The sequence below is a fragment of the Lycium ferocissimum genome, chromosome 2, assembly GCF_029784015.1.
Source record: "Lycium ferocissimum isolate CSIRO_LF1 chromosome 2, AGI_CSIRO_Lferr_CH_V1, whole genome shotgun sequence".
Lineage (NCBI taxonomy): Eukaryota > Viridiplantae > Streptophyta > Magnoliopsida > Solanales > Solanaceae > Lycium > Lycium ferocissimum.
In genome coordinates, this window is record NC_081343.1 from 37,647,064 (window position 1) to 37,719,152 (window position 72,089).

General features: G+C 36.7%; 1 protein-coding gene across 5 annotated transcripts; it reads right to left on the reverse strand.

Moving 5' to 3' along the window:
* Positions 1 to 12,431: 12,431 nt before the first annotated feature.
* On the reverse strand, positions 12,432 to 58,254 carry LOC132036189 (rRNA biogenesis protein RRP5). 5 transcript variants are annotated; one of them, XM_059426484.1, is made up of 40 exons: positions 58,047 to 58,252; positions 57,633 to 57,844; positions 57,259 to 57,402; positions 53,619 to 53,795; positions 50,192 to 50,285; positions 41,247 to 41,365; positions 41,010 to 41,132; positions 40,838 to 40,909; positions 38,300 to 38,392; positions 37,078 to 37,191; positions 36,871 to 36,993; positions 36,174 to 36,359; positions 36,022 to 36,096; positions 32,939 to 33,075; positions 32,191 to 32,325; positions 31,318 to 31,454; positions 31,120 to 31,185; positions 26,485 to 26,591; positions 26,119 to 26,199; positions 25,928 to 26,002; positions 25,732 to 25,833; positions 24,585 to 24,753; positions 24,357 to 24,502; positions 23,842 to 23,925; positions 23,653 to 23,753; positions 22,386 to 22,539; positions 22,213 to 22,287; positions 21,835 to 21,985; positions 20,330 to 20,957; positions 19,278 to 19,335; positions 16,875 to 17,020; positions 16,613 to 16,796; positions 16,145 to 16,243; positions 15,340 to 15,710; positions 15,055 to 15,231; positions 13,858 to 13,954; positions 13,600 to 13,755; positions 13,296 to 13,526; positions 13,128 to 13,211; positions 12,432 to 13,022 (listed from the first exon to the last, which is right to left on the reverse strand). In XM_059426484.1, exons 1-40 carry the CDS (start codon positions 58,162 to 58,164, stop codon positions 12,915 to 12,917), a joined length of 5,709 nt encoding a protein of 1,902 aa, XP_059282467.1. In that variant the 5' UTR covers positions 58,165 to 58,252; the 3' UTR covers positions 12,432 to 12,914. The 5 variants fall into 5 exon arrangements, with proteins under 5 accessions (XP_059282467.1, XP_059282450.1, XP_059282459.1 ...); XM_059426467.1 differs by having other exon boundaries at positions 21,814 to 21,985; XM_059426476.1 differs by having other exon boundaries at positions 31,318 to 31,463.
* Positions 58,255 to 72,089: the final 13,835 nt, after the last annotated feature.

Below are 72,089 nucleotides of genomic sequence, written 5' to 3' on the forward strand. Positions count from 1 at the left end.
TAAAATAGGAATCATGCCTTTTGAGCAAAATCATAAGATGAGATCAATATCAACAAATATAATCAAAATCTTGAAACCAGCTCAGTAATCTCATAATGACATTAAAACCATAACTTTGGAATCTCCAGAAATGGGATCATCATAATCCTCATCATGGTCCTTATAGAAAACATTCGTCTTTAGCATCATAGGGATTTTGAGAATCATGAACTGCTAGTGTTTTCAGAAGTAAGATATTATGAAAGGCGTGTATGCGTTCATAGGAAATGAATCGTGCCTTTTAAAGAAAGAGGAATAGCCTTAACATACCTTTTTGTCTCCTTAACTACTCAATGTTTATCCTTTCAAGCTCGTAAATCTACATGTAAACCATTCATATTATTGTTAGGCACATCATTATATGCTCGTCTTAAACCCTTAATTTAAATCCATTTAGAATCTGCCGAAATTCGGGCAGCATCTCCCCTGTTTATATGCCTAGCCCAAAATCATAATATCAACAACTAATTAACAACAACAACAACAATACCAACATCACAACAACATTATCAACACCAATAGGCTCCATAAAACATCTCACACGATGTTTTCCAAGTTTCTCAACTATCCAACCTATTCTACGACTATGTAATAACTTTATCTCCGTAAATAATCGAAATTAATATTAATAAGGAGAGATTCATACCTTATTCTTTCTAGAGCAGCAATATCTTCAATATTTACTTTGAATCCAAGCTAATTCCAACGCAAGACAAAACTATAATTGTGACTACACGTTGTCCGGACCTCGATTAATACTCCGTAATTTGAAATCTCTCAAAATCCTCGCTTTTATGCTATATATATGCTCTCATATGTGGCTGAATTTTCTAGAGCATTTGGGAAATTTTTGTGAAGAAAAAATGGGGTTTTGCCCCTTATATAGGGTGCCAAAGTCGGCATCACTGTAGCAACGATGTAGGCAATCTTTGCGGCGGCAACTATGCAGCGCCGCCCCTGCTCTGCCCGCCTAACTTGTAACGTCCATAATTCTCTATTCCAAAGTCGTATCGATGATCAATTTGTTGCGTTGGAAACTAGACTCGACGAACTTCATTTTAAGCTTTTGAAACACCTTAAAACTCCCCATATACCTGGAGATACACCCCTCCAAAGTTGACCCAAAATTCTATCCTTAATTCTACCAACTTGTTCCAAATTTTTGACAAACTTATTTTCGTTGATTTGCTTGGTCCTAAAATCTTCCGAAACTCGAATTACATGATATTTATCACTAATCATACTTGATAATGGTCATGTACTTTGGTTCCAAGGCTGTCCTTCCCGGTTACGACTTACAAGATCATAATTCATCCTTTACTTAAACCATATACTTAATAATGTTTCGTTCCTCACACTCCAAAGTTGTTTTACCTAGCCATAGCTCGACATACTTATATTCAAATTTAACCAGTGCTTCTCCGAGGTACGGGGTGTAACACTGAAAGTGCGGGGTGTAACACATATGCTCTGCCGTCTTAGAGCACATGAACAATCTTTGTAATCCTGACTTGAATGGGAAGTAACGCAAAAATTTTGCAGGCTTCTTCTTTTTCTTCTAACCTTTAGCAATCACTTTACTGTTTGTGCTCTTCTTATCAGGCCTCCATCTAGAAGTGTGACAATACTTGCATGTTTTCTCATCAACATCATCTCCGCAAATACAACATGCAATCATTCGGACAAGCATCTATCTTTATATATCAAGATACAACTTGTTGATGTTTTTTTTGGCCTCATAAAAAAAATTGGGGATCTTTGCAAATTTAAAGGCATCCCTGAGTAGATCTAGTATCATAGTCATTTCTTTATCACTTAGACCAGACAAACACTTTATGTGATACAACTTTAACAAAAACTCTAACTTTGAGTACTTGGATCCTTCATACAATTCTTTCCTTCCATTTTTAAGCAACTCGAAAAAGTCTTTGGGGCCCAACAACAACAACAACATACCCAGTGAAATCCCACAATGTCAGGTCTAGGGAAGGTAAAGTGTACGCAGACCTTACCCCTATCTCGAAGAAGCACTTCCTAACATAATTTTTTTTTCATATACAGAACTCGAACCTAAGACCTTTAATTAAGAATGGAGGCATCTTATCTATCTTACCACAATTAAAAACCTTTATATATAATATGTTTTTTTTGCGTTACATATTCGGTCAATGGTTTTCAAAAAACCGACTTAATCGACCGAACCGTACTGTACCGTACCGAATTGATTTTTAGGTTTCTTTTAATAAAACCAACGTTTTTTATTTAAATTTATAACCATAACGAATAGTTAGGTTGGTTTTTAATTTTATAAAACTACACCGAAAAAACCGAACTGAACCGAATAAGTGTATATATGTAAAATATATTTTATATATTAAATTTACATACAACAAAATATTAAGATTTTCGCCTTGGGTTTGGGATGATGAAAATGACTACAAGCCGGCAACATAATTAACACCTAAAGTTCCAACTCTGAAACATATTATATTACTCCTATTGAACTTAATTTAGTTCTAGCATCTCGAGTAGTAACTAGTAAGCTACAAGGTATTCCAACGATCTTGGATAGAAAGTTACAAAGTATTAGATATCTTTCCTCTCGTATGATTTTAAATTCTCTTAGTGGATACTCAATCTTAGTAGTCTCATTTCTTGAGTCTCATCTTCATTGTTTTTTCCCCCTCGTGCTATCTAAAATATATTTGTTTTTGCTTAACATTATTCTACACTATCGTAAAATAGTGGTATCAATCTCTATTTTTGTCTTCTATCATGTTTTCTTGATTCATCACGTTTTAATCAGTAAAAATATCTAGAGAGTTTTGTCAAAGTCCTATAAAAGTATGTATGATATTTTGTCTTGACTTTTACTAGTGACTAACATGATGTTCCTTTTGAAAAAGAAAAAAAACGAAACTTAACTGAACCGTACCGGTACCAAAGAGAAACCGACATGATGGGACGGTTTCGAAAAGTCTAATTTTGGCTCTGCAAAATGAAATAACCGAAAAATTGGTACGGTATAAATTTTATAAAATAATCGCCCGAACCGCACCATTGACACCCCTAATATTCAGTGTTCAATATCTGCATCTAGGCCTAACTAATTTGACTTTGCACCGCATAAGGTTCAATTAAGGGAAAAGCGCTCTCTAACATGCATCTTTTTCATACGTGGAGCTCGAACTTCAGACCTTCAATTAAGGATGGAGGTATATCTTATCTATATTACCACAATTGTTGTTGTTACTCTACTACAATGTAGCTCTTAATGTCAAGTTTGATATGCAAAAGGAGATGCAACTTTATTTGATGAGGTTAATTGCGGCCAATATTTGTCATATACGGAATATATTTATATGTGAAATTTTATGGAAATTTTAATAAATATAAAACTAAGAATTCATTATTTTAAATCTGTTTCCCAGAGTCATATTTATATAGTAATATGTTTAGTTTCCAGAATTCATACTCTGAAGTTTAACGTTGATTCATGTAAATAATTTCCATAGCATCATGAGATGCCAGAAACAGCAGATGAATGTTTTGCACAAAATATATATGTTTAGTGTGTTCAATATGTAATATATATTTATAATACGTAATAATTATATATATATATATATATATATATATATATATATATATATATAATACGTAATAATTAATATATATATGTACACGGTTTAATTTTTGGCAAAGGATGTTTGGTTGAACACTAAATCTGCTTCTTTTGGTTGTCAACAACAAATCCTGTTTATTTTCAGTTTTTGGTGTCTGTAACTGTCCAGCTACTTTACAGTTTCAGCTTACTTGAACTTTACTTTTGCCGTAAAGTTTCTACTAGTTTTCTGTAACATTTCTTCAATTTTTTTAAATTCTAAAAGTTTATATGGTACTGTCTACCTCGAGTTAAAATAATAATAATAATAATAATAATAATAAATAAATAAATAAAAAGAGCAGCCCGGTGCACTAAGCTCCTGCTGTGTGCAGGGTCAGAGGCTGGACCGGACCACAAGGGTCTATTGTACGCAGCCTTATCCTGCATTTCTGTAAGCAGGGGCGGATCCACCCTTTAGGGTGGGGGTGGCATGGCACCCCCTCCATTAATAAATTTTTTTATATACTTATGTTGTAATTTGCTTAAATTAAGTTAATTATTTGATCTGCCACCCCAATCGTAAATTAGACAAAGGTGCTGCTGGTAGATACAAGTTTGAATCTAACTTGAACATTTTTTTACTCCCGTTTTTCTTTGGGCTTTTTACTTCTTTTGTACCAGTAATTTCCTTTTCGACCCTCCCAATTTTCTATTTATCTTTTTATTATTTATATTGTCTTTTTCCTTTTCTGTTATTTTATCTGTGATCTTTAGCGAGAACACACACAAAATTCCTTAAATTAAACATTCTTAATCTCAAATCTGTGAGTATTTAAATCGAAAAACTTGGATCTCAATGGGAATTTTGGATTGAGATCAAAATTCAATTTTTTTTTTATTATTTCTTTTGTTTATTACTCCCTCCGTCCATGTTTACTTGTCTATATTTGACTTGGGACACTCTTAATAAGCAATAGATAAAATGAGAAATGAATTGGAGTACTTATAATTTCAATTTAAATCACTTTACTACTTAAATTGTGATGGAAATTTCATAAGCCTTTGCTTAGAAAAAACATGAAATTTATGATTTATTTTTGAGAACTTGTAGTTTATCTAATTCTACATTAACTTATGGGGTGTATTTATCTATTGAAGAGTTTTTCTATTATTTTTCTTATTTTGATTGATGTAATTCCCTTATTGAAGATGTCATTTTACTTGTGCACATTCATTTTTTAATATACATAAGAGATGCAAGTCCCTTCGTGAAAATGATGATTTTACTTCTGTTGTTAATGGGTGTTAATGAGTGTGATTCCTTGTTTAAGATGTTAATTATGTTCGTTTCTTGATTTTTGAGATGTAATTTTCACATTTGCAAATAAAAAAAAGCCTATTAAGTTGACCCGAATAAATTAAAAAGAGATGGACCTGACCCAAATACACGTTCCTAACAAGATATACATTGAAGAAAATTGTGGCACCCGCCACCTTCAAATCCTATATCCGTACTGTCTGTCTGTAAGAGGATGTATTTGATGCAAACAAATGCAGTATCGTATTCCTTGCGAGCCCTTTATTCGCCCTAAACTTCACTTATAACTGTATATATCAGCACGTAAAAAATCGTGAATGGAGAATGAGAATACTGATTTGATGGAAAAAAAATTGTGGTAAGTCTTAGTTTGAAGAAGAAGAGAGACATAATTTTTAACTCAACAAAGAGCTGGGAATGGGGCAAAAGAAGCATATTGAGAGCAAGTCACGTGCATATCATGTGTTTTGGCTTCAACAATAGTTTTCTGATGGAAAGTTAACTTTGCATCAAACATGTTCATCTTTAACATGTTAGGGATGAATATATTAAAGATGCACTTAAACTTTGGAGTAATACTTGAAGGATATTTGTTGTTAAGAACTTCACACACGTACCAGGTAAGCTTAGGAAGAAGAGAAAGAAGTTGCCTAGTTTAAATGTTTACTAGTGGTATATTTGTGTTTTTACTTCCATAACGAACCACTGATTAGATCTTTTACTGATAGGACTCTAATTTGCAGTCACATTTGTTGGGAATAAAATAGACCCGCAAAATAATATTCACGGTATTAGTGATAAACGCGGAACACTAAGTTATGGTTAAATCAACAAGAATAAAATGCAGCAATAATGACACCAAGATTTTACGTGGAAACCCTTCTGAATAAGGGAAAAACCACGGCCAAGAGGAGCTTGGTGATATCACTATAGTAAGGAATTTTACTGTTTTGTGTAGTAACGAGTATAAATACTCCTAAGACCACTACACCCACAAAAGAAAAACACTCTTTTGATTTTCCCACCTTACTACAGTATCACTCACACTGTTATTTTTCTTCGAACTTTTTTCTTTCGATCTATGGAATACCTCACTTTGCTCTCACTTTGGTGTATAGCAAATGATTTTGGTGTTTGGTGTGTCTTTCAAATGAACCATAAAAACTTTTTATTTATAGGAATGAATTTCTATGATGAGGTAAGCGCTTACATCACAACTATGATGAGGTAAGCGCTTACATCACGTATGTGAACAAAAGAAAATTGGGGACTGGACCCCACAAATCTCCCCCTCCAGTCCCATTCACCTGAAGGAGGGTATACTGGCTTCTAATTTGAGTGCGTGCCGACAAGTTCTTTGCGCGGATTCGAACTTGTCTCTCGATACACCAGTCAACATATACGCGGGATTTTCACTCGTGTGAATCTTCTTGACTGGAACAATTCGTTCTCTCGATCACGAATCCAATGATATACGACGTCGATGTGTTTTGTTCTCGCATGGTACATGGAGTTCTTGCTCAAGTCTATTGCACTACGGCATTTGTCACTGATAGACAACATACTCCATTTCTTTGCAATCCAAGTTCTTGAAGGAATCTCTTGAGCCATATCATTTCTTTGCCGGCTTCGGTAGCCGCAATATACTCGGCTTCGGTTGTGACGGTGCAACACACGCCTGCGACTTCGACCGCCATGATATAGCTCCCCCCCGAAAAAGTAAACAAATATCCGGTAGTGGATTTTCGTCATCAAGGTCACCTGCCATATCGAATACGTATAGCCCATGAAAATTGGATTTGATCCTCAAAACACAAGCATTCGTCGAGCTTCCTCTTAGATACGAGTATCCACTTCATGACTTCCCAATGCTCTTTCCCTGGATTTTCGAGAAATACGCTAACAACACCGACCGCATGAGCAATATACGGTCGGTGCGTACCATTGCATACATTAAACTTCCGGCGGAGAATAAGGAATCTTAGCCATTCTCTCTTTCTCTTGTTGTTGTAGGACACATCTTTTTGCTCAATTTCAAATGACCAGGAAGAGGTGTGCTAACCCTCTTAGCATTCTTCATGTTGAAGCGCTCCAGTACACGTTCTATGTACTTTTTCTGTGACAAATAAAGCTTCTTTTCATCTCTTGAACGAGTAATATTCATGCCCAAAATCTGCTTAGCATGACCCAAGTCTTTCATGGCAAAAGACTTATTCAACTGTTTCTTCAACTCGTCAATCACGGAAGCATTCTTGCCTACAATCAACATATCATCCACATATAGCGAGAAGGATGATAAAGTCATCATCGAGAAAATCTTTGTACAAACACACGATGATCGAAGAAGTCTTCTTGTAGCCTTGCTCCCCATCACGGACTCAAACTTCTTGTACCCTTTGTGCAACGGGAGCTTGCAATCCATATAGACTCTTCTTAAGTTTGCATACAAAATTTTCTTTACCTTTTGCCCTGAAGCCCTCAGGTTGTTCCATATAAATCTCCTCTTCTAAGTCACCGTGAAGAAAGGCAGTCTTCACATCCATCTGCTCAATCTCCAAATCAAGACTAGCAGTCAAACCAAGAACTGTCCGAATGGAGGACATTTTCACGACAGGAGAAAATATTTCGTCAAAGTCAATACCTTTCCTTTGACCAAATCCCTTAACAACCAATCTAGCTTTGTATACGGGCTTAATTTGTGTTCTTCGGCTTTAACTTTGAACACCCATTTGTTCTTCAAAGCTCTCATGCCCTTAGGCAATTTCACCAACTCATAAGTATGGTTCTCATGCGAGAGATTTCATCTCATCTTGCATGGCTTCGATCCATTGATCCTTGTGCTCATCTTCATGGCCTCCTCATAACATTCGAGTTCTCCCCATCGGTGAGTAATACATACTCATTAGGTGAATAACGGAAGAAGGAACATCTTGTCTAGTAGACCTTCTAAGTGGAATATACGGCTCATCCACGACTTCATAAGTAGAAGCATCTACTTCATCAATAGAACATCGTTATCATCATCAACATGCTGATGCGGAACATCGTTACGGGCATCACCATCGTCGTCGAGCCCACCAACTTCATCAACATTTGTTTGAGGAACTTGATCAAGATTAACTAAGCCTTGAACACGAAGATTTTTCTTCTCCGCTTTGTTAATATCTTCAATGGTTTGATCCTCCACGAAGATAACATCACGGCTTCTCACGACCTTCTTCTCAATTGGATCATATAGCCTGTAACCAAACTCATCAAGGCCATAACCAATGAAGATGCATCGCCTTGTCTTGGCGGTTAATTTTGACCTCTCATCTTTAGGCACATGTACAAAAGCTTTGCAACCAAACACTTTCAAGTGGTCATAGGAAACATCCTTCCCATACCAAACTCGTTTGGAACATCACTTAAAAAGCAACCGCGGGGATAGATTAATAACATGTGCGGCGGTCAACAATGCCTCACCCCAAAAGGAATTCGGCAACTTTGCTTCGAGGAAAGCAAACATCTAACTCTTTCCATCAAGGTCTGTTCATCTCTCTGCTAAACCATTAAGTCGAGGAGTCTTAGGAGGAGTCTTCGGTGTACGATACCACGTTGCTTGCGTATTCGTCAAACGGTCCACAATATTCACCACCGTTATCGGTACGAATACACTTGACTTCTTTCCGGTTCTCTTTCAACCGAGGGCTCGGCTCGCTTAAAGACACCCAACACTTGGTCTTTAGTCTTTAAGACGTAGACCAAAGTTTCCTTGAGCAATCATCGATAAAGGTAGCGAAGTAAAGTGCACCACCCAAAGTCCTTGTCTTCGTTGGACCACATAAATCGAATGCACCAACTCAAGCAACTGTCTTTCTTGAAGGAGGATGAGACTTGAAAGAAACTCTATTTTGTTTTCCGGCCAAGCGGTGCTCACACTTTTCTAATTTAGCACTTTCGAAATTTGATAATAATTTCTTTTTGGCGAACATTTAGTCCTTTCTCGCTAATGTGGCTAAGTCTCTTATGCCATAACGTTGAAGAGCTATTGCTCTGTTGCATTTACCATGTCAACACGGTAGAGGCCGTAGTCAAGTATAGACCACGACGTTTTTCGCCACGAGCCACAATCATGGAACCTTTAGTAAGCTTCCACTTTCCGGAAGACCATCGGTACCGACATATCCCTCATCATCCAAAACACCAACAAGAGATCAAGTGCAAACGAACATCGGGTGCATGCTTTACATTGTTTAAAACTAGTTTAGTTCCAATACTAGTTTTCAAACAAATCGTTCCAACACCGACCACCCTAGATACGGTCTCATTACCCATACTCAAAGTTCCAAAGTCACCGGAGTATAGGATGAGAAAAATTCCTTCCGTGATGTCACATGAGATGCGGCACCACGTCCACAACCCGGCTTGACTCATCACAAGCAATATTTATCGATCCGCATCAAGGATAGTAACAAGATCTTCCGTAGTGACGCCGCAACACGATTGCCATCTTCTTTGTTTTCCTCCTTATCTCTATTCTCCTTTTTCAAAATCCACAGAACAACTTTTTGTGCCCTTTTTTCCATGATGATAGCACTCAATATCTTTAAGTCTCAACACGGATTTGCTTCTATGATGCTCTCTATTTTGAGAACCACGATTCTTGCCTCTCCCCTGAGTGTCGGTCCACCAAGACATCGATGAGGAGGAACCTTGAGATTTTCTTCTCATCTCTTCATTTAAAAGACTGCTCTTGGCAAGATCCATAGAGATCACACCATTCGGAGCGAAATTTGATAATGAAGTTCTAATAATTTCCCAAGAATGCGGTAGGGAACAAGTAGAAATAAGCCTTGAATTTCTTCATCAAAATTAATACCCATAGCGGATAATGGTTCATGATCCCGAAAATATTCGGATGATCGTCATTGCGGAACCATCGTGGTATTTTAAACCCTTAAACATTTGCTTTATCAAAAACATCTTGTTGTTACCGAGTTTTCCGAGCATACAAATTTTCAAGATGCTCCCATGGGGTCCGAGCGTGTGTCTCCCCGTAAATATGGTTCAACACATTATCGTCAACGATACATTTGTCTAATAAAGCCGCAAACCTCGCCGATGCAACAAATTCCACTCTTCATCGATTTATTATCGGGCTTTTTATTAGCAAAGACATGGGTTCGTGAAAATTCTTCGACATAGAGCAAATCTTCCATTTTGCCCTTCCAAATGGCATAATTTACGCCACTCAAAGTAACCATTCTACTAGTGTTGGCTTCCATCGTTTATCACAAATACAAATACTATTTTATTCGAAGACCAAAGTAATTCTTTTCTGATGTGGAAGTTCGGATCGTAGCCGCAACCACATGAGCATACTCGGACGGAACCTTCGTTCCGATACCACTTGTTGGGAATAAAATAGACCCGCAAAATAATATTCACGGTATTAGTGATAAACGCGAACACTAAGTTATGGTTAAATCAACAAGAATAAAATGCGGCAATAATGACACGCAAGATTTTACGTGGAAACCCTTCGAATAAGGGAAAAACCACGGCCAAGAGGAAGACTCGATATCACTATAGTAAGGAATTTTACCTTGTGTATTAACGAGTATAAATACTCACAAGACCCTACACCCACAAAAGAAAAACACTCTTTTGATTTTCCCACCTTACTGATGTATCACTCACACTCTATTTTTCTTGGACTTTTTCTTTCGGTCTATGGAATACCTCACTTTTGCTCTCACTTTGGTGTATAGCAAATGATTTTGGTGTTTGGTGTGTCTTTCAAATGAACCATATACCGCCTATTTATAGGAATGAATTTCCTATGATGAGGTAAGCGCTTACATCACAACTATGATGAGGTAAGCGCTTACATCACGTATGTGAACAAAAGAAAATTGGGGACTGGACCCCACAACATTAGCCATTTACGAGTTCTCTAAAATTGCGACAACCAGAGGAGGATCCAGAATTTGGAGGATGCGGGTGCCACCATTTTATATAGGCAATACCTATCACTAACCACAAAAGATCGAGTAGGAAGGATAGGTCGGTCAAGTTAATTCTGGATTAATTTAATTAGGTCTTTTATTTGTAAATAAGTTCGGTTTAGTTCAATTTTTTCACACTAGATTTAAAAATTTAAATTTTAGTCTTGAAGAAAATGACAAAAACAATAACAAATAACTCTTGAACGAGCGTCCCCAGTTAGATAATTTGCTAAATATGTAGCATAATTTTTTTACATATTATTTGTTTGACTACATTAATTTACCTTCAATATTTTTAAGTTAGTTTTTTCAGTCTCAATTATCAAGTTTTAGGCAATTGTTTGCATAACAAAAGATTCAAATTTTAAGTATAGAAGAATCAACCTAGAATATCTAGTAAACTAACCTTTTTTATCCTTTAAAAGTCAATAAAATACTGCTCAAATTATATTCCAATACAGATTAAATGGCGCCATCAAAAAGAGAAAACTATATGTTAAATATACAAAATCAATTCAAATTACTTATCAAATAAAATTTCTTATGAAGTATGCTCTAATTATAGAAACAAAATAAGGGTTATTGTAAATAAATGGGAAAAAAGAAAGATGCTGACAAAGGAGGATGAGGATGAGAGAGAATTTCCTTTTTAGAACAATGAAGAGTAGAAAGAAGAAAAAAGAGGAAAAGAAAAGGAAGGAGGAGGAAAGAGAAGTGAGGGCATGGGGGAAAAATCAGATATCAATGCCTACTCTGGTTTCAAACTCGGGCACATTAGAGAAATAAAAACTTCAAGTGGCCCGCACGAACCATTGGCACCAGAGCAAGCCTGGTGCCATTTAATATATGTCTATGTGTTTTCACAGATATTTGCATACATACTCGAAATTTTTGCCGAAGCGTGCGGTTGGTGTGGCACTCCTACCTCATAAGGCAGATCCGCCCCTGGCGAAAACCACACAAGGCATAAATATGTAAGACATTTCCTGGCAGCGGATCCAAAAGTCAACCCTATGTTCCATAAAGTTTGTACTTGTACACTTCTGAGTTCTGACCATTATGCAAGTTCTAATGAAATTACCCGGGACAGATTTAACTTTAAAGTAGACTTATGGTTGTAAAATTGTTTTAAAAATTGTTTTGCTTTGGAAGCATTAAGAACTGAAACAATGAATGAAGAATTGTTGCCAGGTGCGCTTGTACTACTCCCTTCTTTTTTTTCCCTTCGAAGAAAAATAACACTTCACTTAAACCCCATAAGTTTGTCTTGTTACTCTTTTTACCTTTACAAACACTGAAAAAGTAGCCACAGAGGTTCTCCTTTAGATATTTCACAATATCAAAAGGACATACAATAGTTATTTGCCATTTCAAGACTTCATATAGATAAATATACAGAAATATAATAGCCTACATTCGTACTCTTGCTGGACTTTTGGCTTTTTAAGAAACGGGAAATAGCATGGAGATAATCAGAAGTGGTTCACCTACTGGAATTGCGCAATAAAATTTATAGCCATACAATGAGTTCATTTTCATTTGCTAAAATTATATCGATAATAATACACACAGAAATGCCTAACACTATCATATTCCCCTTGCATAAAATCGAGGTTTTCTTTACACCAGTTCCTCAGTGCGTGCCAAAAATTACTCTTACAAAATTGAAGTGACATTTCGAGAATCCCCACATACACATGCTTCTCTGAGCATTGCATTTCAATCTCCTAACTGCTCTATTCTCAATAACTGAAGTGCCGTCCAACAATAGAAGTTGGTTATATTGCTGGGGGCGTTACTTTCAACAGATCCTGTAGCCACTTTTAGTCGTGTTTGTACGTCAAAACAGCATGAGAAGCAGACAATTTCAACCTCAAGGTGATACCATCTGTTCTTCAGCACTATGAAGGACTCTGAACCATGTCAAGATACTCACAACTCCACGACTGCTGGATTTAATTCAAGCAAGACTGCTCTCAACATATTCCATTGCTTTCCTTTTCACAGCCTCCATTCGTTCATCGTCACCAAGCGTCTTTTCATACTCAAGATACTTCTTAAACAGGAACTGCAATCCAGACATCACAAGCAATTAGAAAAGGCCCATCTTAAAACAAGAAAAACCAATTGAAGAAAATTTTCAAGAATATTCTTGGAAATATATAAGGATCACCTTCATCTTTTTGGGTGGAAGACTGAGAGTAATTGCCCTTTCAAATAAGGCACGGATCACATCTGCATCTCCCAGTCGAATCTCCTGTTCATTTGAATTTAATTTTGAGTCATGTACAGTCGAAAAGATTTATGTCAACACACATAAAAGAGCAGTTTAGTACAGTACCTGATCAAGATAAACGCTCCACAGATCAGTTCTCTTAGGATACTCACGAAGCATTTTCTCAAACAAGGAGCGACCCCTATCAGGAACTCCACACTTGAACTCTAGAATTGCAGTCTGTGTAATAAAGTTAATATGTTTGTGCGGAGGAAGACTTAGCAAAGCACGATTCACCACTGACTGGATTCCATCTTGGCTTTGTTTCAATAGCCACTGAACCCGCCTGAGCCAAACCTAAATGAAAAGAGGAGAAAAAGAGTTAGCAATAGTTAAATAGGGATCTAAAATCACTTCTAGCTGTCAGTACCTTGCACGAATGCTTGAACTTCTTAACCATCTTGTTAAGAAGTTCATCTGTGAGTTTGTGTTGCTCTGTCCTCTCATACATTCCTAACAAGGCCAGATGCACTTTTTTGGGATCACAATACTGCAATGCTCTTTGGAATACTTTTGCAACAGCTTCCTGGATCATAATCAAGAATATGAGATTCAGAGGCAAATATTGGATTGCAAAGTGAGATGTAATAAACATATAGAATGGGTCAATATCATTGTTTTGTCGTACCTCTGGGGGATTTCCATACTCGTTTTCTAAATTAAAATAGGCAACCCAAACATTCAGCTTCTCCAACTCTTCTCGCACGTTTATTGTCCTTAAAGCCCTTGAGAAAAGAACCAAGACACAATTAACAGGTCATACAGAATTTTCAATCACATTTTACTACTCATAGTACCTAAGAACACTAACGCACAGGAAAGAACAAAAAACACGGCACTCCCACATGGCCAAGTATGACTTTGCACCTCATGTGGTTCTTTTGAGTGTTCCATGCAAATGAACCCTTTCAGAGAAAAAAGGTTATGTTCAAGAGGCGTGCCTGACTCAACAAACTACAGAGAAGAGGGTTTTCATTATACAACAGCTGCTTTATGTGTAACCATGATGAAGAAAACTGCAACCATTTATTCCTTCACTGTCCGTGGCAACTCAGATCTGGTCACTAGTTTTAAACCTATTTAAGATGCATTTTACCATGCCTCATACAGTGAGGGATCTCCTAACCATCTAGGGGGTTGAAAGAATAAGGAATACTACGAAAAAAGATTTGGATAACTGTACCAGCTTGTGCTTGTTGGATATCATGGAAGGAAAGAAATGCAAGATGTTTTGAAAGAAAAGCAGATTCTATACAGAAGATTAGTTTAGATGCTTATGGCTTTTTGGTGTAGTCTTCAGGATGTCAAAGATGATAATAGCTTGGTAGATCTCATCCACTCACTACAGGGATAGGAATTGTAGAGAAGGGACCCTTAATTGTTTTCCTTTTTTTTTTTTTTTTTTTTTTTATTTATAGGAAGGTTCTGACTATGTAAATGTACTAGAACCAACTTTGTGCTAGATATTTCTTTTTTCCTTTTTCTATCAATATGCATTAATTACCTGTTCAAAAAAGAAACTTTTTCGAGGTTGGCAATTCAACAGGTTAAACAGGCCATTAATAAAATTATAGTCCCGTTGGCATATTGACTGTTCTACCACATTGAAGCACAAGAAGCATACATAGTTTAGAAGAGAGACAACAAAAATAACAGCTCACATCCAAGATTTTAAATACCAATATAACCAAAGGTTTAGTTAAAGGATAAAATTTCAACTACATCTTTATACGACCAAGATGTTTGCTTGTTTGAACTCTTTATTAGCCAGAAATGGAATTCATTGTTTGTTTTAGATTAGGAGAATATAACTTCAAAGATTTACCGTTCTGCAATCGATCGTGCCTTCTCAACATCAGCCAAAGACAGAACGAATGCCATGTACTTTATCCAGACAAAGCTGCTATTTGGGGAACTTCTAACTAATTTCTCAAACTCATCTTCATCTCTGGGAATGTCTTTTTCCAGTAATCTTTCCTCAGCTGCTATAATTTCTTGTTCCCTGCATACAAAGATTGTATCACATGAAGACAGTTATGATATAGTTCCTCCCTATGAATTAGTAAACCGAAGAGGAACAGGTAAGAAAGATTAATGATTCAAACAGTACCTCAATCTTTTTGCTTTTTTTGCAGCATGTTTCTTGTTCTTGTCATCTGAAGTATCTAAATCGGTAGCATCACCTGAGTCTTGATTAATTACATCACCCATATCCAAATTTTCTGTATCATCAAGTGGGACCTCCAGGGGTGGTATGGATGCCCTAGATTCAACTTCAGCAAGGAACAGGTCCTTCCCATCAACAGATTCACCATCAAGATTCTCCCGTCCTTGGGAGCTCCTCTCAGGTGAAGGAGTTGACTCAATACCTATGGAAAGAGCATCTCCAGAACTCAGCTTTGTATCTATTTCACCACTTGTAGCATCATTAAAATATGAATTCTTCATCCCAAGTGAAATTCGATGTCTTTCCTTATCCACCTGACAAAAAGTTAAAAAAATGAGTTTGAATGTAACACACCCAGATGGCAGAAATGACAGCCGAAGTCATCACTCATGCAATTCTGGAGCTACATTAGCACTTGTAATGCTTCAGAAGGATGATAAAAGAATGCAATTCTGGAGCTACATTAGCACTTGTAATGCTTCAGAAGGATGATAAAAAAAATTGACATGCTAAAATTAAGTACCAACTTTTAGAATTCACTTATATAACATGGTCTAACATTGTTAATATTGTCCCCAAACCAGGAGATGAAAAACCATGAAAAGAACATAGAGAAGAAAATGAAACAAGGCATATAAACAAAAAAAAATTCCATTACTCTCCCTTTTCCTTTTGGTTTGATAAAATTCCACCTATTTCAAAATGTTTGTCTACACTGCTAAACTGTAGTGTCATACTGAACAAGTACCTTCAAAATCTTTGCCCTCACTCTATCCCCAGCTTTGTGTATAGAGTCAATATTGTCGACATGATTGTCAGAGATCTCTGAAACATGGCACAATCCAACCTAGAAAATGAAGCTGGAATCATCAGCATACAAGTAAACACAAGCTTTCTGCTAAGAACAATAGCTCATCAATATTGCAAACTGACGAGAAAAATACATTCATGATTAACATCAGAACTTTCTCAAAGAATAGAGAATTTTCTTATAGCTGATAAACATACAAACAGGAAAAGACACACTTATCAGTAAGAAGTGGAGAAATTACATTACAGCTGATGAAATTACAATAACGTAAAAATATGTACACTGAAATAGTAGTTATGAATGAAGTGAGTTTGACCCATGTTCAAAAGTAACAATGTGTTCACTTAGGTCATAACTTACTATCCAAAGGCAAGTCATAACTACTGGAAGTGACCTGTTACATACCATATTTGTGTGATCAACTGTGATAAACAAACCATATGGTTCAACTCGCTTGACTCTGCCAGATATGACATCCCCAACAGTCAGATTATTTAGAGCATCTTTATCAGACTTGGAAGCACCGACTGCATTTGATGTCCTTAGAGTGACTTCAACTCGCTTTGACAATGGCTCCACGGAGACCACCCTGCAGTAAAGGAACTTAGTATACGACAATATGAGGATTGAGACAATAAAAAATTATATCCATACTGAGAAAACTTACTTGCCAATGACAAGTTTCCCTACAGGGAATTCTTTCTCTGGATTTTCCACATAACCATCAGACAAGTTTGACAGGAGAATTTTTGCATCAACTTTGCGAGAAAGCATTACGAAGCATCCTTTTGGTGTTACATTTTTCACATATGCCTAAAAGTAAAAAATGGAAAAGAAGAAAGGAACCTCCTCATTAATTTAACTTGCAGAAGAAGGAGATCAATCATAACTACAGATGCAGTAACATCCAAAGAGTGAAACCTAAAATGATTATACCAATGAGTATGAGTATACAATCAGTATATATCCTCTGTTTTATTTTTATTTTTATTTTTATTTTTATTTTTTTTAATAACCGAGAAATCAGTTCATATCCTATATGTTGAACTATTTTAATGGGAACCAGTGTTATCAAAAGAGAAAAGCTCAAAAAGCTCTAAAGTCAGCTGGGGCTTTAAGCGCAAATAAAGCATGGGCTTTAATGAAAAAAGGTGCAATGGTGCAAAAATAATAATATATATTTGTTTAGCAAGACTAATAATAATAAGCATGAATAAAAAATATATGGACAAACAAATTATAAAAACATACCGATAGAGTGAAATATCAATTATTTAGTGTCATCTCTTCAAGAAAGGCTAATTGGCAAGGAAAAGAAAGTCTTACAGCCTTGATGATGACACTGAAGCACACATAAAGTGAGGCGAAGCGCTTCAGGGCTTATACGCGCTTTTGACAACACTGATGGAAATGGATGAACAAACAAGAATTTTTTGCACATATATAAGAATGTAAGGCTGATGAAAGAAACCATTTGAATTCCCTTTGATATGTCTATACGTAAAAACTATTACCAGCTATATGACTAAGGATAGTTTGTTACAACTATCCTTAGGAGGAGAGGCGGATAGTTTGTTACAACCTCAGTCGACATGCATTTATTTTACATATAAAATACAAGAGGCAGTTGCTCGCAGTGGCACAATGATAAAAGCGAGAACAATTATATATGCGATGCAACCGAATCAGTTGCTTCAAACTTTTGATATTAGTGGACAGGAGAAAGAAAATGTATCTGAAGGCAGTGTTATTAGCATTGATAAAAAATGAAGTTCACATTCAAATCTTCCCACGTAATATAATGTACTCCCTCCGGTTCATAAGAAGTGTCCACTTACACTTTTTATTTTGGTCCAAAATAAGTGTCCACATGTATAATCAAGAAGGAAGTAATTATTTTCTTCCAAATTTACCCTTATTTAGATAGGTGAGTTTTTATGTAATAAAGAAACAATATTAATTAGGTATTATTTAATTAAGGGTAGTTTAGTCAAAATACCTATTTTTTCTAGGAGGTAGTATTTTCTTAAGGGGAGTGCTAAGTGGACACTTATATTGAGCTGGAGGGGATATCTCTTTTAAGAAGCCAGCAGTAGCAGAGGAGATCAATCCATCAGCAAAATGAAACTTGAGAAATTTTGCTTTGATTGTAAGTGACATGACAGCAATACGGAGAAGGTTAACTAAGACAAGTATGAGAACTAAAAAGGGACTTGGTATACAAGGGGCTAGACAGTTTATAAGGGACAGATCAATGGAGATATGTCATGGACTCAGAACATGTAAATTGAAATTAGGAAAGATATTCTATCGGGAATCCTTGGTAGCTGGGTCAGTACATTGAGGAAAGACTTGAAATTGAGAAGATGTAGTAAATGGTTTTGTTTTGTATTTTAGGGGGAGGGCATTAGCTGTTAAACTTTACCTTCTTCTCCCAATCTGATGTTCAGATATGTAGGGTATCAGTTGGTGTATGCCACTTACGGTGAAGGATTTATTAGAAAGCTGACACTTCAAGAAAAGCAGATGTTGGTTGAACAGCAAAGAACATTATCCTCCTTGTGGGATTTTAGGCAAGTTGAAAGGGATTGAGTAGGATAGATTATGGTCTGTAAGGAGCGAGTGGTTAGTTAATAGTCCATGAGATATTAGGAAGATGACTTCATTCTTCTCAGATGAAAGAAGGGAATCATATGATTTCTCTACCCACCGAAAGAATACATCCCTTGGACCTCAAGGAAAACAGGGATTGAACCTAATTTGAAGGGTTTTAAAGCCTTCCCAACATTATAATGAAGATGAGGCTTTCTCCTCTTTAAGAACCCCTTCAATCTTTTAATTTCCAATTCGACAAGTACTACATAAGATTCAATACGAGATATCATCAAAGTTAACTTAAGGACATCTATCAGTGTGTGGCATACATCAATGTTGTACATTATCTTTTGCATGGAGGGGCAATGAAAACAAAGACACGAACAGAAGGGTATTATAGGTCTAAAGGTCAGAAAACTACGTAAAGAATGTGACTGCAGCCTGCAAAAGAAAAAAAATCTAAATCATGTTGTACCTGCACCATCGTATTTGGTTGAAGATCCTCAATCTTCTCCATTAACACAGCAAAATCCCTGAATAAAAATTAAACAAAGAAAAGGAGAAGAAATTAATCAAGAAACAAAAAGAAGTGCGGAAATGATATGGGTGCCAACACCCTAAATATCCACATTGAAATAATTGTTAGATAGACTCAAGGAGGGAAAGGAAGGAGAGATGGAAGTAGGAGTCACTGAATACTTCTTTTACTATAAGTAACAACCTTGTCATCAAAGTGTTTGGTGCAGTTGAGAAGACATCTAAAATGTTTGTTTCGGTTTAGAGGGACAGGAAACGCTAATGTGGAAGGGCTTGACTTTACTTGCCCTTGTCTTTAATTTCCTAAGCAAAACAAGGGAAATAGTCCTTCCCCCTCTTCTAGTACTGGGTAAGATTCCAAAGTAATACAACTTCTTTATCAATTTTATAACCAATTTACCTAGTATATTATGAGACAACCATAACCGGACATTTCGGCCTAATCACCTAAAATTAACTCCCTTGGGTCTGCAGCGAGGAGGATCATGAACACATAAGAAGGTCCAATGCAATTTGGATAACAGAAGTCATCACTTGGATCAAGTGCATAGCACACATCAGGCTTTAAATTCATTGAACGCCTAATCAGCTAAATTTGACTCCCTCGGGTCTGCAAGGAAGAGGATACTGAACACATTAAGGTCCAGTGCACTTCCGATAACAGAAGTCACCAATGGGATCAAGTGCATAGCACACATTGACCTTAAAATTCATTGAAGAGAACTCTCCAGAAACCGCCTAAAAGGCTTAGGGCAACAACAAATTTTTTATCAGTTAGAAGTACCATCATATTCTACAGATAAAACATACTGTAGCATGTTTTATATTTGCAGCATGATAAGAAGCTATTACCGATGATATTATAAATGCATCCAGTATCATGAAGCTCATGTATGTTGACCATGAACAAATAATGCAAGAGAGAGCATACTTGTAGATGTCTAAGGATTAGTCCTTAGAAAATTCAAGTGTAAGGGATCTAGAACTTACACTGTATCATTGAGTGCAGAGTGTTTCTGCTTCTGGGTTCTGTGTGAAATAGACCGCAGCGAGAGGTCAATATGAATAGTTCCCTTGCCTGAATGAGTAATCTCCAGTACTTTGCACTTTACAAATTGTCCTTCGTGATATCCAGACAGCGGATCAGCAACCCCTGGATCTCCAAGTTCAGTGAAATGAACCTTACCATATAGGTGAGGATCAATTTGAACAAGCAATCCACCAACACCAGGAAGGATTTTGGAAATCCTGCCACCCAAAACACTGCCTTCACGAATATGAAATGCCATACTTTCACTTGAATGATCTGTGAGACCATCTCGTTGACAGGCAGGTCTTTCTGGGTCAACCAACAGTGGATGTGGTATCAAGCGCACCAACTTCTTCTCCTTATTACAACTTAAAACATAACCAGAGAAAGCCCTGCCGACAGAGAACCTTTTCTGAAATTCATCTAGCTCACTAGGCTCGCTTGAGCTATCTAAGATGTAGATCTGGGCCTTAACATCTCGGGATATCGTTAGCCAAGCCCATTCATTGTCAACTTTGTACACAAAGCCAGAAACGAGCTGGCCAGTTGAATAACTCAAATTTTTAACGGGTTCAATTTCACCAGATCCTGGACAAGAAAGAAGAACAACCATAGTCAAAAGGGATACCTTCAAAAATAAAAGCAGACTTGCGTCACTTGAACATCAGATGAATCGTGTCTATTTAACAAATGTTAATCTGAACATCTAAACAACGCCCACTGCGTAAGATCTATTTTGGTTTTTATTTCTTTGATCGGGATAAACCTTTTCTGCATCTATTCTGACCATATTCAGTGGAACTCATAAAAGAAAGCTAAGAGTTTCAAGCTGAGAAAGTGAACATGTGTAGACATAAACTCATGGAAACAATGAATGTGATATATTGATTTAAAATTAAGAGTTCTCCGTATCATGCATATATACATGTCAACCACAAATATATAAGACGGGGGAAAATAGCTCAATCAGAGAATGCCCCCACATATCCTGTATATAGCGAAGGACAGAATCACGAGACTTTTTGGTGTTAGTCAACATAAAAATAAGCATGCAGTCCACAGTTTTGAAGTGGAATGTCCCATTTTATATTTATACAAATATGTTATCTTCTCCAAAAAAACATGCAAAGACACGAGATTGGGTAAAAGTCACACATGTCAGGCTTGTGGAGCTTGCAGAAACAAAAATAAAGCAGCAAACCTTCTAGTAATGTATCACAAAATTCAAATTTCAGTTTATTGCACTCTCTCAAGATACCATCTAGAGTGTCACAGCCAAAGGTAAACTCTGACAATCTATGAGGCTTTAGAGGGGGTGGAATTTGACCTAACAACATGAGAGCAAATATGTTCAAAGTGGACGAGGTAGAAGCCAAGCTCAAGAGAAAGGAATTAAGATGAGGTAATAATAGTCGGTAAAAACAAAAAAGGCCTCATGCCATACTTGGCCATGTTATCATTTCACCTGCAAGTGTGGATGGTTTAATGGATAGCTCCCACTGATAGCCTCTCTTAACACTTTCTGACATATTGAACTTTGAAATAATCCTTGCAGTAAGAGACTGCCCAAATCTGAAGTTACTAAGTGGAGCTTCAGCATAATTGTCATCTGATACCTATTCACCAAGAAATTGAAAGCAAAAGTTTAGGAACACCAAAATCAAGTTATACGTTTATCTTTTTCTCCTATTTTCTTTTTCCTTTCAAGAAGGCAAGGATTTCTGCTATCAGGTGTACTTTCTTTCTTTTTCTATTGCCAAAAGGAGGAACTTAAGGTTGGAGAAGGGAACTTATTGTACCACTACATAATCATTTGAGAAGAAGTCATCAAGTAATTGCTTACCTCTGTTATGTGCACCCTCCCATGGAAACTGGACCCAAATTTTAGTCTCAGTTCAAGTGGCCGTATTTCAGTAATCTGCAGTTAATCGATAAGACAAAATATAGCCCCCAGCTAATTTGTGATCTGAATCCTTCATGCAGAAGCGTAAGTATTACCAAGAACGATATCCATACCTCTGCCTGAACCAGCGATCCAACATTATAACTAGATTTCCTTTTAGCCCTCTTGGAACTCGACGTTTCACTAGCTTCACTGATAGACTTAAGCAGCAGCAGCAATCTCCCACTTGTTGAAGGAGACGGAAGGGCCATAACAGTGGCAATGACACTACATTGAGAAAAATGAATTACAAAATAGAAACCACAATGCAAGCATCAAATAAAATGTCCTACTTAGCTATCCATAAAACAGAAAGCACTGTAGCATGAAGCTGGAAATGGAGAGTACATCAATGAAGTAAGAATGAGAACATTCTTCCACATCAACATGGAAAGCAAATTCTTAGCAACTTGTAGCGGTAGACAATTTTTACCCCTCAACTCTACTAGTTCACAAAATAAGTCAATTCTAATTTTGGCTCGTCCCATAATTAAACTAATACTTCTTGGTTCTTGACTTAGAATTTGAAATCCCCTTATATTAAATACTAGATAGAAAGAAGTGCACTCCTGACGTTCCTCTCCCAAAGTGACTCAAATTCCATGGTAGCCTTCTCTTCTATATTGCTCAATTCAAGTCACGGCTAGCTATATCTTCTGACTGCTACACAAAGATTGTTTCTCCTACATTTCTACCCATGGGAAAAGCACATTGAATGTTTACATTAGCTTTTCTATAAGGTTTGCATGTTTACAGTAGCTTAAATTTCATCTAACCAAGTTCCCACTTCTTCAGGATTATTATACGGAAAATTGACATTGCTAGATATATAGATTACTCCACATTTGACTTGAAACCATACTACAAGATTCTTCAATATACTTTTTTCCTTCCAATCATATCACTCCTCTATATCGTAGCTACCTCATCCAGCCATTTGCTTTTCACAAAGGATAAAACGCAACCACGTCGAAGCAAGTTTTACTCTCTGAAATTTCTAATTCTCTCTTTACTTCCTTTCCAAGTCTAGTAATACTGTAAGGTCATAGCTAACATTTCATGGGTGATGTTAAGTCGCAGTACTTATTAGAGTGTTTGGTATATGAAGATATTTATACTTGCAACATCTTCTTTTTTTTTAATAACCATGGTCTTCGGGCACGCGAGCTAGCACCTCGACTAAGTACAATAAATTCCAAACACGAGCTAAATTACTAAATGATTAAAAAACATAATAAATGAAATGACAATCTTTTTTCCTCTCCATGTAGACAACATAAAGGAACTGAAAATGAAAACACAATAAACACAAATAGAATAGAAATTATCAGGTTCTCTTACCTTTCTCCATTGGCAAATGATTTATGAGGAAGATTTTGAGTATTGTAATCAGCTCGCGATGCATATCCAAGAGTGTTATTATATGATGGTAGTGAAACAACCTGGTTAACAGGAAAAGTTAAGCACACCTAACAATATGGATTGAAGCTAGACAGAATACAGCCAAAAATAAAAAACTGAAAAACTTGCCAAGTAATTTTCTTTAACAATCTCCACAATTGCATTTACAGTTTGATTTACTTCCAATTCTCCTAGCGCTTCCCTTTTGCGTTTCTGTTTATAAAGGTAAAAGTAATCAAATACATGAAAGAGAAAAAGAACAGGTAGTGCAACCAATATAGATGCTAGATAAAACAAGAAAATAAAATACAATACTCATACAAAAATCAATAGTTTTTCTCCAAAGAATTAATACGAAAACAGGCCCCAGCTTGCGATGTGTGGGTTAGCCACCTGTCACCGGCTTGAACCGTGCCGCAAACAAAAGTCTAGTATCTAAATACAAAAGGGTAGAGGTACAGGCCATCATCCACCAAATTCTGAACCGTGCACCGCAGGCCCTCAGGGATCTCTCGGTTATAAGAAAAAAATAGTATAAAAGCAAGAAGCAATACTATTTCTTCGAAAAAGATCTTTAACGAGACGAATAAACCAAGATAATTAACGGTACAGCACAACAATGAAATAGCAAATTCAAGAATGACCTTCTGGGCTTGATTATTAGTGGTCTCTTTCTTTGATTTATTCACAAAAGCTGGCTTCAAAGACAGATCCACTAGGCGTTCTATCTTGGAAACATCAAGTACTGCTGTGCAAATACTTGAGCCAGTCTCCACAGAGATTCCACTTACTGCAAAGAATATCATTTACTTAATATTAGTTCTCAAGGAAACAAATAATAACTGGTTATTCAATGTTTCAAAGGAACTTACACTGATAGTGGGAAATAAAACCAAAAACGTCATCATATTTCTGAAAGCTTACTACAACACCAAATTCCTTTATTTCATTAACTTTTCCCTTCACAGTGCTACCAAGATTAAATTGTTCCACCCATCTTAAGTCGGAACCTCCAGAGTCCACCAACTGCAGCTTCGCAATCTGATAGCAGAGAAAGATGAATCCATTCAGAATGAGACTCTAAGAGAAAAGAGTATTTCCTACATCCCCTTTTATATAACAAACTCTGATTGAGCACAGAGATCCAATAGTTGATATGTCATATTTGTAGTAGCAAAAGAAAACAGCACCTGATTCTTTAAGCATTGATTGCTCGAAACTTGTAAATGGGCATCGGTTACTTATTATTATGAGTTGAAGTGTGGTTTTCGGATACCCAATTAATGGAAAAAAAACATTGTTACTGACATGGAACAATGATGACACTAGAGTAGAGACTCCAATGCATGAGACAATATGCACATACAAGCCCACCTGTTGTGGACCCAGGGCAGGAATTCATGCTCTTGAAAGTTGAAAAGGTTAATTAAATGGCAAAACAGATGAGCAGGGGCCGTAACAGACTTTGATCATTCAAGTCAAAAGCTACTAATATGGAGACCTATGGTACTTCAAAAAGTTTCTAGTCGAAACAGGCAAATCATAAGAACATGTGATACTTAACTTTCCAGTCAACACAACCAAGAATAAGAAGTAGGTGAATATTAATCGGATGGGAAAGGTCTAGACTTAATTTAGGGAAAAGTTGAACAATATATAACATAACTCAGCCTACGGGCATAAGATTTAATGCGAATTTCATTTAACCGCAGAGAAAGGAATTAGAGTGAACTTAGGAAGTTTGAAGTGCACTACCAGATAGAAAGTCCCTCCCAACATAACGAGAGAAAACCTGCCTACACAAGGCCCATACAGTAATTTCACAAATTTCCAAAATGTTTGATCTATGTTCTGATAGTTCTTTTCCCTACCAATTTCAGATGTACATTCCAGGAAGCAATTGATTAAGTATGCAAGAGGCAGAACAATCACTGTGTATGACAAGCAAACAGGGATATTTTTCCTGTCAAAAGATCAGAAGAGTTTTTCTGTAACATAGAAATCATGGTCAGTAATTACCTTCTCCTCCACAAGAAAGTATTCTTGAATAAAGGATGCATCTATTGAAGAGCAAAGAGACTGCTTCAAAGAAACTGTAATTCGACTTGTTTCACTGTTGACCTGAATGAGAGAGGGAAGGGAAGAATCAAAATTTCACTGGGAATCCCAAAATCATAACATACCAAAGCTTCACATTACCGAACTGTTGACCTACATCAACAACGTTAGTGCGCACAGACTGTCCAATCTGGTAAACTTCAGAAAGACTAGATCTTCTGTCATCAGTAGCCTTGACGGGATAAAAAAAGGTGATTACTCAGCATTTTTTATTGATCATATTGTGCCCTTCGTCCAAATAAAAGATACAATCGTGAAGGTAATAGATTTACTGTAAGAAGTATATACCCTGTTTCTTGGAGAAAACCCAGTCAAGCGCCCAAGGTAGCGAATGAAGATACCACTTTCAATTATATTACAAATATACCCCTGGATTTAAAAAAAACATATGTTGTAGTTAGCGGAGAAGTGGAATTACCAGAAAGTAGTGTGATGGTCCATAAACCACTTCAACTACTAGTGCTTTGAGCATTTTTCAAAAGAAAAGCTTTAGTTGTTGTGATCTCTTTCAGTCATGAACAATCACAGTTAGGAGAAAAACAGACACAAAAAATGTGCCTCAGCTCCTTGCCATTTGGTTTATAAACAGTTGCCCAACTTACCTAGAAAGAAGGGATGAAAAGAAGCTCAAAAACTATGAAGTAAGTTTCTTACATGCAGCACAGAGTTAAGATGGACTTGATTAACATCCAGCGGAAGCTGCTGAGCTGAGGCCACAAGAGAATGTTTTGCAGAGAGTACTAAATTGCTGCCCTCAACATCTACATACATCAAAGACCCAAACAAATATCTAGTCAGTGCAAGTGTCGTGTTTAAACACTCTCTCCCTTTCCCTCATGCAGCCCCAAAAAACTAAAAGAACATGGAAATACCACAGGTTAATCTATCAACAGTAATTGGTTAAATTGCAGAAAAATCACATAATAACAAGAACAGTTTTCTTTTTTTTGAAACTGAACATAATAACAGCAATAAATAACAAGAGGATACAAAGATGACTGCAGCATTAATATAAGGTATTATAATGGGCATCACAAACATCTACAGCAATACTCATTAAATAGTATTCGGTACTTGACTTTGCAGAACGCGACTATAAAACGTAGAAGTCTCCTTTCCCTCTTTTGCTTTTCATTTTTCGTAAAGATAAGTTTTGCTCTCAACGACACCTCCCCCCCCCCCCCCCCACAAACCTCAACAGTAAGAACAGTACTTCCCACCCCCAGTCCCCCCTTCCCCGATAATGAACCAGGTATCATTCTCTCTCCGCTATCTCCTCTCTCGCCGACGGACAGCACTACCCACCGCTGCTCCGACGAGGTACGCCGTTCATCGCCTCTTTCCTTATCGCCGGCGACCCATTCCGGCCAGATCTCTCCCCTCTTCTCTTTTCGCTTCTTTTCTTTCCACTCTGCAACCAGAAACCCCTCTCTAGTAGGTTTCCGGTCAGTCCTGCACAGGTACTCAAGCTTTCCGGCAGGTTCCGGCGGTGAACAGTAACTTCCGGCAAACAGTGATTTCCTGCGGCGAACAGGTTCTATCTACCTGGAGTTGGTACCTCCGGTGGTCCGCATTCATTTTTTGTCTTTTATCCTTGTAGTTAAATTTTAGCTGCTTTGCTTTATTAAATCTTCACTTTACATTCTTGTCTTTAGTTCTATCATCCTTGTTGTAGTAGTCCGACTTGCCTCTAGATTCTTGGTAACTTGTGCTTTAGTTTTAGTTCCTGCTTGTTTTAGGATAAAACTTTGATTAGCCTTTTTTTTTTAATGCTTTAGTGGATTTAGTGAGCGATTGTAGACTAGGGTCATGTTCTCGGTCGGGGACGGGGGCAAGGTTTAGGGGAGGTAAGTGGGTTAAGGGAGCTTCTAGGTTGACAATGGGGTCTAGGAACCTTGGGACTTTAACGGGAAAGTCCATAGAGGTAGTTAAGATTCTTAAGTAAAGGAGGATTAATATAGCTTGCATCCAAAAGACTAAATGGGTAGGACCTAAAGTTGAGGATGTGGACGGGTATAAGTTATGATTCTCGGGTAAGTCGACGTATAGGAATGGGGTAGGCATTTTAGGAGATAGTGAGCTAAGGGATCAGGTGGTAGAGGTTAGGAGGGTCAATGACAGGATGATGGCGATTAAGTTGGTTCTTTGGAGGGTTCACTTTGAACATTATTAGTGCTTACGCGCCGCAAGTGAGCTTTGACGAGGAGGAGAAGAGGCGATTTTGAGAGGATTTGGACGAAGTGGTGGGAGGTGTACCGCCCACTAAGAAGTTATTCCTAGGAGGAAATTTCAATGGACACATCGGGTCATTTTCGGGGGGTTATGACGATGTGCATGGAGCTTTTGGCTACGGGGACGATGTGATGGAGGAGTCTCACTTCTGGATTTCGCAAAAGCTTTTGGATTGGTGGTAACCCAACTCCGAGTTTTCCCCGAAGGAGAGTACACTCGGAAACCTTTTCGTAGCTCGGTGGGTCGCAAACACGGATAGATTTTTCGCTCCTTAGAAAAGATGATAAAGGTCTTTGTAAAGACTGCAAGGTCATTCCGAGTGAGAAACTAATGACCCAGCATAAGCTCTTGGTGATGGATTTGGAGATCAAAAGGAAGAAGAAGAAGAAGAAGGTCGTGGATGACCGACCGAGGATCAAGTGAGGGAGTTTGAATTTGTCTAGTGCCAGGAGATGGGAGAGAAGTTGATAGTTATGGGGGCTTGGAAGAGTAGGGGGGATGCGAGTAGCATGTGGGATAGGATGGCCAGTTGCATTAAGGAAGCAGCTAGAGAGGTTGTGGGGGTCTCGACAGGTCGACGTGGTGGACACTGTGGCACGGTGGTGGAATGGAGAAGTCCAAGGGAAGGTGGAAGCAAAGAAGGTGGCGTATACAAAGTTTATAGACATCAAGGATAATGAGGAGAAGGGGACGAATATGGAAAGGTATAAGATCGCGAGAAAGTAGGCGAAGTTGGCGGTTGGCTAATGGCAAAAGCTTGACTTTTGAATGCACATGTACGGGCTTTGGAGGACAAAGGTGGGGATAAAAAGTTGTTCAGGCTAGCCAAGGCGAAGGAGAGGAGGGCACGTGACCTAGATCAAGTGAAGTGCACCAAGGATGAGGATGGAAAAATATTGGCGGAGAAAGCTCTCATTAGACGGAGATGGTGGGTCCCCTTTCGCCAAGCTCTTGAGACGAAAAGGGGACAGAGACATTGTGATGGGAGAATTGGAATACTCTGAGAGGCGTCACAATTAAATGGTTAAGGAGGTTAAGGGTGTTGTTCGTAGGATGCGCAGGGGAAGAGCGATCGAGCTTGACGAGATTCCTGGGGAATTTTGGAAGAGTGCAGGCAGAGCAGGGTTGGAGTGGCTAACTGCTGGGTTGTTTAATGTGATTTTTAAGACGACGAGGATGCCCGAAGAATGGAGGTTGAGTACAATAATTCTTTTGTACAAGAACAAGAGCGACATTCAAAGTTGCAACAACTATAGAGGTATCAAACTGCTAAGCCACACTATGAAAGTGTGGGAAAGGGTGGTGGAGATGAGGGCGAGGAGAAGCGTGTCAATTTCAGAGAACCAGTTCGGATTCATGCCAGGGCGCTCAACTACATAAGCCATCCATCTTGTAAAGAGACTAGCAGAGCAGTATAGGGAGAGGAAATTGGACTTAAACATGGTATTCATCGATCTAGAAAAGGCTTACGACAAAATGCCAATAGAGGTTCTATGGAGATGCTTAGAGGCCAGAAGGGTGCCAGTGACGTGCATTAGGGCGATCAAGAACATGTATGATGGAGCCAAGACCAGGGAAAAGACAGTGGGAGGAGACTCGGATCACTTCCCAGTTGTGATAGGGTTGCACCAGGGATCAGCTCTTAGCCCGTTTTTATTTGCCTTAGTGGAGGATGGATTGACTTGGCAAATTCAAGGTGAGGTGCCATGGTGTATGTTATTCGCGGATGACATAATCTTGATTGACGAGACTGGCAGCGGAGTTAACGCGAAGCTGGAGGGTTGGAGACAAACTCTGGAGTCTAAAGGGTTCAAGTTTAGTAGGACCAAGACAGAGTACATGGAGTGCAACTTCAGTGACGTACCGCATGAGGCTGACATGAAAGTGAGGCTTGGTACATAGGCCATCCTAAAGAAAGGAAGTTTAAAATCTTAGGTCTATTTTACATTTAAAATCTTGGGTCTATTTTACAAGGAAATGGGGATATTGACGATGATGTCACACCGTATTGATGCAAGGTGGATGAAATGGAGGCTCGCTTCCGGAGTCTTTGTGTGATAAGAAGGTGCCACCAAAACTTAAAGACAAATTCTACAAAGTGGTGGTTAGACTGACTTTGTTGTACGGGGCGGAGTGTTGGCTAGCAAGAACTCTCACGTTCAGAAGATGAAAGTTGCGGAAATGAGAATGTTGCGATGGATGTGTGGGCATACTAGGAGAGATAAGATTAGGAATGAAGATATCTGGAACAAGATGGGAGTGGCCTCGGTGGAGGACAAGAGGCGGGAAGCGAGGCTGAGATGGTTTGGGCATGTAAAGAGGAGAGACATTGATGCCCCAATGCGGAGGTGTGAGAGGTTGGCTATGAACAGTTTCAGGAGAGGTAGAGCGGTAAGTATTGGGGAGAGGTGATTGGATAGGACATGACGCAGTTCCAACTTACCGAGGACATGAGCTTAGATAGGAGATTATGGAGGATGCAAATTAGGGTAGAAGACTAGTAGGTAGTCCCGTTTATCCTTTTTGTAATAGTAGTCGCAATTTTGCTCCATCGTTTCTTGTCCTTTGATTTATCTTTGCTATCTGTTGTTTCTTGTACTTCGATTATCTTGTTTATCTGTGGTAGCTCCTGCTTTTTTTCCAGACTATTTTAGATTTTTATCATGACTTTTTCGGTTTCGTTATTTTCATTTTCATACTGCTTTGAATTGCTTGTCCTTATCTGACCTTTTTGTTTGCCATGCTTTCTCTTGAGCCGAGGGTCTTTCAGAAACAGCGTCCCTACCTTTCAAGGTAGGAGTAAGGTCTGCATACACTTTACCCTCCCCAAACCCCACATTGTGGGATTTCAGTGGATATGTGTTGTTGTTGTAGTAGTAGTTAGAACTACCACTTTGGCCTCTTATCAGTAAAACTATTAGCTATGTGTGTCCAACAAATACATTACAAAATTACTGGACAACTGAAAGGTGAGTTATGGAAAAGAATGGTCAAAAATGAGCAGATATTAACTAAAGAGATCACCGAATACAGCTGGATGTAGGATAGAGAAAGTACCAAGAACCAAAAGCTGATCAAATTCATACCCAGGCCTCAAGGCGGACTTCATCAACTCAGCATGGCCTGCAAGCGGTAAAAATAACAATATTAACTGCCTAATTGATACAGATAGTACACAAGGAAATAATGATGGGAAATCTCAAAACTGTAAAAGCAATTGAAGAAAAAGAAAGGATGCAATGAGTAATTATTCACCACTGTGATCAGCCAAATGTTGGGGTGAGATTGAGCCCTTAAAATGACCCTGAGCAGTAACATCTAGGACAATTCCATGAGGAGTTACTCGCTCAACCACTCCAGAAACAACAATTCCTGGTTTGACCAGTTCATTGCTGAATACCCTAGCATTAACATTCAAATAAATGGAGGAATCATATATTTAACCAAAAAATGCAATGCAGAAACAAAATCTCAAAAAAAAAAAAAAAAAAAAAAAAAGCCACATGCGTGAAGGGCAAGGATACATATTATAGATCAACGTGGCAATAAAATGCTTCTTGAAGAAAGCAAGTAAATATTCCAGTCTAAAGATTTCAAGGATTCAACAGACACCAACTCCACCGAACCACCATCAAGAAAGCAAAAGAGCTTCCAACTATATTAAGTTCAAGATATCTATATATTCATGATCCACAAAATTTACAGATGGTACAATAACAATAGGAACAACACTGTCATATAAAGCCCATTAATTAAAGGAGATTGCTGACATTCTAACAAGATATGAACAAACAGTTTTCACAAGGAGTCCATACATTTAAGTGTATGAAAAGTTGTTTATCTCATAATGAAAGATATTTAACTACTTGATGAAAAAAAATGAAAGATATTCAACCATTTCCTTCATACCACTCGAAACTGAAAAGATAAAATCAAGAAAACAGAAAAACGGATTCCTACAGAGACATGTTTATCTAACATAAGCTCATTAAAGGAATAAGAAAAAATATTTCACAGACTAGAGTCACTGGTTTATAAAAGAAAGTTCAAGAGCAAATTAGAAATGAATTCTTTTTACATCCTCATTAAAGCAATCGCTATACCATCCAAGACAAAAAAGAAACAAACCTTGAGGGTGTTGTCGTGAAACTGAGGTTAATACGACGTGAAGCCGGATTAGAACTGGTAACTCTACATTTCACTACTTGTTCAATGTGATACATGGAACTTATTTCACACCCCGGATCTAGTCCAAGTTCAGATCTGGATACATATATGGACGTGTCAGTGCCAATAAGACGTCGCAGACATCACATAAATATAAATTGACATATAAGTAGGGTAGAGAAAGTACCATAACCTTGATTTTTTTTTGCGTGTATATAATACATACAGAGTGAAATATACTGACAAATCTCAAATCACATGTAGCCTTTACCCTGATCCTAAAAAAAATTTGCTCGTCCAATTCATTTTATTTATATTTAGTCTTACTTCATTTTGTCAGAATGCAAAGAAGGAATTAATCAAATTTTCCTTTAAATTAACATCCACACAAGAGATCCTAGTGCAGATATTTGAAAGAAATTATTAATATGCAAGCAGAGATGACACAAAGGTAAAACAAATTCATAACCCAGAAGAGAACAAATATCTTTGGCACATATAGGTAATACAAACTTAAGCCTCTCAGAAACGTAATCATGATTAATGGATGAAAGAACAGTACAGAATTGAAGTACTACATCATTTACAGAAACATAATCAGATTAAAAGCGAAATATCATTGTATTACCACACATTAGAAAATAAAAAAATATAGATATAGTGGCAGGTGCTAGCATTTAGTTTGACAAGTGAATTGCAAGGGACTAACCTAGGGGCAAATCCTTGTACTCCGTTGTAAAAGCGGACAAAGCAACCGTGGTTTTCAATCTTCGTTATCCATCCATGTGTTGTTAGTCCTTCAGTAGCATCAGTATAAGAACCAAGAATTTCAAGTTTTGATTTAACCTAGAAAAGACCCCAGGAACAATTTGTTAGAGACGTCCAAATGATGAGAGAATCACAAACAAATAATTTTTTGAGAAGGTATGAAAGAATACAAATAGTTACGAGTAATTTTCTTAAATGCCAATTCATTATAAGGCTGCAACAATAGAATGGATAAGTAGCAAGTGATAGAACAGATAAACAGGTAACTGGATTTTGCAGTACAGGAGACAGATGGATGGTTTTTACAGGATAAGTGCAGACTCAAAATGGGCTTCACAGAAGATTTCAACACAACCTAAGGCTTCTTTTGTCTAACTGCAACCTAATGCAATTTTTACAAGCCAACAATGAGTTCAGCCTAAAGATGGGTAGGATGCACCACTAACCGACTTCACCATATCTTACGCAATACACCCAATACCAATATTCACTGACATCGTCTTTCAAAACGCTAAAACCATTAAAAATTCCTTTTGAACAACAAGATTGTAAAAACATGATAGTCGTCAAAATGGCAAAAGAATAATAATACTAGTGTCACTTGGCATTACATGTTTCTTGGTATAAGAAACAACTAAAACAGTGATCACACTACAACAAACTTTGGAAGGAAAACAATCCATATTAATGCACAAAGAAAATGTCATGAAATTCCAGCAGTTTTATTTTTCGTTTCAAATTTACTGTATCTTTGTCAAAGTTAACTGTAATTTAATTGCAATTTTAGTGTAAAGAAAATTAAGATGCAAAATGCAACCATCTTAGACAATCCAGAGACGAAGTGTAATGTATAAATTGTAGATGCAAAAGAGAAAATATTTACTAAAACATAATGGCAGTAGACAAGACAAAATTAGGAATAAACTTTGATTGCTTTACTAGAATAAACTTAATAGGCACTGTAAATGGGCAAGTTTTTCCTTTCCACTCAAACTGTGAAACCCTTATGTATGTGGACATATGATAGCACCCAAACTGGCTACGATGGATTTGGAACTAACTTTTCATCCATCAACAACTTAAAGTGTCATGGAGGTGCATGGAAGGAAGACTTTAAAATTCAAATGTGTTTAAATGGGTATTTACAAGGAAATAGGAAGACAACAAGACTCGAGACAACTAAGCTTATTTTAGGGGCCTAGGGTTATTTTAGTCATTGTAGTCCTAATTAAGACCTACGTATAAATAGTTCATTGGTCTTCATTTTAAAGGAAGTTTATGGATGAATTGGAGGATTTGTATCTCCTTAACTGTACTACTCTTAGATTCCATGTATGAGTTCATTCTTTTTTTCTTTTTTGATCCGAAATGGATTGTATAAGTTCAATTTCTTCTCACATGGATTAATTCTGATAATTAAATGCTAGTCTAATTGTGAGACTTTCTTCAAATTTTTGTTCTCCCCAGTCTAATTTCTTGTTTTATCCTCTTATAGATATTAGAACCAACATGATCATACAAGTTTCATTTCCAAAAAATATTGGTTTCCTTCATTTACCCTTTATTTGTAGTACATTCGCTAGTCAAATATTTGTTACTTTATTTGGAAATATGATATTTATTGAATATTAAGATACTTGACTATATCATAAAAGTGTTCCATTTATTTCATTTGACAAGGATATTTTGGAGCAACTTAATTGTGATGTGCAAGTTTTATTTCTCAAGCATGTTGATTTAATCGAGTCACTTCATGCATGTTGTTCTTTTTTCATGCCAGGTGTGTCTCACTTATCTTGGAGAATTGGTCTTTCTTGAATTTCATGACTCTTGGATTTACCATAGAAGTATTTTTTGGGAAGAAGTGAGAATTTTCCTAGATATATCAACTTAAGGATGAATGCATTAGAGATCATTGATTGCATTATTAAAGATCATTGGTTGCACCGGATGCATGGACTTCTATTTGATATATCCTGGTCGTACACTTCAGTGAGTCTTGTTGGATTTCTATTAATATATCCATGTTTTGCAAGGTTTATATCCAAGGACAAATTCTTTTAAAGGAAGGAACGACAGCAACCAAAATGGCTATCATGGAGTTGGAACCACACTTTTCATCCATCAAGACCTTAAAGTGTCGTGGATATGCACGGAAGGAAGACTTTAAAATTCAAATGTGCTAAAATGGCTATTTACAAGGAAGACAACAAGGCTCAAGACAATTAAACTTATTCTAGGGCATAGGGTTATTTACTCACTGTAGTCCTAATTAAGACCTAGGTATAAATAGTTCATTAGATCTTCATTTTAAAGTAAGTTTATGGATGAATAAAAGGATTATACTCCTTTGTGAGTGTTAAGGGCATTCACTTGGATATCCTTAATTGAACCTCTCCTCCTTGTATCGATGCCATATTGCCATGTACGAGTTCAATCTGTTCTCCCTTGTATTAATTTTAATAATTAAATGCTAGTCTAATTGTTAGATTATAGTTCCTTTCTGCTAATTCTGTTCCAAATTAATTTCTTGAGTTATCCTCATACTCATATCTTGTTTTTTAATGTTTCCCTGCAATTTCTTGTTATTGCATTTTGATTGTTATCAATATAAAGAATTTCTTCAGATTTTTATTCTCTTGCGGATAATCTTTTTTAAGAGGACTAGTACCTGAATAACATGTTTGAGAGGATAGGACAGATACAACACGAGTAGGAAAAGAATGGAAAGGTGTAATGCCAAAGCTTTGTTTCCATTTAGGATAACTAAGTAAAAACATTTTTCCCTCTATATCACTAACAGCATCATACTAAAACAATACAGATAAGAGGCTCAATCTCGAAACATATCAGTAGACAAAAAAGTTAAACCGAAAAAAGATGCAATATAGATAAGAGGGCTTGAGCTAAGAAACTTATCAATAGAATATACAAGATAAAAACAAAAACAAAAACAAAAAAGCTAAAAGGGGAAAAATAAGTTCAAGTACTCTTTACAAGTCAAGTTAATGAAAAGAGCCATACTAGTGTCTTCTTGTGTGTAACAGTGATTCTCTTTGACTTGCAACCAAGAATACGAAAGACTAATTCTGCTCCAACCTGCAAAAGATATCAACAACTCTCTACAGGTCAAACCAAAGAGATGAAAATAACACCTGTATATTATTCTGGATTACCTGGAATTTTTTCCTGGGTTTTACGATTTCAAATTCTGACATATGACGAAGAGGACAAAGTGCTTTCACACCACTAGAAAATTGTACTATGGCACCAAAGCTGTCTACTGCAATGACTTTAGCTTTTACCACCATCCCAGGTCGGACATCTGAGTGAGTGAAAACTGACCCTTCAAATGCACTGGTCTGTTCGTAAACAAAGAAAAGATAAGTGTTAGGATTGCAGAGAAAATTAAGGAGAACGCATGCTTAGACATACTTTGAGAGTTCAATAACAAGAAACAAAATGATGCAACATCCATATACCCTACTCAAACCTCCCCCGCTCCCCTCTTTTATAAAAAAGGAAAAAGAAAAGTAGCTCCTTCAGCTTTTCCAAAAATCGATATGTAAAAATAAAGTACGGTGTTTTTAATCAGCTTTGACACAGCAATGCATAAAGCTTATCAAGATCAAGCAGAAAACAGAGGGCAAGACAGAAATCAAGAGGAAGGTAAAGTTTTCAATTTGCGTTATGCCCCAGTTCCAAGTGCAAGAACCAAAATAGTAATTTCTTGACAGAGTTCTTCAACTAAGGTATCCACATACAAGTATATCGGACTTGACTCTATCACATCTTGCACTGAATAAACACCAGTCCAGCATCTAAAGTTGACTTTGACCAAAAAAATAATTTCCAACAATAAATAAGTGTGACCTTCAAAACCCCAGTAGCAAGTCCTTCTAGATGCCTAAACCCAAGAACCCTGGCGCGAACAAGTTTCCCTTCCTTGAAATTTTTCTCCAGCTTTTTCACTTCCTTATCGGCAACATCCGATACCTACAAAACTTGCCGATTTAATACTGAAATTTAAAGATGAGTTCAAAGGCATCCAAAGACTACGAAATCCAGGAATATTCTTACATTAACATATGCTGGAGTTGGAACTGGAGAAGAGGGAATTTCCAGCAAAAGACCCAAACCCCTATCAATCCTGATCACTTTTGATTGATCAAAAATATCTCCAACCTTGATAAGCTGCATAACAGAAAAGCTCAGTTTAATTTATAATATGAAATGATTAATATATAAACATGAAGTTGATACAATGCAATGCATGCAACCATTCTTAGTTCGCAATACAATAGAAGAACTGTAGCCAAAACTTAGTGTTTCAATAGGACTAACTAAATAGATAAAAGTTTACTCCCATACAACTTGCATATCATCGGCTCATAAGTTAAAACAACAGAAAACCTTGATTTGTGGAGAATCCTCTAATTTGTGGATATTAGTAGATGTATTTTCCACGGATATTAGTAAATTACTTGCTGGTTTTTGAACTGTGCTTTCACTGTATGCGGGTAATGACCTCTTAGCTTCCATCTTAAACACTAAAAGTAAAACTGTACTTGGCGCATCTCAGAAGAAACTTGAAAAGTCAACAACAAAAGACAAGAGAAGTTTAACTTCCTCTTTGTTCAACGGGTAAAGGCTCTAAGCAGCCAATAGAAGCAGTCCATTCCATCTTCTTTCTCATGCCCTTAAGATCAAAGAACAGTTTCTCATCATCTCATTAATCATTTTGAGGGGCACAGACTAAGGATGCGATATGTATGTGCCGGATCAGACCAAAATGCACAAAAAGCAAAAACAGAGAAATGGGCCCAACAATTAGAGTCAAGTCTGACATCTCTGAAGGACCTGGAACAGACCCAGCTGCAATGCCTTACCCAAAAAAGCACCTCGCAAGATCTTACAATAAACATTGAATCGGGACCTATAACATCCACAGTAGACAATCAAACACCTTAGCAAGATTCATCCATAGAATAAACAATGATTTTTCCTGCAACCGTCCCACGAATTGCAAAAGGTCCAGAGGGTCTGTGTCTTCCTTAAGATTGACTAAAACAATCTTTTCTCTCCATCAGCTCTCAGGGCCATATTCACCTCCTATAATCCAAAATCTTTTTTCCCTCATTGCATGTTTCAACTAAGCAAAGGCACTTCTATGAATCAAACAAGTGCAAGTAACAAAACGAACAGCTTCATTAGAAAATTCTCTATTTGCAAACAACAAACCTGCAGCTTGCAATATTTTAGAGTAGACAAAGAAGGATATTTAGGATCTTTATGAACTTACGGTAGGAGGAGCCTTGTTGTGAACCAGGTGAGGATTCAATGTCAAACCAACAGCTCTAGTTGAGGGATCAATAAATAGTATCCGAGCATTAACCTATACCAAGAAAATAAAGTGCTCATTGAAATTAAAGAAGAGAGGACCACTTAACTGGAAAAAATTAAAAGCATAGCAAGAAAACTCAATATAAACCCTAACTTTTTTTAGATACACAGCCCAGGATAAACATATTTGGCAACTCATTTGTGTTTTTTACCCCAAAAAAATTCACTTCAAGGGAAGAAGAGCACAAAGATGGCTGAAGTTTATCATTATCAATTAAGAACATAGAGCTCCACAACCTCACTAAAGATCAATCAAGTGTATATCAGGTTGATTGCCTTGCACCATACGGAGGATAAGAAAATACTTTATCCTATATAGTGCTCTATAAGATCTGACAGAAACACCACACTACACAGTAAGCATCTCGGTGATCTGACATTTTTGCTGCGACTAAACTCAATAGTCAACGGTTAAAAACGCATCAACTGTAATCAAAAGCAACTATGGGCTGCAAACGGTTGGGTTGCTAAAGTAGGAGCTAAAACCACTGTTTAAGTCCCTGAAATGAATCTCGGGTGTATGCTTTCTCCTTTTCTCTTGCTAACTATAAATTATGCACTTTGCACTTAATTCTGGGGGATAGGTGGATGGGAAATACTCCTTTATCTACTAATTCCTCATTAGGAAATTTTAATTCATCAGAGGGAGGCAATTTTGTGCGAGAGTTCCATATTTTCACGTTTTAGGTGATAGAGCGGTAGATGATCTAATTATTTTACTTTAAAAACTTATCTGTTTCAACCTTGCTTTGACCTGATACAAGGATGTGGACAAAATGGAATCTGCAAACCATTACTCGGTGCAATCTCAGACTCACTCTCCTTTTCCTTTGGACTTTAAACTGAAAATCTAATACTCCTCCAAATGAAGGTATATGTATGATGCTTGGTTTTAAATAGACTGAAAACAGATGACTTGTTACAGGTGCACAGACTGAGTTAAATTTTTCCTGATATTTGCCTAATGTAGACCCATAATCACCTCTTCCGACACCGAAAATTTGCTTCAACTTGCAGAAGAGGCTTCCGAATAACTGGTGAAATTTTCTTGCTCTACCATCAACTTACAATTTTTCCTTGTAAAGCCCCGTACAATTTAATATTTAATTCGGGCTAATTACAACCCAAATGACGTGATTAAAGTAGCCCTGAGGTGTGTATGGACTCACACTGTGGAAGGTAGTACATGAGACTTTTATGTTACATTTATATATGATTTTCGCACCATGTTTTGAGGCCACGGGTCGTACATATGATTTTCAAATTTATGGTTAGGCTATTGATCCATAAAAAAGGGTAGCCTAGTGCACCAAGCTCCCGCTATGCGCGGGGTCCGGGCAAGCCGGTCTATTTTAACCAACGCATTTCTCCAAGAGGTTGTTTCTCTTAATAAAAATATGAAGATTTTTATAAAATTTTGTATGCATGTTCATGATTTTGGGTAGACACGTTTTGTTGGTTCGTTCGATGAAGGTTAAACACATTGGGTAATGGTCACGTGCTCCTCCAGAAAATGGGGCGTAACCTTCCCAACTTACATTTTGTGGCCTCATGGTGTATTTGGCTTGAGAGAACTGCTAGGACTTTCTAGACACCATCGTATTTGGTCTGGGATAGTGATTTTCTTACACGCTGTGAACAGAAGCAATGGTTAATGGTGAAATTAACTGATAAACAACACAATTGGGCAACTTGATCCTCTCAACTTCTAGAACATTAATTGTTTAACTCATCTTAGTCACTTCTTGTTTGAGAGGACTCAGGTCCTCCATATGGTACCAATAAAATTTCTCATTAAAAGAAAACATCTCGGTGTTTGATGATGGAGCAACAAAAGTTCCCTCAAACAATAAAAACATAAACCATCCAAAAGCACAAACGCAAAGCAAATGAGAATGACTTTCGCTGCTCTTCCTACACATTATGCTACAATCACAACTTATGGATATGTAAGGTCTTCTTAATGGTCGCAAACCATTGGTGTTAAACCTCTCAGGTACCAAGCACCAAAGTAAATACCTTGATTTTCATTGCTATGCAAACACACATGAGAATAATTTTCATCGCTCTTCCTACACATACAGCTTATGAATTTGTACGGTCATCTAAAAGTTAGCAATATTGAAAATCATAGGTTAATACCATCATGTGCTAGGCACCAAGTAAATGCCTTGATTTTCAATGGATATCGTCTTCCAAAGAGAAGAGGTTTGTACTTTAGAAATCACAAGCTCGTTCTTTATAAATTTAGAAATCACAAGCTCGTTCTTTATAAAAGGAAGAAAGAATATATTGGCGTAGCAAGTCTTTCATTCATGATCCACAATGAATTTTTAGACCAACTTGCATAAATTTATTTGACCTGCTCATTCGAAGCATTGTTCTAAAATCCTTTTCAGCTTCGCCTTTATTAAACAGACAAGTGAGAAGTTATTACCTTTTTATTTTGTGGATAATCAACTTTCCAATTGGAAGAGGGGAAAGTTTGCTGCAGATTGAACATGTCAGCCTGTAGCAGCAGAAAGTAAAATAAGTAGATAGAAAGTAGAAACCATGAATCTAGAAAATGCTAAACTCCAGTGAACAGGAGTGAAACACAGCAAACTTACTGTTCCGGTAAAGTACGTGAGGAATGATAACATAATTCCATTTTCAAGTATTGAACGCACACTAGCATTAACCATCATGCCTGGAACGAGAAGATCAATTGAGATACCCTTAAGATCCTTGGTCTGTACAGAAGTAAATTTTTTGTATGTTATACATGAACACATCATGAGGCAAAAAGAAACAATATGCAAAAGTTAACAACAATCAAAACCGTAGAATGAATTCCAAAAACATACCACACATTTAGAGACAGCATCAGGATCAGAACTCAAATAAACAACTTTACGTGTTCTATCAATACTTTTAACGACCCCTTGTACCAGCTGCCCGCTTCTAATCTTAACTTCCACATTTTCTGCAAAAGGGATATAACCAGATAAGAAATTAGGTTCAATATAACAAAGCAGATAAGAAGTTAGGTACATTATAAAACAGCACTTATCTTGAAAAACTGAAAATAATGCCTCAAGAACAAATCAGCAGCAATATATATTTTATAAGGTGCAGAACAATAAATTAGCTTTATCATGCAGAGAATATTCTGTTTTTTTGTTTCCAATATGACCTAATGATGTTGAAAGGTAAGAAAATATGCAAATTAAAGTTTAAATGACTTTTAGACAGCAATTTCTATACTAGGAAACTCGTGCCGATGAAATATTTCTCACGAACAGACTGATCGTACCAACTTGGTATCTGAAAGAGCAAAAAGAATTCTCACTGCCAGAAATTGGAAAAGGAGAACAATCAAAATCAAGGAACTGCAGCAAGCATATTGCTGAAAATGGTCCGATAGATTCAGCCTAAACTCATGAAACTGCTTCAAGATCCAGCTAGTGAAAGCTCTCCAGTTTTTGCAAAATTTAATCCAATAGGACTACATGATTTAGAGGAAAAAAATTAACTTAGTGATACACAACTGATTTCTTATAATTGATAACAGAAGTGCACAGAAGAAACTAGTATAATGCGTAATATTTCCGTCTTTTGAAGACTTTACAGGCCTTATGGATATGGTTGACAACTGAAATTCCCCAATAAAGAGCTCTATTGAACACCTGCAAGTCTCTGATCCCAATATCCCCACCTTCACAAGAGATGCATAGGTTCCCGCTTAATTAGGGGGAACTTTCTGTTACCTCCCACAAAAAAAACTCTCATCAATTTCCCCAACCTCTGTGCCACGCTCAGGACAGCAAAGAATATAACGTTCTCTCTCTCTCTCTCGAGTTCCATAAGGCACACTGCTTGTGAAAAGTGACCAAAGATAGTCTGAGGTAGTATTGTTAAAAGCGCTCGCTTCATCACTTTAAGTGGTGAAGTGAGGCGAGGCAGTGGTGGGACACTTCAGATGGCTGAGGCGACGTGAGGTGAAGACGTGACCGCTTTTTGGACAGAATCGTGAAGCAAAAGAACCGTTCTTTCTTTTTTAAACAAAATAAGTTGACTTCTAAAGAAGGAAAAGAAAAGGGTCGCTAGTTTCTTAGAATTACATTCAGACCTGTTTCACTACTGCTTCTCTTCAGGTCTAGGGTTTGCTACTGCTTAAATTGAACCAATTGTTTATATATAAGATTTTTGTTGAATTCTTTCTTTTCTATTTAGTTATCCTACTTTGTGTAAGGTTTATTTTGGCAGTTTTTAAAGAAAGTTGTGTGGGTGCTTTGCTTCACACTATAAGCGGCGGACCCATGTAGCTCTTTTGCGCTTCGCGCTCCCAAAAATACTGGATGTGTGCAATGAACCAAAACGCCCTTCAAATCATGTCGTATTAAACATGCCATGTAAAATATAGAAATTAAAGAGTTAATAAATATAGAAAGGTGCGTTCTTTTCTAAACAGGCTAAAAGAAAAGTAAGACACTTAAATTAAAAAATGGGGAGTATTAATCACATCTCTTACCGTGTTCGTACAGATTCTCAACAAAGTCCATGCAATGAAGCTGACCTGGTGGTCCGGTGGATGATCAGATTCTAAGATTTTTTTTTTGAGTTATTTATTTTTTATTTAGTTATTTTAATTAATATGTGCAAGGTTTTTTGGTGCTTTTTCATTTTAATAAAAATTGCGCTCGCTTCACGCCGCTTAAACGCTTCACGCTTTAAGCAAAGTAGACCCCCGACACTTATTTCCCGCTTTGCACTCTCGAAAACACTGGTCCAAGGTAAGATGTTGGGAGGGATCTTACCTTAAAAACGGATAACCTATACCACCTGCTTTATGTTGGCGACTTGACCCACTAGAATAACCTTACACTTCTTAAGACTTCCCCACAGTCTTCACACTTGCTTGAAACCATAAAAGAGTACCCTTCAGGTGGGATCCTTCTTAGCATCGCATAACACAAGCGAATCGTTTGCAGAAGGAAGACAATACACCTGCATACTATCTCACATAACAGCATTTGTGATTGTATACATCCTCTTGCTGAAGCTTTACATGCTCAGTATGAACAACATTGAACATAACAGGTTCCCTTGCCATAAACCCATGACCATTCGAAAAACAAGGCGTAATGAAACCCTTTCCATGAGAAACTTTCTCAGTATTGCAATAGTTTCTTAGATGAGCTGCTAGAAGTTGTTGTTCAGGAAGTATAGAGATACCAAGTGTTGATGAAGTATCCAATTCCAAGTCTAAATTCACTGTGATTCCACTTTCTTTTTATGTTTTGGATTCTTTTCTACGTCGAGACTGAGTTGGTATTCATTGTACTCCTAAATAAATAATCCCGGTTTATTTATTCTATTTTTTCTATGTAGATAGATCAACCATTGCTCAAATTAATAACAACCAAAGCTCTCATAGATGGATGGAAAAAGAATAAGGGAATGGCATGTTTACAAGGGTATCATTTTATAATAACTTGTTGACAAGGTAAAACATGACCTTTCTTCATTCTTAAACATGGGTGCCGACGGCACCAAGTGTCTCTTTTTAATTTACAATAGCATGGGGCTATTATTCTAAACTTGGAAAAAAGAAAATGGCCTACATAAATAGGTATTTCATGTGAAGAAGGCAGATAAGGATATTAATCATTTACCAGTTCACCAATAGTCTATGGTATATTGTCGGATATGTTCAAAAAGAGACGGGTGATGTTAGGAGTTAACATAGACATGCAACTAAAATGGAAATTTAGAAGGAAATGAAAGAGGAGAACATGAAAAATAGTTCATATAGTGCTTATGTGGACCATATGGAAAGAAAGAGACGAGAAACCAAGAGAGTTGAAAATTTAGGTATTTCTCCCCCACCCATTCTGTCAATCATCTCCCCCTTTAAATAATGGCTACTGGACAGATATTTTCCTCTACAACTCCTTCACCGCCGATATCGCCACAGTTAAATGTCACTGAAGTAGAATTTGGGGATAAAACATTCGCTTCCCTCATAGAACAAACATTTTTGGAAGTTCCTCGCTTCCCTACCATCACCGGGGCATTTCCTTTAATATTTGGATCATCCAGACCCAATTCACCATTTTCACAGATGGAAAAGTTACAAAGCATGGTTGATTTTTTATTTATTTTTTTGGAAACTGGTAACTTTGTATTCCTCAGCATTAAGGGTATGCTGACCACCTCCAAAAATTTACACTTTACTGAAAAAGAAATACTTACAGTAATCCTAAAAAGTCCACTAACTGAACTTCCTCTTCTACATATTGTTCTTTACACCGAAAACTTAATGAAGTAATGACCTTCCATTGGATCTTCTGCAATGAACTTTCTCTGCCTTTAAAGATTCTGTCATTTCTTTCCTTCCAAATGTTCCACCAGATGCAGGCAGGAACTGTTTTCCACAAAATCTTCTGACTCTTGCTCCCTCCCCTTCTTATCCAACAGCTTAGAAGATCTGCAGTGTGTTCAGGCATAGCCCAGTTCACGTTAGCCAAGTTAACGACAATGCCCAGACTTGTGCCGTAACTTTACAGTGAAGGAAAAGGTGATTGTTTGTCTTTAAGGCCTCCTTGCATAATGTGCATTCTTGAAGCAATGTTAATTCCTCTTTTTTGTAGTGCTTCATGAGTCAAACAAGCTCTCCAAGCTACCAGCTAGGTGAAACACTTCACCTTAGTTGGTGCCACACTCTTCCAAACGGATTTCCAAGGTCCTGGTGTCCTCCCCTGTTATTTCCATCAAACCCTTGTTGTACAATCTGTTCACAAAGAACAGTCCATCTTGATTACGCTTTCATGTCAATTTATCGGGCTCAAAATTAGTTCCTTGAAATCCACCAAACTGTCAGTAGTTCTGCTACCCATGCTATTTCCCAATCATTTAAAAGTCTTCTGAAGACTAAATTCCAGCCTTGGGGAGACCACATCTCCTCTATTGTACTATCTGGATTTGTGCAAAATAAGCTAGAAAACAGTAGTTGTAATGTCCCCTGTCCATCTTAATTTTCCTTCCAGAAAAGAATCTTGTCACCCCTACGCACCTTGTAGTTAACATTTGCCTTCAGAGCAAGCCAGAAAGCTCTAATGGTCCTCCATATCCCCACACCATAGGTATTTGTCACCTCATACGTACACCATTTCCCATTTTGGCCATACTTATGTGGGACCACCTCTTTAAATAGTGTCTGATCTTCCTGATTATATCTTTATATTTATATAGGCAAAATGCACCATAAAACACTTCTGACTTGTGGAGACGGTGTGAAAGTGGGATGGCTTATTCACCGCCAAATCATATTACCAAAGCTTGCTAGTGAGAGAGAAATCAGATTTTTGACAACAGTCTTTTTGAATTTCCATATATGCCTAGGAAGGTGTGTTTCTTTGCGTGGTTGTGAGACGGTGTGAAAGTGGGATGGCTTATTCACCGCCAAATCATGTTACCAAAGCTTGCTAGTGAGAGAGAAATCAGATTTTTGACAACAGTCTATTTGAATTTCCATATATGCCTAGGAAGGTGTGTTTCTTTGCGTGGTTGTGATCCTACAGCAGAGAACCTCAAGAAGAAGAGGATCACCTATGTTAATTGGTGCTACATGTGGAGATGTTCGAAAGAAGATGTAGATCATCTCTTGTTGCATTGCCACATGGCTACTGGCTAAGCACTTATGGTCAGTGGTCCTAAATTGGTTTGGGATACTATGGGTACAGTGAAGGGGGCATTGTATAGTTGGGCCTTCAAGGAGAAGAGAATACAGGGGGTTTGGGATATTGCTCCATTAGCCATTATGTCGGTTCTATGGAGAGAGAGAAATATGAGAGCAATTGAAGGAGTCGTTGGTGATTTTGTTAAGTTGCAAATAGTCTCTTGTTTTTATTTTATTTTTGTGCACTCATGAGGTGACTTTGAGTATAGAGGACTGGTGTTCTCTCATAGAGAACCATATTTTGTTGTAGGTTCTCTCTTTTTTTGTATACATCTTAAATATTTTTCCATCATTTATAAAATTACTTACCTTATAAAAAACACTTAGGTGGATCATGCGGGAAAAAATAGGAGAGCTTTTGAAGGGGTAGAGAATGATATTACACGTTTGAGGAATAACCTCTTATTCCTTACTTCTTTTTGGGAACCCATGAGGTTCCTATATGTATTGAAGATTGGTGTCATTCGTAGAAAACTATACTTTTTGTAGGTGTTCTACTTTTCAGTAACTTGTGTATTGGTGTTTGTCCTATCATTCATAAGGTTATCTAACTTTTGTCGGGGAAAAAAAAGATCCCTCCACTCTACATCGTAATTCTTGCATAACTAATATGTGAACCAAACAACCTCGTATAGTCTCCGTCTCACTAAATATGATTCAAACTAGATGCAAGAAAAATGCTCTTAAAGACGAGTCTCACCAAAATCATCACATCACAAAATTACAAGGTTCAAACAAACAAGACCTAATTTGTTCATTTTTCAAGAAGTTTATTTCCAATAAAACATAAATATGTACAAAAGATATCCACAAAAGAAAAAGTTCTTGTCGAATATGTCTATCATCAAATTCGCCTTGTCATTTGTACAGGGTATTATTCTTGTGTGCTCCAACAAAGACAACAGGAAAGAATGTTTTGAGTCAAACCAAAAAAATTCTATGCCCCTTAAGAAGCTCAATGGTAACTTTAGCTCCATACTGTCCGTTCAAAAGTTGAAATTTACTACACTACCATCGCTATCAAAATTGGCCTTGCAAAAAGAGGATATAAGCATATCCCACAACGAAAAGTAATATTGATTCTAAAAATGATATCCTCAACATACAAATACATCAAAGTTCAACTTAGATATAGAAAAGGATAAAAAAGTGCCTGACAGTTGACTTTTCACTCTTAGAGATGAGATAGTTTTATTTATTTATATATTTAAGTATGCAACACACTCCACCACATGAAAGTATTTTATTAATTAGTGACGATTAGGCTCATACAAAGAGTTGGGTTTGCTCTAATACAACGTTAAATAGTTTGAACCACCTCAAATAAGAACTTAACTCTTAAATAGGGGACACTTCTATATATTTATTTCACAAATATAGTCAATCAAGAAGGTGGTAAGACCCTTGCAGAGTTCCCTACCAGCATAGAGCTTGGGAAGCTCGGATCCAGTCAAGATCCGAACAACAACGAGCACTCAACTACTAGTAAAAAGGGAGAGAAAGTTGACTTTGAGAAAGAAGGTGCTTCTTGCCGCTTTATTAGTAAGTAAGCTTGTTTTATATCTCCTCAATAAAGGCGAAAGTGCGAAAAACCAGCTTCTTTTTTCCGGTTCCGAAACAACTTGGGAGAAATAGGGTTCTACCGGGAAACCATGAATTTTTGAGTTTTCACCGTTGGTTACTGGTTGGGCCACTGGAATGGAATGAGATAAGAATCTCTGGAGATCTCTCCTCTCCACTTACTCGTAACACGTTTTTCTTCTGCAGAAGACTTCACCCGCATGTGCCTTCGCAAGTCTCTCTGCATTTTGGGAGCAGAGCAACATCAATCATCCAAATTAAGTACTTTTGGCAGGATATTATAAATGCCTTGGTGATGGACGCTAGGGGTGGGCATTCGGGCCATCGAATTGGATATGAAATTTTCGGTTTGGATATTCGGTTTTCGGATTGAAGAAATTACAATCCAAATCCAATCCAAATAAGTTCGGATTGGATAGGATATTGTAAGTTCGGTTTCGGATTATTCGGTTTGGATATTTCGGATTTGACTCTTGAAACTTAAGGCAAACTTATTAGGAACGAAATTCATGTGTTAGTTCCACCAGAGGTAAATCTAAATCTTAATTGCTCAGTAAAAAAAGCATCCCAGTTCAAATTAGGATTAACAAATCCAAATCATGTCCAACATAGTAAATCCATACAAAATAAAAGCATTCTGGAAAAGTGGAAATGAACAAAATAAAATTTAAGTAGTCATTTGGAAAAATAACAAAGAATTCTGCCGTGGGTGACACTAACGTGAGACTTGAGAAGTAAGAAAACCCTATATTATATTTAATTTAGTAGAGAATTGTATATTGAATTTAATATTTTAATGGGTAGGGCCTTAGGTCCTAATCTATTGGACCTTTAAAAACTATACTTATTAGTACTGGGCACATATGATATAGGTAGGGCTAGATAAAAGGTATAAAAATTTCGGATTTTCGGATATCCAAAAATCCATAGTACTAAACCCATATCCAATCCAAAATCCATAAATTTTAAAAAATAAAATCCGAAGTCCAATCCATAATCCAAATATCCAAATTAAAAAGTTTGGATTTCGGGTTGGCCCAAACTGTGCCCCTAATGGACGCCCTGACGCGTCACATTCAAGGGAGGTGACATGGCGCATGGGGTATTCGCAGATAACATAGTTCTAATTGATAAGACGCGGAGCGGTGTTAACACGAAGCTAGAGTGTGGAGACAGACCCTGGAGTCTAAAGGTTTCAAGTTGAGTAGGACTAAGACAGAATACTTGGAGTGCAAGTTCAATGGCGTGATTCAGGAAGCGGTCGAGGACGTGAGGCTTGATACCCAAGTCATCTCCAATTAAGGAAGTTTCAAACACCTGGAGTCAGATATCCAAGGCCATGGGAGATTCACGAGGATGTCATATATCGTATTGGAGCGGGATGGATGAAGTGAAGGCTTGCTTCTGGCACTTTGTGTGATAAGAAGGTGTCATCAAGACTTAAAGGCAAGTTCTGCAGAGTGGTGGTTAGACCGACTATGTTGTATGGGGCGAAATGTTGGCCTGTTAAGAAAGCTCATGTCCAGAATATGAAGGTAGCAGAAATGAGGATGTTGAAAAGGATGTGTTGGCATACCAGGAAAGATAAGATTAGAAATGAAGTTATTCGGGACAAGGTAGGAGTGTCCCTCATAGTGGACAAGATGCGGGAAGGGAGGTTGAGATGGTTCAGACACATGCAGAGGAGATCTGCAGATGCTTCGGTGAGGAGGTGTGAGAGGTTGGCCGTGGTTGGGCTTAGAAGAGGGAGAGGTAGGTCTAAGAAGTGATGTGGGGAGGTGATTAGGCAGGATATGGTGCAGCTTTAGCTTACCGAGGACGTGACCCTTGATAGGTGTGGAGATCGAGTATCAGGGTAGAGGGTTAGTAGGTTGCGCACGGATTTCTTTTTCGTACTAGGAGTATTAGTATCTTCGTTATGTTTGCTTATTCCTTCACTCTGTTATCTTATTATCTTGCTGGTATTACTGCTTATTATTACTGTTTATTGTTACTACTACTGCTTTTTCATCTCTCCTTGAGCCGGGGGTCTATCGGAAACCGCCTCTCTACCCGTCACAAGTTAAGGTCTGTGTATACTCTGCATCCCCAGACACCACCTGGTGGGATTATACTGGGTATGTTGTTGTTGTTGTTGGCAGGATATTATAAGGAAGTTTGGTTCTTCCTACAATCAGATTTCTTTTTCCCTTCAAACAAATGCATGAAGGAAAAATGCATATCCTTTTGCTTTATGAAAGTTAATCAAGAACACACTTTCAAGAAATGACATCCAAGCCCCAGATAAACACAGCATAAAAGCCACAGAAACAGAAAACTTAGCCCTACAGAGCTACATTAGGTTTAATAAAGCAAGGCGGTTGAGGGATCTGCATATAGATATGTAGATCTGATTGTTTTAGATTATCCAGCTTCTAGGAGCAGCTAATATTTTTGTCAGTCAGAGAATGAATCAAAAGGGAGTATTTGAGTGGACGTGAAGATTACCTGATTCTTTTGGCATAAATCCTGAGAAGGAAGGCAACCCGAAATGAATTATATAGCCATGGTCTTCCATGCTTTTCACGTATGCACTAAGAATCTGTACATAGCAAAAAATATGCCACATGTTCAGGAAAACGCATAATATCAGGTAAAGGAATGTGAATTTATCATTTAAAGAACAAGAATTTAGCAGAATACAAAAGGGAGTTTATTACACCAGTTCCAAAAGTTGATTAGGCACAAAAAATTGCTGGAGTTTCAAAACCAACGAAGGATTCATCGTATTCAAACCTTTATAAGTTCAAAACTAAGAACTTCATTTTATTTTCGCATTAAAGTATGGCTATTTCCCTATTACTTTTCAAATGGTGGCTCGAAACGCAAAGCAGGCCCGAAAAATGGCCATCCCACCAGATCTTTATACCGTTTAAGCTACAAGCTAATTAGTTTTTCTTTCCTACTCTGTGTGTGTTCCTTCTGTCAATCAGCAGACATAGTGACCTTGCTTTCTGCTTATTCTCTCCAATTTTTAACACATCTCTCAGCAAAAGCGTTGAACTCTTTCCCTTTAGATCCTGCACTTAACAATGCATACATAGGAATGCTGGCATTTGTAATAATACTGTTAAAAAGCATTGTAGATTTCTCAATCACCTTTTATCTTAACTTCCTACATATTGCCTAGTGTATTTTGTTTCTTCATCACAATCACAATGTAATTCATAATATATCTTCTCCTAATGATAAAATTCGCCCCATTTTGTGAAACAACCTTCAACCTTCACCCTGAACGATTTGATATGCTAATTTACTCAATCCATTCGGTTGTCGCTTCACGTGTTTCGGTGCGCACATTTGCTTTATTTACCCTATCCACGTGTTTTGTCGCTTCAACGTTTCTAATAGGCAGATATGGAGATTAATCATCTCCAATATGCTGATGATACTCTAATCTTTCGTGATGCTAACCCGGAGCAACTAAAGATTCTTAGTGTTATCTTTATCCTTTTTGAAGTAGTGTCAGGTTTACACATTAACTGGAATAAAAGCTTCTTATATCCAGCAAACAAGGTAACAATTTATCCTCCTTAATTGAGGTCCCGGGGGAAGATCTGGGGAATTGCCAACAGTTTGTTTGGGCATGCCCCTTGGTGCTAAAAGCAGGTCCATAGGAATATGGAATGGGGAGCTTGTGAAATGTGAAAGAAGGCTAGTAAATTGGAAGAGCCAATATCTATCTTTGGGGGAGAGATTAACACTGATCAATAGTGTTCTTAATCCCATGCCTCCATAAATGATGTGTGTCTTCCCCATTCCTAATAGTGTTATTGAGAGACTGGATGTCTTGAGAAGGAACTTCCTTTGGCAGGGTAACACTGACACTAAGAAGATCCATCTGGTTAAATAGGAGGAACTAATAAGGAGCAAAAGGCAGGGGCTAGGGAATAAGGAATTTGAAAGGTCAGAATCCGAGTCTTTTGATGGAATGGCTTTGGAGATTTGCTTCCAATGAACAATCCTTTTGGAAAGAGGTGATAGGTTTGAAATATGAAAGGAAAAACAACTGGACAACTAAGACTGTAACAAGTACTTATGGAACTAGCCTATGCAGAGCTATCAGGTATCAATGGCCAAAGCTCAAAAGAAACTGCAGATTAAAGGAAGGAAATGGCATGAAGATAACCTTTTGGTAAGACAATTGGATAGAACAGGGTAATTTGAAACTTTTATTCCAAGATATATACATCCCTAACCACTTCATCAAAAAAAAAAAGATATACACATCACTAACCAGCAACAAAATGCTACAATGGCAGAGGTATGGTCTAATCAAGTGTGGAACTTGAGTTTTAGAACACTTCTAAATGACTGGGAGATTCAGAGATTAGCAGATTTCTTCAAGACCTTGCAGCAATTTAAAGGACTATCTGATGCTGAAGACTACCTAATCTGGCAGAATCACAATCAAGGCATGTATTCTGTAAAGGAGGCATATAAGACTTTTAACATTTTCATGATTGATCACTGGCCCTGGAAATTGATATGGAAAGCTAAGATCCCTCACAAAGTATCTTGTTTTTCTGGCTGCTAATTAAGCAGGCAGTTCTGACTCGGGAAAATCTCATGAAAAGGGGTATTCATCTTAGTCCAAGGTGCTTCTTATGTGGAGAAGAAGAGACAATGTTAGCTCTTTATACACTGCAGGATTACCTTTCAGTTATGGAGTTTATTTATCAATATGAAAGGGTTATCATGGATTATGCCTATGAGAATTGTACAAGTCCTGGAGATGTGGAGTAGTTATGGCATCCTTTCTGGCCAAAAAGAGAGATGGAGAATCATACCAGTTTGCATCTGTGATCTCTGTGGAGAGAAAGGAACCTTAGATGTTTTGAAGATAAGTGAAATTCTATTCATAAGATGAAGATGAACAATCTTGCTTTATTCTATTTTTGGTGTAAGCAGGAGTATATGGAAGATCGTCTTAGGTTTTATATAAGTTTTTGTTATAGGATTGAAGATCTTCTTACTACTCCTTTGTAACTATGGAGACCTGTAACTGTTTGTGGAAGGTCTTATTTTTGGATATATATACAAGTGTTACCTTTTCAAAAAAAAAAATATATTAACCATGCTAGTGTGTGTGTGTGTGTTTTTTTTTTTTTTTTTTTTTTAACAAACTGGTATCTGGTATAGAGTTCAGTGTGAAATTTAAAGAAGCTCTAACATTAGAGAGTCCAGAATTCGCCTTAAAGGGCGATGTATTTACGAGCAAAGAAATATTGGAACGATCTTGGCTAGAATAAAGCAGAATGGTTTTGGATAAACCTGTATGCCAGTGTAGAGTTCAGTGTGGAACTTAAAGCAGCTATACCATTAGAGAGAATTCGCCTTAAAGTGCAAAGTAATATTGGAATGATCTTGGCTTGAATAAAGAAGAATGGTTACAGAGGATTCATATAACCAAATCTTCTTTTTTCGAATTCAGACATAATTGATTGATTGATTAATGTATACATTCACTTGGATCTCTGAATTATCTTTTCCATAAGGTGGATTTCTGAGGTATCATACAATATCTTCCTTATTGCTTTAACCCGTAACAGAAAATTAACAATTTGTCAAGTTTATTCACTCTTTTCTCAAGTATTTGTTGTCATCTCATGTCTCAAAATCAGAAACACAAATCAGATTGTCGTATAATTTCTAATTTTGTTTTTTTGTTTTTTGACGGGTACTTCCTAATTTTCTCCTCGACCTAGAGCAAAAGGCAGGACTATCTCTCTTGGGGAAAAAATGAAGCCTTCACTTTTTCTTTTTTAGCAAAAGGTAATTATAACAACCTCATCTTGTAACAACCTCCTTATTTAGGCTACAGCACAGTAAAACATAACTCAAAATGGTGCTAACGAAAAGATAATTAACATACCATTCCTTCTTGAATAACGTCAAGTGTTAAGTTCTTGTGCAATAAAGCAAGACGCAAGGAAAGCCAAATCTTTCTCTTCCCTGATTCTTTCTTATCGTCATCCAAGTGCAAGACGATGCAAGAAACCAGCTGCCCGACGTGATATACACTAGAAAGAAAATTGGTGTCCGTCTCCAACTGCGAAGGTAAATTAAGCTATTAGAAAAACAAAACAACTCAATCATTAAGAATAGGCAATATCTATATACGCTAGAAAGAAGATGGCCCATCTCTGACTGTGAAGGTAAATTAAGCTATTAGAAAAAATAAAATAACACAATAATAGAATAGGCAATATCTTCAACAACTACTTTATTAGAGGAGAGACAATAAACTATGTTGAAATTTAAGGAACCTTGGCTTCAATTTACCTTAACTAGAATTACTTGATTCAAGTGTTTTCCCCCTATTTGATAAAGCAATACACATTTTTAACTGAAAGGGGAAAATCCTCATACAAGATGTATATGGAATCAAGCGCTCTGTCTGCACCCAATATTTTAGCTATTATTCATTTGTCTAATTTGTTTATTACCTCAAAAATTAAACAAAAAAATAGATAAATTCTGTCAATGATAAGATCTCTTTGGTGAAAGGAAAAAACTTGGAGGATTATATCTTTAATAAGTCATAAAGGTTATACACAAAGACTCAATCTAATTTATGCACTGCGAAAGAGATGTCATATCTGGATGTTATATCATCATTTCATTATTAGAAAAGACTACCAATGTTTTCCTCTAGCATAGAACAGTAAATCAGCAATTTAGAATAATCCTCACAAATCCAAGTATGTGTATAAATCTGTAAAAGCTTCCAATTCAAAGGTTCACATTATATGTCTCAAGTAATGGGGTTACATATGGAAATCTCCCCTCACTTTTTGATTTGTGGTGCAAGCCTCGATGATTTTATTAATAAACTTTTCCTGGTCATGGAAAGTGAAAAAAGTTGAGCTCTTCCTCTCCACAAAATATCAATTTTTGTACCAAACAATGACTCTTGTGGATGTAATATACTTCGAATACACTACAGCTTAATTGTTTGACCATCTTTAACCTTAAAAAATATGACCTTTCTATTCTAAAAATGGTGCGCAGTAATAGCCGGAAACTCAAGTTCAAGGGAAAAAATCATTTGAACCTTGACCGGTTGGTTTTCATATAGATAGTAACTACTCCACACCTCTCATGATGGTTCTCAAGATATTGGCTAAGAGAACTAAAAGGATATGAATCCATTAAAAGACTGACCAAAGCTCTCATGATATAACATATTTCAAATATGCTATTTGCTCAATGTTTTTTTTTTTTTTTTTTTTTAAGATAAGGTAGAAGTTTTATTTGCTCAATGTTTATCTATATTTGAACCTAAACAAAAATACCTTTCTACAATGGAAATGTTTTGCAATAGTAATATCTGGGAACTCAATTAAAGTAATAAGATCATTTTACCGCTGACATGTTGGTTCTCATGAAATAGTAATTCTCAAGAAATTGGCTAAGAACTCAAACGATATGAATTGATTGAAATGCTAACCGAAGGTTTCATTAGGAGTAAAGGAAGTGGTACAACAGAATTTTCTTGAGATGCAATAACGATATATCGTTTAGTAAGCCTTGAGAAACAATAAACATATGGAATCAAAAACTTTTCCATTTAATTTAACCAAACAGTAGTGGGGGTAAAACCTTAAACCAATTATTGATTATATAGTTTCTACTGCATTTCTTCAACAAAAATAATTGTGCCTCAATGCCAAGCAAGTTGGAATCGGCAAAATGAATCATCACTAACCATAATGCTTCATTTAGATCAATACTAATTCAATATTTGAAAATCTAGATTGCCTGCCACTAGAAATTCTCTAGATATTCTACTAATATTAGTCTCTAAAAGACTTTTTGAGAATGGTAACATTTTATTCATCAGCACAAAGGGAGTGCTGGCCACTGTAATGCAAAAGTAAAAAGCCTATGTACGTTTCACAAGGCTTCTAAAAAGCCTAGTATGGAGTCAGCCTCCTCTATACAAAATTCTTTACACCAAAAACTGAAGATCAAGTTACAGTTCATCTTAACTATCTGGCAGTGTTGTCAAAGGCGCACTTAAGCCCTGAAGCGAGGCTCAAAACATGTTGAGCACTTCGCCTCGCTTTATTTGTGCTTCAGTGTCATCAACAAGGCTCTAAGACATACTTTTCCTTAACAATGAGCCTCTCTTGAAGAGGTGACACTAGATAATTGATATTTCACTTTATCGTAATGTTTTTACAATTTCTTTGTCCATATATTTGTTGTTCATGCTTATTATTAGTAGTATTGGACTAAACATATATATAGATATATATATATACATTTTTTCACCATTGCGCCTTTTTTCATTAAAGCCCATGCTTTATTTGCGCTTTGTGCTTAAAGCCCCAGCTGACCTTAGAGCTTTTTAGTGCTTTTCGCTTTTAATAACACTGCTTTCTGGAGTGAGTTGCTCTTAATCTCTAACAAGATTGAAAGCTCCTAGAGGACTAAACCTTAACCACAACTAATTGATATTGCCTATATGAATCTTTTCTTCCATTTTACCCTATTTTTGTGCCAAATCTACACGAATTCCGAGAGATTGTAGGATTTTTTATACAACTTCTCTAAATGTGACTTTAGGCCTACCCCGTCCCCTTTAAACACCTTCAATCACCATGGATTCACACCTACGACCGGTGCATCTAGAGGTCGACATTGGACATAACCAAACCATCTCAACCGATCTTTATCCTCTGTGTATGCTACTTGCTTCTAATGCATTTCTTCAAAAACCATGGCATGATGTTTCAACACTTGTTTGGCTTTGTTGAAGTGTTGACCAAAATGTCACCACAAACTCATAGAAATTTCTCGGTTATCGAAGAAAAAGTACAAAAAAATGAAAAGAAACTTTCGGAAATAACAACCCAAAAATTTTAAGGATGGGGACAATCAAAAACAAAATATTCAGAAGGATGAACTAAAATTCTCAAAATTCAAATCTAAGAAAGCTAAAAGTATGTCAAGAAGGAAAACATTTTTTGGTACACATATTTTTTTCATTAACTAGGACTTCATATAATGTATGTTCTTAAGTTTATTCACTCCTAAATATTTGAGTTTCACTTGTTTTCTTCTTTGTTTTTTAGTTTTCTCAATAGAGGGAAAAAAGTATTTCTAGTGCAATGTTCAGAAATTCAATGTTATACACATGAACAATTATTGGATAAGTTGAGGATATTTTAGTTTAGACACTTTTCAAATGCGGATTATAAAAGAGAGATTATTTACTTTAGAAAAACTTTTAAGTAAACACAGAGAGAATTAGTTGGAAGATCTAATCCAATAGCCTGAGCATTTCAGTCAATAAGATTGAACTAGTGTTGGAACATCACTTTTTGGTTGGTTACAGTACCTCACCTTCTTCTTTTATCCTCCCATTTATTGAGTAGATAAAATTGAAGAAACCAATGCACCGTACACAAGATAATAATTCAAATTCGCCAAACGATTAAAACTCGGGCTTGTTAAATTTGATTAATAAAAGGAGTTTAGGAATTGAATAAGAATACAATTCATACCAGTTTTGGTTGATGGTGGAGGAAAGGAGGAAGTGCTTCAGATGGTTGAACTAAGCCGCGCAAGCCTCCTGGGAGACTGACAACAATATCTTTCTCATTTACTTCAGAAACCACTCCCCACAGCTTCATTCCAGGACATATATTCTGAAAGTAAAACAGTTAAATGTTCAAGAGACATGTTGGTTGAACCCCTAATTTTCGACGCGGAGCATAAATATATGTGTAAAAATAGTAGACATGAACCCATAACTTTTAAAATACAACGAGTTCAACTAAGAATCCTGAAAGGTTGAGCCCATAAAGTTTAAATCACAGATCCGCCTCAGCACATGATGAGTTGTCAACAAAAATAAGAAACTCCATTGGATACCAACCTTTAAGGTGATCCTGTTAGGAAACCTAGGCAATTTTCCATTGATTCCACCGCCAAAAAGGGAACCCAAATCATCATCTTGGGTAGTACTACTAGTACTAGTCCTTTTTTGCTTCTTTCTCTTCTTCAACAATCTCTCTTCAGCCTCAAACTCAGCATCTACCTCACCTCGAACTTCATCCAACTCTTCCCTGCTCAAACTACTTCCCCCACCTACAAACAAACAATATTTAACGTCTAATTAGATTGGGAATCATTCAAATTAAGAACAAAAGCTCGTTGTTTTTTTCTTTCCCTATAATTTAATTGAAGCTGCAGCCCTATCCATTTATTCACTTGACCCAACTTTATTTTGTTCCGTTCCAGGAATTCTAACACGGGTTTATAACTTTTTGAAAGGTGTTTGAGTACGTACCTCTAGGGAAGTCGGGAACTTCATCTTCAATTGAGATTTTATCTTTGCTTTTTCCCTTGTCAACATTCCTCAAAGCAGGTTTCGAAACTTTTTTGCTTTGGGATTTCGGTGGTGCCATGTTTCTACACTTTTCTTTTTCCAGAGTTAACAATGCGACGTTGTTGTCGGACGAGGAAGAAACTGAAGCAGGGTTTAAGTAAGGGTTTAAGAATGACTTTGCGACACACTGTTAGGTTTTCATATAATTTCCCAACGGGTCATTCCCAGAAATGCCCCTGTTTCGGCTGGCCTTTACTTTGTTAAAAGTCTTTAAACTGGCACGAATGGCCTGTGTTGGGGTTATCTTTAATTTTTGGCCCTCAAATGTCTGGTCTTTTAAGTTTTATCTTTCGGCACTTTAAGTAATAAAAAAAGGGTTGAAAATATTCCTGACATCGAAAAAATAAAAAATAAAAAGAAATCCAGCCTACCCTTATTTATGACCTATTTCGCAACTTTTTCTGGCAAAGTTTTACAAAAACTTTACCTTATCCGGCATAAGTTCCGTAGGAATTAAGTTCTCTGCCATAACTTGATTTCTAAGTAACTTATGCAGAAAAGTCAAAATTTCTATAAACTTATATCGAGTGAATTAGTTACTACACAACTCATGCTAGATAACTTCATTTCTACAGAACTTATGCCGTATAGAAACTTTTCCTTGCGATTTTTTTTTATGAGTCTGCTGGGGATCGGACCCAGAATCTCTGGTTTCGTAGGCCAGTGAATAAGGGTACTTTGGCCTACAAATTTTCATTAAATGAAAAGCAGAGACAAAAATTAAAAGCCAGTCCATAAGAAGGACAATCCGCGCAAAAAATTGTTTTAAACTCAGTGTCGAGTTAAAGTAGTTCAGGAACGGAACTTTTTTATGGACACACCGAGTATAAAAAACAGAAATGGTAATCAGTTCTCTCTAAGACGAGTATATATCGAGTGCCTGCCAGATGTTTGTTTAAATTCCAATTTTATTAATTTTGTTTTAAATTCCAATTTTAGTAATTTTGTTGTCGTATATTCAGATTGTGTAGGAAACGTGGGTATATAAAAGGGAACGTGTGACCACCAAAAAGGAGGTGGTGCAATGGATGATGCTACTCCTCCCTTAATAAGAGATCTCGGGTTTGAGTTGTTGTTAGAATTTAGATGAAGAGAATAGAAAGGAAAGGCTTGAGACGTGATATTATCACTTTGTCAAAAGAGTGATTGCCTGTTATGGGGTTAGCTCTCCTTTTGGGATACAACAAGCCTATTATCAGTTGAATTGAAAGTGTCTGATATGTAGTAATTACTTCTCTATTTATAGAGAAGATAAGCAATTGAATTAAACACTTGTTCCGAAAAGTTGTGTCCTTGTTCCAAAGGTTGTGTCAAACCTGTTGAAATATTTCACCAGTGGTACCTGTTAGGAATTTCACTAATGGTACCTGTTTGAATATTTCACCGATGGTACCCTGTTTGAATATTTCACCAACGGTACCCATTTCAATAGTGGTACCCAAAAAGAGTTTTCAAGGATGATACCTATTTCATCTATGGTAGCCAAACTAGTTATTTCAACTGTAGTACCCAAATTACTACAATATTACAAACTATATAGCAATCCCCCACTAGTTTGTAATACTACTCCTAATATCATACATAATAGAAAGTACCTCAAAGATTTGAACTTTCTAGTCGTGCAAATATTTTAAAATTTAGACGAAGTTATTGGTATTATTAAGAATTGAACCATAACTCCCTTGTGCCTAAACCTAAAACTTCACACGCATGATATTATCCAGCCACTTTAAGTCACTGATTCACCTAAGCACTTAAAGGCCATGCACTAATCCCAATTCATGAATATTTACAAGAGCAAATCTTATTAACTCTTGCTGAAGCGGCACCACTCATGTATTCATATATGTAAAAATGTTTTATGTCCCTGTTACTCGTACATTTGATATTTTCATTAAGAGATCTTGCTCATCCTCTCGCTGTAACATATGATGCACTGATCATTCTGGGACAAGGCTTAAAGATTTGATGTTTTTCTTTTCAATGCTCAAACGACATTAATAGATTGTTTTTACCGATTGAACCTTTATTGTTAGTTTTGCTAACTCAAGGTTGGTTCCCTTTAATAATGTACTTATAGTTAAGGTTTTCAACCCCATCCCACTAGATGGTTTTGTAGTAGCATCTCTAGCAAGTGCTTTTGTAAGCGGATCTGCTAAATTCTCGCAGGACTTAACATATATAATTGTCATGACACCACTTATAAGCAATTCTTTCAAATAGGCATGCCGCAAACTAATATGTCTAGACTTTCCATTGTATATCTTATTATGAGCAACGCTCAAGGTTGCCTCATTATCACAATATATTGGAATGGCTGGCATCGGTTGTGGCCACAACTTTATATCTAATAACATGTTTCTCAGCCATTCCGCTTCTTTTCCAGCAGCTGCTTGCCAAAAATTCTGATTTCATTGTAGAATGTGTAATACAAGTCTGCTTCTTGAATGCCCAACTTATAGCACCTCCTCCCAACGTAAATATCCATCCCGATGTGGATATTTTATCATCATCATTGGTTATCCAATTAGCATCAGAGAACCCTTCTAACGTGCTAGGAAAACCATTGTAACATAATCCAACATTCTTTGTTTTCTTTAAATAACCAAGCACTCTTGAAATAGATTTCCAATGTTCAAGACTTGGTTTGCTTGTATTTCTTGAAAGTTTGCAGACTGCATGTGCTATATCCGATCGTGTGCTATGTGCTGCATACATAATACTTCCAATAACACTAGCATATTCCAACTATGCTATGACCCTTCCAATATTTTCAGTCAACTTTATATTTGAATCTAAAGGAGTTTTAAACCGTTTGATTTCCAAGTGACTAAATTTTCGAATCACATTTTCTATGTAATGTGATTGATTTAAGGAGATACCTTTATCACTTTTCTTGATCTTAATTCCAAGAATGGTGTCAACTTCATTAAGATCTTTCATTTTAAAGACTGAATTGAGATACTTTTTAGTATCATTAACTCCAAGCATGTTTGTACCAAATATCAATAAGTCATCCACATAAAGACTTATTATGACACCATAATCTTTTGTAAACTTAGAATAAATGCATTTATCAGCATTATTATGTACAAATCCATATGATAAAATGGCATCATCAAATTTCTCATGCCACTGCTTTGAAGCTTGCTTTAACCCATAAAGGGATTTTACTAACTTGCAAACTTTACTCTCATTTCCAGGAAGAACAAATTCCTCTGGTTGTTCTATATATATTTCTTCACATAAGTCACTGTTCAAGAATGCAGTTTTCACATCCATTTGATGCACATATAAATTATGTATAGAGGCTAAAGCCAAAAGCACTCTTATGGATGTTATTCGTGCAACAGGAGAATATGTTCAAAATAGTCAATACCTTCCTTTTGTGTAAAACCTTTAGCAACCAACCTTGCCTTAAAGGTTTGTACACAACCATTGGTATCATATTTTCTTCTAAATACCCATTTACAACCTATAGGTTTAGAACAGTAGGAAGATCTACTATTATCCAAGTGTTGTTGGATAATATAGAATCCATCTCATCATTTATAGCTTCTTTCCAAAAAGTTGCATCTCTGAAGACATTGCTTCTTTAAAGCTTTTTGGATCACTTTCAGTATTTAACAAAATGGGTATACATTGATTGACTTTGCTCCTACTTCCTTCTACAAGAAATACAATGTCTTGTGAAGAAATAAAATCGGAGTCTAAATAATTTGCTTTTCTCACTCGTTGACTCCTCCGAGGTTCAACTTCGTGTTGAGAATCAACTCCTCTTTTCTTATTTATCATTTCAAAATTACTTTGAGCAGGAGAACTTGTGCTTTGCTCTTTTGTAGAATTCTCACTAGAATTATATAGAAATTTATTTTCTAAAAATTCCACATGCACCGATTCTACAATAACATTTGTCTCCAAATTCAAAAGTCTACATGCTTTTGAGTTTTGTGTATAACCAACAAATATGCTCTTAATACCTCTTGGACCTAACTTTGATCTTTGAGGGTCAGGAACCTTATAAAAGGCTAGACACCCCGACACTTTCAAATAATTTAAGTTAGGTTTTCTACCTTTCCATAACTCATGTGGAGAGGTCTGAGTTTTCTTAAAAGGAACTCTATTAAGCATATGACGAGCTGTTAGTACAACCTATCCCCACAAATCTTGAGGTAATTGAGCATTTAAGAGCAAGGGATTAGTCATATCTACTAACGTTCGATTTTTTCTTTCAGCCAAACCATTCTGTTGTGGAGTGTAAGGCGAAGTTTTCTGATGTATAATTCCATGAACTTCACAAAATTCATCAAATTCATTGGAGAAATACTCTCCTCCCTTGTCACTTCTTAACATTTTGATCTTTTGATCCTTTTGATTTTCCACAACAGATTTAAATTCTTTGAATTTCTGAAAGGCTTCATCTTTTGATTTGATTAAATAGACATGACTATATCTAGAATAATCATCAATGAAAGCAATAAAATATCTCTTTCCTCCTCTTGTTGAAATTCCATTTAATTCACATATATCAGAATGTATATGTTCAAGTAGTTGTGAATTTCTTTCAACACTAGGAAAAGATTTCTTTGTCATTTTTGCTTGGATGCAAACCTCACACTTATCTAATTTTTTATGATTGCATTCTAAGTATCCAATCCTCGATATGAATTTCATAGAACCAAAATTTAAATGTCCTAATCTAGCATGTCATAATAAAGAATTTGACTCAGAGATATAAGTAGAACTCTTAATATCATTAATACTCATCTTGAACAAAACATTAGAATAGTATCCTTTCCCAACAAACAAAGAATTCTTAGAAATAATAACACTATTAGATTCTATGACAATCTTAAATCCTTTCTTGGATAACAAACTTGCAGAAATTAAATTCTTCCTAATTTCAGGCACATGATAAACATTCAACAAAGTTAGTTTTTGTCCAGATGTGAATTTTAATTCCACGCTACCTTTGCCTTCAACTTTGACTTTAGCATCATTGTCCATAAAAACACCTTCAGGTGTCTTGCATTCTTCATATGTCTTGTTTAAGTTTCTGCTGTTGCAAACATGAATGGTAGCGCCAGAATCTAGCCACCATTCTTCTGAGCCAGAATCTAGCCACCATTCTTCTGACTTTGAGGGATCAACCATGTTGAATTAAATACTTGTTCCGAAAGGTTGTGTCAAACCTGTTGAAATATTTCACCAGTGTTACCTACCACTATTAGGAATTTAGGAATTTCACCAATGGTACCTGTTCGATTATTTCACTAACGGTACCCATTTCAACAGTGGTACCCAAAAAGAGTTTTCAAAGATGGTACCTATTACCCAAATTACTCCAATATTATAAACTATATAACAGTTGTGAGTATGGAAAGATGAGCGTGATCCCCAAAAATGAACCCTACACGGCGCGAATCCGGAATAGTCAGGTTCTAATGCCGGGTGGGATACTAAGAAGAAAAAAAAAAGGAACGGGTGAGTGACAATAAACTTTACACTGGAGCTTTAGGAACTACTTTTGTTATTTAAAGCTTACCAAGTTACTCGTTGACAACACTTTAAAGGCACTTGCATGCTTGAGCTCAGACTCTCCTATCGAAGGGAGTTATATCGGAGGGAGTTATCGCCCGTACTCACTATTTGAAGGAATCGGAGGAATGGCATATCTCTTTCTCGACATGATTGAACCAATTGAAACGAGGTTCCCTGCATTTGAACTCTAGCTTTGTACATGTAGAATCAGCTATGTAAATCTTTTAGATATGCTTTACCTTTACTTAGCATGAATAAAAATGGCTTCTTTTTCTTTTTGGCTTTTTCCACCTCTTATCCGATCCAACACCTTTTTTCACGTCGGCAATATCTATAGAAAATATCCCTTGAATTTGTTGAGTGGCTTTGTAGATGAAATGGCAATAGTTGAGTAATTTTACTATTACAAAACAAAGTTGAGTGACTTTCATGAGATAATTATTTTTGGTTGAGTGATTTTTGTCTTACAAAACAAAGTTGAATGACTTTTGAAATAAAAGTTGTTAGCTGAGTGACCGTATTAGAAATTAACTTTGAAATAGAAATATGGGTTGCAATTTGTGTTAGGGTTTGTCCTGAATTTTCTAGTTTACTTCAATTTTACCATAATTGTGTTTTACTTCAAAAGAGATTTCTTGGTAGAAAAGGTTTCCTTTGTGGAAAAAGATTCTACCATAATTATTCCTTTTCTTGTAGGAGAAGATTTAGACTTCTATAAATAGAAGACATATTCTTCTCATTCACAACACAGTAGCATTTATAATGTAGTCATTAAAAAGCCTTGTTTAGGGAGAGAAATTATTCTCTCAATAGAATTTTATGCATTTATGTTAGTTTTCTGTGGCCCAATTGGTCAACCGTATTAGAATAATATTCTTCTTTTAATATGATTTTCTTTGTCACATTTGTCGTCGTTTAAGGTTTGCAATTATAATCTTCCGCATGACACCCTGATTATTTCTATCTCAACAAGTGGTATCCGAGCCGATGGTTCAACCAATGGTTTAGCATGTTGAAGACAAGTTCAAGGCGTGTTCAAATCAAGCTGCAATCAATTTCATGATAATGAAGATTTTGTCCAGAGTACTGTATTATTTGTGGAGATGAATTTTCAACCATATTTTCAACATTCCTACTGCTGCATCTTTAAAATAAAGCAAAATATTTTTAAACCATAATATTTTTAACCATGACAAGCGGCAGTGATGAAGATTACGTGAAGATGGAAAATCAAGATTATTTTGCCGTAAAAATTCAGGCAAAAGGGAGTTTGTTAGGGTTTGTCCTGAATTTCCTACCTTATTTGAATTTTACCATAATTGTGTTTTACTTCAAAAGGAGTTTCTTGAAAAAATGTTTTCTTTGTGGAAAAGGATTCTACCATATTTATTCATTTTCTTGTAGGAACAGATTTAGACTTGGGAAAAGTATTCAAAACACACTCAAACTATGGCCAAAATTGCCATAACACACTCCTTTGGGGGTCTATGACCCCCCCTCGACTTATTTTTTGTGTATTATTTTCGCTTTCAACCGGTGACCGGACTAGCAAGTGTAGCTACTCTCCTTCGGCGTAAGAGAGGATAAAAACTATATGGAAAGGTATATTTGCCACATGGCCATCCAAATAACGTTTTTAATTCCCCAAATCCAATCTTAAATCCCCACAAACGGCTAGATCTTCTTCTCTTCTTCCACATTGAGTTCTTCCCAAATTTTTTGGTAAATTTCTTCTCTTCATGTTTCAATTCTTACCCAAGATTGGATTTACAATTTCTTTCCCAAATTTCTGATTAAAATTCGGGTTAGCTATGGAAGAAACAAGATTGGATTTGAATAAGCTTTGTATGGACAATGAAGATCCAATGTTGAATGAGGAGGTGCGATGCAGTCATGGTGTGTTGCTCCCATTGAAGACTTCCTGGTCTGACAACAATCCGGAAGAAGATATTGGTCTTGCCACTACTACGGTTCAAAAAGTGTAAATTTTTTCGATGGAGGGATCTTTCCAAAGTTGATGAAAGATCAAAATACATTATTCCAAAGTTGGTGAACAAAATGAAGGAGATGCACGGAGAATTAGCTTCAAAAGAGAAGAAAATTAAGGAGATGGAAGAAGGATGTGGAAGTTCAAATTGCCGAGATGTTGAAAGAGATTGAAATGGAAGAACAATCTGTCTCCAAGTGATATGAAAATGAAGGAGATGGAAGAACAATCAAGTGTGATTAATCCGGGCGAAATTGAAAACGTGTGTGTGTGCAAAGAGATAAAATCGAAAAAGAAGGATCAACAACTTTAGCTCTAATTTGATTTTCACATTTTGTATCTTGTTTTGTTTTGCTAGTTGGATCGGTTGGTTAATGCGAGGAAATGCTTCAACTTGTCATGACCAATTGCCTTAGTGTTTCTTGTATTTTTGAAGTTGAATGGTTTAGTTTTGTGCTTTGATGTTAGGTAGGCGATTTTGGAAAAATGTCTTTTTGTGTTGTGGTTAATGTTAGGTAGGAACTACTTTTCCATTTTATTTTGTCTTGTGGTTAATGTATGTTAGGAATCCTTTCTAGTTTTCTTTTTTGTTTTGTGTTTAATGTAAGTTTGAAATTGATGAATGAAATCCTTTAATTTAGAAAGCAAAGGTGTTACATGTGCTCCAACATAAACCTTGCTTAAATTGAAAACACGGAGACCGTCTAATCTATTTCTATGATCTCTATTTTTTTTTTCAACAAGGAAGTGTATCCGGTCTCTAGCTAATACACAGCCTTGAAACACAATATATCCACAATCCCGAATCGGTTAGCATCTATAAATTCTTTCCATCCTTGATAGAGCCGCGTATGAGCACCAACTTTGTATTTCATTTGTACGCGCCTCTTTCGTAAATTACAACAAATTTTCACGGTCGTCGGGGGAGAAATTCAAGAATGCTACTTGGAAGGATGCAATAAAAACATGTGATTACTAAAACTAAAATAATGGGTTCAAAATAACAAATAAATTAGACGAACACTTACGAAATCATCCTTTTCGACGTATGATTTGGTCAATTTTTTCTCAAAATAAGCTACCATTTTCGAATTAAGGCTCATGTTAGAGGTTGTGTAGAATGCTATTTCATAGTATTAAAGTGTAAGTGAAAGCCTATATTTATAATGTGTTTTTGCAATAAATTCCCACTACTTAACCCCAACCACCTTTAGCCGTTGTTGATTACCTTTAAATCCGGTCAAAAGCTTGACCACATTTAGTTTGCAACACTAATTTTGTTCAAAATGCTTGACAGATTTGGTGAGCAACATTAATGCGATTCAAATGCATGACCACAGTGATTTCACTTGGTCCATAAACCAGCTTTGAAAAAGCAAACCGCACCAACATAGGTTGCACATTCGGACATTAAACATGTGCACCAACAATTTCAAATAAACTACATTCGGACATTAAACATGTGCGGTGATGTTCTGCCGAAAGAGACAGACTTAATAATAGAAAGCAGACCTCGCTATATATAAACAATTGCACCAATATAAGTTTGTACAAAAAGTAGCGCATCACATTCATGATGATCGCAACATTCAAGTCACAGAGAGTATAATGTCACAAAACAAGCATTTAAGCCACGACTACTTTAGTTTGTTTATGAACCGCAAAAACTACCAACTACATTAACTTGTTCTACCAACTACCAACATTAACACTACTTCCATGGATCCTTGGTCCTGCGCAGTTCAGGTTTCATTGTCACTTTTTTCCTTTTATTTACCCTCATCTCTTCAAGTCAAGCTTGATGTCATTGCCGCTTTGCCCTTCCACTTTCACTCCGTCCTTGCTTTGTGACCAAGGTCCCCAAGAATATCACCGACCTTATATGCTTTCTTGGAGCAAGATCAATTATCCTACTACTTGGCAAGCCATGCTGTATTAAAGCAAAACAATTGTTTATAGTTAGTAAACTCACTTGCAACAAATATACCCAATCCAACAAATATTTAAATTTTACATTGTATGTTGTAAATCCATTTTCTCAAGGATAAATATACCCATTCCAACAAATTCTAGGCCTTTTGTAAGGGTAGTTCTTCCTCTTCATTATCACCGTTACACAGAAAACACGAGAGGTTTTTCGTCTTCCCTCTCACATTAGACCGAGAAGCGGCAACAGTTGATCAGTGCATTAGCAAAGCAGTGCGACTAGAAGCCAGAGGTTTTTCTTGGTCTTCCCCTCCCTCACGTTAGACCGAGAGAAGCGAGCAGTTGATCAAGTCGTTACGTCGCAAAATGGCAAGATAACTTGTTGCATTTTCAAACCATTTAGCACTAATGGTTGTCCTCCTTGTTCATACCTCTTGTTGGTGCTTGAGAAGTACTCTTTGGCCTTGCACTTCTTGTTGTTGGTGCTTCGAGAAGTACTCTTTGGCCTTGCACTTGCTGTTGGTGGTGCTTGAGAAGTACTCTTTGCCTTGCACTTGTTGGTGGTGCTTGAGAAGTACTCCTTGGCGTCTTGCACTTGCTTTTGCGGTGCATCGAAGTTAATGGATTTTTCCTTGGCCTTCCCCTAGCTTTTGCCGGTGCTTCGAAGTTGAGTTGTCTTTCTTGGCCTTTCCCCAACTCTTGCAGTCAAGACCGATTCAAGAAGTTGTTTTGAGATGTAGAAGAACATCTCGGTCCATGACCATAGCTTGTTCTACCGAATCCTACCAAAAGCAGAGTTGTCAAATCAAAACCATTACTCCAAAGAGTATAAAAATGAGTTTACTTTAAAAGCTCATACCTTCAAAGGACCTTCTTTTATTATGGTTTTTACCATGACAAATGTCAAGTCATGTCAACTCCTTTCTTGACAACTTACCATATCTTTTTGACTCGCTATGGCTTCTTTCTCCTCGACCTTCTTTGGTTTGCTCGGCATAGGCTTTACAAGCGAGTGGTGCAACATAGGGGTTATTGGACTGCCACATTTTCATATTGGTGACCTGGTTGAAGAAAATGACAATAAGTCCTCAAGTAGGTCTCCATCAGAAAGTAGCCTATCAACAAACTCAATGGGTTCATACTTATATAATATGGCAAAGGGGCATGTTGACATGGTACTCCCTTGAGCATCCAGGCCCTACTGTTCGCAAGTTCTATTTCTCAAATCAACAAGATGTTGATATGGCCCATCACTAATTTCAAACCTCTCTCACCATTGAAATCAATATTACATTCCATTGACTTCTTTATGTTGATTTCTAGTACCTGTGTGCCATTGGAGATATATTAGTTAACCATATTTTTTGGAAATTGATCAACGACCTATTCTAGTCCATTACCTTCACTCTAATCTCTTGACTATAGTGATAATGGTTTTATGCCTTGGTCCTAAAATCCAGTATCAAGCCTGACATATTATTGTCCACACTATCACACTTAATCGATTCTAAAGTACGATTACACCAAGTTTGGTGGGTAGTACAAAGAATCTACTAGCAACAATATCCTTACCATCCTTGGCGTTACCAAGTTTTTCATTTTGTCCATTTATCTTCATCTCTCCTTCAAAGGTGCTTTTTACTGCTTTAATTGGTTCCTTCTTTGAAGACCTCTCCATTCTTTTGACCATTGGCTAGGATATGTCTTGCACACATCCCGTGCTCCACCAAATGGTAACAATTCTTTCATACCTATCAATTGCCCCTACAATTTTGAAAAACAATTATATATGAATGGACAGAAACTAAATGAAGAAAAAAAGTGATTGTCATACCTTTTGCATGTCCGATATCACGATTATGCGTAGTTGCCGCCATCTCTCCATTCCCAATCGGCTATCAACAATTTCAAAACCATGTCCAAGTGTTCTTATTCTCATATTCCACTATAGCCCAAGCAATAGGCAACATTTGATTATTAGCATCTTTAGCAACAAAGAACTAGGCATGTCCTTTGGTTATTCCTTTAAGAAACAACCATCCAAACCAATACATTTCCTCTGACCACCTAAAAAGCATTTTTTCAAAGCATCAAAGCAAATATAAAAACTTTCAAACACCAACCTACCACTTTCACAGAGTCATCAACCTTAACAACACAAGTACTCCCGTGATTAGTCCTCAACATTTCATCCCTATAGTCAAATATTCTTCCAAACTCTAACATATGATCACCCATAATTTCTTGGAGTACTTTGTTCCAGCTCTCACGGGCGATGGTTTTTCCAACATTGTATATTAAGTTCTTCCCTAATCAACTGGGCCGAAAACTTGAAAATCCTAATGTTTCGTCGCAGTAATTCTATTCTTGTAATGTTTAGACAAGAACTTAGCATTGCACATGTAATTTCTAGTAGTCTTGACACACCTATGTTTAGGATCAGGTTTTGATCATGAAATCATTAGTCTTCTTGTCAAGACTTGCATATAGCAACATGGGCGACCATCCCTTTACACCTCACCCTAACCTTTTTGGCTCATTGACAAATTTCTCGCACACACCCCTTTGAAGTGCATATTTTGTAACAAAGATCCCTAAACTCATTCACATCCTCAAAAACCATCCCCAACTCCCACATCACTTTTTCAACAAGCTTTGTCAAAAATTATCCTTCTCCTAGCCCTCTAGACTCGACTCATCATCCGTATCCCGATTCAACACTATATGCATCGAACCGACATACACCGGCTCATCCCCAAAGAACCTTACCTTTCAAGCTTGTATCGAGCGAGCTGGCTCTATCGTGCTTTTCCAGATACGGACCAACTTCACCAACAGAATTTCTCCAGGGTCATTTGGTATCCTTTCTCTTCTTTTCCTCCCGATACGACCTCCTTTCGGTTCTCCTCAAATTTATGCACTCTTCATGAACATCATCACTTTCATGTTCAAGATCATGTTCATTAAAGAGTTCAACCTTTGGTCGACTCGTAAGTATCATCGGATGGGTCGATTCAAGAATAGGAAATTCACTACTTAACGGGTCTTCGTAAGGTTAGCTAAAGAAATTTCGGTTCAAGAAAGTTTAAAGAGTTTCGAATTGCTTTGGTTCTTTATTAAAAGCAAACTCATCCCCTTCTCGATACCCCCATCCCTTTCTTTATTAAAAGCAAACCAAAGATTCCTATCGGGGCTAGTGTATTCCAACAAAGCAATGGGACCATCTACATTATCTAAATTATCAACCATGTGACATAATGCATTTCAATAGTATCCCCATTTTCAAAACTTTGTGAAATTTCGAAAATGTCCCATCGGCTTGGATTTCTACAACACTATCACTATTAGGTCTCCTAACACAAAATGAACAACTTGTAGTATACCCTAGTTCTTTAATATAATCCCTTAGTTCAAAAAAGGACATCCTGTCCACATCAATATCCAAAAACTCTATTATTTGTCCACCCTCATACTTTGGTTGCCCACTACTAACATCCAAAACCCCACCATGATACAAACCCACTCATACCTGAAATTACAATTCAATAATAGTACAAACAATCAGTACCACACATATACAATAACAATAGATGGTCAACAATGATCACAACCCCACACACACATCAAATAACAACAATTAAATTCGGACTTGACAATACAAGGCCAAAAATGTTGTATAAAATCACATTTTGGGGTGAAAATAAATTGGACGCAATTACAAAGAATACTACACGACATAAGATTACACATCTCTTAACCCCAAATAACCCCAATTTAAACTAGAAAAACCCATAATTTGTTAACAAACCCTAGAAATTCATACGACAATTCTACAAATCCTATATAATGTAGAAAAAAAAAACTTTATGCGTACAAATACCGACAAAGAACAAGACTAACCTCGGTATTTTTTCACTTCACTAAAAGCTTGAAGATAAATCGACGATTTCGGGTCAAAATCCACCGCGATGTTACCACCTAAAGTTAGTTTAACTATGATTCACACCGATTTATTTTAAAATGGTATTTGAGTGATTAATATGGCAGAAATCGAGTGGAAGGTGAGAGAGAATTTTGGATTTCAAATTTTGGAAACCAAAATAATGAAAATGACCGTCGATTTTAATTTTATGATTAGGCGCATACACTCAAACTCGTTTGAGTGACTTTGTTGAAAGCGAAAATAATACACAAAAAATAAGTCGGTGGGGTCATAGACCCCGCAAATTGAGTGTGTTATGGCAATTTTGGTAATACGAGTGTGTTTTGAATACTTTTCCCTTTAGACTTCTATAAATAGAAGATTTGTTCTTCTCATTCACAACATAATAACATCCACAATGTAGTCATTAAAGAGTTTTGTTTAGGAAGAGATTATTTTCTCAATAGGATTTTATGATTTTATATTAGTTTTTTGTGTGTCAATTGGCAAAACTATATTAGAAGATGCTTCTTTTAATATTTGTTTCTTTGTCGTCTGATTTATCGTC

Excerpts from the sequence above, each read along its gene's own strand:
- LOC132036189 (XM_059426458.1), bottom strand. The coding sequence starts at position 58,164 with ATGGCACCACCGAAATCCCAAAGCAAAAAAGTTTCGAAACCTGCTTTG. Across the intron at positions 31,464-32,190 it reads TTCACGACAACACCCTCAAG|GGTATTCAGCAATGAACTGG; the intron begins GTTTGTTTCTTT and ends TGTTAATGCTAG. Across the intron at positions 13,527-13,599 it reads AGTTCAAGCATTCGTGCAAG|GTTTGGCTCAGGCGGGTTCA; the intron begins GTACTGACAGCT and ends CTTTTCATTTAG.